This window comes from Silene latifolia, chromosome 1, assembly GCF_048544455.1.
Source record: "Silene latifolia isolate original U9 population chromosome 1, ASM4854445v1, whole genome shotgun sequence".
Taxonomy (NCBI): domain Eukaryota; kingdom Viridiplantae; phylum Streptophyta; class Magnoliopsida; order Caryophyllales; family Caryophyllaceae; genus Silene; species Silene latifolia.
The window spans coordinates 180,355,685-180,427,773 of record NC_133526.1 but is presented as its reverse complement, the minus strand read 5'-3'; the positions used below and the strand labels follow the sequence as shown (position 1 = coordinate 180,427,773).

At 39.2% G+C, this 72,089-nt stretch overlaps 5 protein-coding genes across 5 annotated transcripts in view; 4 read left to right on the top strand and 1 right to left on the bottom strand.

The window, feature by feature from the left end:
• LOC141612833 (putative pectate lyase 18) overlaps nt 1–1,468 on the top strand; it is a 2,998-nt gene extending 1,530 nt beyond the window's left edge. Inside the window, exons 2-4 of the mRNA XM_074431583.1 lie at nt 1–17; nt 526–664; nt 897–1,468. The exon at nt 1–17 is cut by the window's left edge and continues 730 nt beyond it. Of these exons, the coding sequence (XP_074287684.1) occupies nt 1–17; nt 526–664; nt 897–1,118 (378 nt within the window). The 3' untranslated portion in view covers nt 1,119–1,468. The remainder of the gene's footprint in view (nt 18–525; nt 665–896) is intronic.
• Nucleotides 1,469–24,555: 23,087 nt separating this feature from the next.
• LOC141613435 (uncharacterized) lies at nt 24,556–25,463 on the top strand. Its single transcript, XM_074432192.1, has one exon. The coding sequence runs from the start codon at nt 24,746–24,748 to the stop codon at nt 25,337–25,339; it is 594 nt and encodes a 197-aa protein (XP_074288293.1). The 5' UTR covers nt 24,556–24,745; the 3' UTR covers nt 25,340–25,463.
• A 582-nt stretch (nt 25,464–26,045) lies between these two features.
• Nucleotides 26,046–29,658, top strand: LOC141612822 (cathepsin B-like protease 2). The gene is made up of 7 exons (XM_074431574.1): nt 26,046–26,235; nt 27,237–27,290; nt 27,384–27,464; nt 27,738–28,319; nt 28,609–28,722; nt 29,091–29,126; nt 29,216–29,658. The coding sequence occupies exons 1-7, from the start codon at nt 26,179–26,181 to the stop codon at nt 29,348–29,350; spliced, it is 1,059 nt and encodes a 352-aa protein (XP_074287675.1). The 5' UTR covers nt 26,046–26,178; the 3' UTR covers nt 29,351–29,658.
• Nucleotides 29,659–29,988: 330 nt separating this feature from the next.
• LOC141612817 (uncharacterized) lies at nt 29,989–33,235 on the bottom strand. Its single transcript, XM_074431566.1, has 5 exons — nt 32,698–33,235; nt 31,546–31,582; nt 31,210–31,446; nt 31,079–31,126; nt 29,989–30,854 (listed from the first exon to the last, which is right to left on the bottom strand). The coding sequence occupies exons 1-5, from the start codon at nt 32,997–32,999 to the stop codon at nt 30,333–30,335; spliced, it is 1,146 nt and encodes a 381-aa protein (XP_074287667.1). The 5' UTR covers nt 33,000–33,235; the 3' UTR covers nt 29,989–30,332.
• Nucleotides 33,236–71,894: 38,659 nt separating this feature from the next.
• Nucleotides 71,895–72,089, top strand: part of LOC141588328 (ATP-dependent DNA helicase pfh1-like) — a 756-nt gene continuing 561 nt past the window's right edge. The window contains exon 1 of the mRNA XM_074409778.1: nt 71,895–72,089. This exon is cut by the window's right edge and continues 561 nt beyond it. Within this exon, the coding sequence (XP_074265879.1) occupies nt 71,895–72,089 (195 nt within the window).

The window sequence follows — 72,089 nt, the reverse complement described above, 5'->3', positions numbered from 1 at the left end:
GTTCAAAGGATGCCAAGGTATACTTTCCATTTCCCAAATTTGTATCCATTTACTATTACCTTTTTATCACATCAACTGTCATTGATCAATCATAGGCTATCGACACCGACGGTTTCCACATAATATCGATATAATTTTCGTCATGGTCATTTGAAAACAGCTTCTAGAAAACCGTTAGGCACCAGGGTAATACTGTTGTAGGTCGATTTTGATTACTAATATCGTAAAAGTATATCTTTGATGATTTAACTCTATACAATTTTCATCTTGGGTTGGTAGGAAACAACCTCCTTGCATTGCTAACACAAGGTTAATGTGGCGTACATCCAACCTCCTTACACCACAATTTGCTGGAGCCTTTGCGAAACTGGGATAATAATTTCGTTTTTAGTAACTATGTATTGGTGAAAAAATATGAGGAATATTTACAATTTTCTTGTGCTACTTTATTAGGATTGTCTATGCAATATTAATGTGAAAAAAGTGAGACTAATTAAAGATGATTGTGATTATACAATATTGCAGATGTAGACATGGATACTTCCATGTGGTAAACAATGACTATACTCATTGGGAAATGTATGCTATTGGTGGAAGTGCTTCCCCAACTATCAACAGCCAAGGCAACCGATTTTTGGCTCCTAACGATCGATTCAAGAAAGAGGTACTTTTGAATTTAATCGTAGGCTGAATTTTACGTCTGTAAATCGTTAGGACGACTTTAGTCGAGACTCCAACCTCCACGGCATCGCGGATATATATAATTCTTGTACAATATTGCTAGGAAAGTCCATGTGCTACAATAAATCACATGGACTAAATTAGGACAATGACAACAACAACCACTTTGAAAATAACATTTCCCTAAACATTAGTTTACATTTTTATGTTTTCAGGTTACAAAACATGAGGATGCACCAGAAAGTGAGTGGAAAAACTGGAATTGGAGATCAGAAGGTGATTTATTGCTTAACGGCGCATTCTTTACACCGTCAGGAGCAGGGGCCTCATCGAGTTACGCAAGGGCCTCGAGTTTGGGTGCCAGACCGTCGACCTTAGTCGGTACACTCACTGCTGGTGCTGGTTCACTTATCTGCAGGAAGGGCTCTGCCTGCTGATCATTTGCCATTACTATTACTATAGTTTTAACAGCGGTTAATTATATTAATTCAACTCAATTGGGTTTAATTAGCCGTTAATTAATAGGAATTTAAGTGAAGAGAGTGGGATTAATTATAACCTTAAGGGTAGAAGCAAGATAAGTTTTTTTTTACTTTTGTCCCCTCTCCCTTTTGTTTTTTCTTTCGTAATTTGTATTTTTTTTTTTTTTACTTCGGGTTGACCCTCGGATTTATAACCTCGGCCTGTTGCTCTAAACCGAGCATTATCTTGTAAGGTTAGAGTATACAAGTGCAGATGTGTTACTATAGCTAAATAGTTAATGATATATACCATCTTTATTTCTATATTTTCAGTGTCATAATTTTATTTTATTTTCTCTAATTCATTCTCTTAATTGGATTTGCTTAAAACAGAGTGAAGCAAGCTACTCTCTATATTTGTTGACACAGGTTTATTTTTTTTTTGTCAGTATAGAACAAACTTCTAGTGTTATAGTTGGCTCAAGGCTCAAAGTCAAGAGCTTGAGCAATTAACGCCTGAAAAAGTGAAGAATATAGTTGAACATAATAGAGCAATAAATTACTTGATGGAATATACTATTGTTGAAATATGAACCACTCAACAAGTACTAAATATTTTCGCAGGAATAGTTATGATACACAGTCCGTCTTATTATAGACGGATAGTGTCCCTCTCACAAATTAAAGTGGGTAGTGCAAATGGGGGTATCCATTTTCCACCCACTTGTACTACCCACTTTAATTTGTGAGAGGGACACTATCCGTCTATAGCTATAGACGGATAGTGTCCATCTATAATAAGAATTTGTGTATGATACAAGTAATAGGCACTCTTGCTCCTTCTAAGAGGTTACAAGTTTGTGATGAAAAAGTGACGTCATAAATGAGAATTTGTGTACAAGAAAGAATGAAGATGATCAATTCCATTAACCACCAAAAATAGTGCATGGATACTCCGTATAAAACTTGTCAACATTCAAACAGGTGGCTTAATGCTTTCAATTGCAGATATCAATTAACTCAATCGGTAAAATCATAATAAGTACTCGTAATATACATGGTCTGATTTTAAATTTCGCCGGCATTAAACTTGCTTTCGGTTTTCTCTCATAGTTACACAGATGATAATCTTGTTGGTAAGTGAAATGGTTTTAATTCTTGTATAGTTGGGACTTGTACAGAATATTGAAGTTAGACTTCTTTTCTTGCATTGATTCTTATGTGACATCTTATTTTGTGAACTTGTTACTTGTCAATTTAGTATCACAAACTCTCATTTATAATGACACTATTTCGTCACAAATTTGTGACCTCTCACAAGAAACAAGTGGGAGTGCAAGTGAAAGGGCAAGTGGGAGGAGGGCTGTGAGACGTCATAAGCTTGGGACGGTCACAAACAAAATTATCTGATTTAGTATAGTATTTGAGTTTCTACCTTTGTTTTATTATTTTATCTTATCCCAATTATATAGGTAATGTCCCTTAAAGTCTTGAACTAAGTGTACGTGTATAATAATCCAATTCTATTTCAGACAAGCTAAATCGTTCGCTAATTTAAATTTGTATTTATGTATTCGCTTAGGATCTAAATTATCAAAAATTTCAACCAAAGAGTCTTAAATGAACCAATGTAGAAATAAAGTTATGACTTAGAAGAGGTTCTTGACTCATACTACATTTCTAAGTGTGTATATATTCATGTACATAGATTATCATTTATCCCCTTTTTCCGAACTCAAAATTTGAGGGTTAAATATTTACACACTAGGTTAATGGTTTCCTGTTCAGAACTTGACCTTCCCTTTATCTTTTATTCCAAGATCAGCTTTAAATTCGGGACATTATTCGAGCCTCTACTTTCATACCAAAACAACAAAAATGAATCTAAAACCTAAAATAAACATAATTGCATCTAAATCTCAACCATAAAACCAAAATAGCCCTCAATTAAACCTATTATACATTACTCCACATGAGATTATTACAACCCACTCTTACTAATCATCCCATACATGAGAATTGCCAATTGTGTAACATCAAAGTAACCTTCAAGAAAAAAGTGTACAATAAAAAACTCCAAAAATTGCAAAATTAGGTCTAAGAGTAAGACAAAAGGAAGAAGTAAGCACATGGTATGTATATCTTCTTTTGATAAGACTGTTATTTCCAACTAACATACCGAAACTAGTACACAAGTAGTCTACAAGTCTAGTATACTACACTTAAAACCATAACTTTGACTATGTCGTCAACAATCAAGTGAATCAATCTACCTCTACTTTTATATAGATCCTAGTGCATTAAAATTGAAAGGTAAAAGAAAAAGATAAATTACCATAAATTTGAATTTTTGTTCCAAATTATAGTAAAGCTTAGTAAAAAGAGGTGTCACGCTCACTTGCTTCGAAGAAGACCACGTTTGTGTGTCATGGACTTTGATTTGTTCCTTTTTTTTTTTTTGGTGTTGAGTGTTGACCATGTTGTATGATAGCTATTGTTTTGAGATGTCAATTTACCCCGTAACTCATGGAAACATGACAAACATCAAACTACTATCAAATTACTGATGACATATACAAGAACATATCTAATGTATCATGAAACAAATATTGAAAAGTAAGGTTAATTAAAATAAATGAACGGAGTACGATGTGATGGGGGTCACGCGACCGCCAGGCCCCAATCATGCTCATTTTCTAATATTAATATTAGGAAATTGCATGAAATTGAATAAACCGAAATTAAAGTCGTGATTCATACAACTAAAAATATTCTAGCAGGCAGTACCACTCATTTTCTAATTTGCTGAGATTTTGCGAGATTTTCCACCAAACTAAATCATATTATTAATGTAAAATGTGTTAATAAAAAGTTCAAAAATTATACCACTAAAGGCTATATAAGAGAAGTGTGTTATCAGATCAATACCACTTTTCTGTAAATTTGTGTACAAATTATATATATTGTCTCGGAAAGGGATGGGAAGGGAAAAGAATTATAATCCCTCCGTCCCGATCGCATTTGTTTACCTTTAATTTTGACACAAATAGCAAGAATAGAGAGGGGGTCAAATATTAAATGACAAGTGCACCAAATTAAGTGTAGATGATCAAATTGTCCGTCAAAAGCATTCCTAAAATTAAAAGGTGAACAATTGCCTCAGATACCTCAAAGTGGAATAGGTAAACAACTGTCCGCAACCGAGGGAGTATTAAAATTGTGAAATCGGATAGTTGACACGCAAGATCGTTCTATAATTCTACTCAACTAAGTGTGGGAGGATTGATGGTTTCAAATTTAACCTCGCAAGTGCACGGTTGTCGACGCGCAAGATTGAGGGTCGAATCCACAAGGAGTTAGGAAGATTACTAATCGCTTATAGTCTCGGGTTTAGCTAAGTCGGTAAACAAGGTTGGATATGATTTAAACTAAGCAACTACACAAGAATTTTAGAAATTAAGCTAGTGAGAAATAAAGATGAACTAAAATAAAGCAAGAAGAACAAGTGAAATTAATAATTTGTAATTCAAGATAAGGAGAGCATAGGACCCGATTTCCCACCAACAAATCATAATTCATCGCCACAATTCCCTTAACTAGTTATTGGGGTGGTATGTAAAGGAGAGATTACTCTAATTCGCCTAGAACCCCCCTCTCGGGTTCGCATTAGGACACTAGACCTACCAACTTCCCTCCCTCTCGGGTTCGGAGTTGAAACCCTTAAATTAAAGCCCGAATCTTCTAGAAACGCGCGCTTTCCCAAGACACTCTAGCCCCACTTAAGGTCATTAAGTCCTCACCGTAATCCAAGTCATCCAACTCCTCCTCTCGGAGGTCGAATTCAAACTCAGGCCTAGGGGTGCCCTCCCAAGGTTCTCCCTTTCGGTCTCAACCTAGGTTAGCAATAAGACTAAATTTCGGGTACCCGATTCCCGACCTAACCAACTCTCGTTGGTGGACAAGGATCACAAACCAACATTACCCAAAATTGACCAACTCATATTAACAATCCTCTAGTCTACCCTTACTAATCCTCCCAAATAACAAGCCTTTATGGGAATCAATCGATTGAATTACTCATGTTGTGGTTAATCGAGTCCTAGTTGGAGGACTACTCACTATTCATGGTTATTCTAGCAAGAAAACTACTAAAGGAGGTAACTTTGACAATAAACATTATGAGAAAGGGATTTCTACTATTAAGCATGCAATTGACAACAAGCAAGATGATATTAAACCGATTAAACCTTAACTAAGTGGAATTAGGCAAAAAGGAAGTAACTTTAACTACAAGCAAGGTAATTATTCAAAAATAAGGGAAGAGTAAACTAAGAGAGCGTGAAATTAACAACTAAAACAAGGAAATAAATATGAGAAAAGGAGATATACCAACAAAGAAGAAAGGAAATAACTTAATTGAATTGATTTCTTCAAAAATCTAAGAACAAGTGAAATCCAATATTCTTCCCAATTTTCTCTACCTACCCAATTTTTGATCCAAAAACAAGTGTAATGAAAGTTTTTTTTTTTTTTTTTTTTTTTTTTTTGACAGTAAGAGAGAATAGGATGTCACATGAAAGCCGATTTGGCAATGTTGTGAGCAATCCTATTAAGGGACCTAGGACAATAACTTAAAGAAAAACAATGGAAAGACGAAAGTAAACTAAAAATAGAAGAAATGGCTATCTTGGCCTCAAGATCCGGGTCAAGTGTAATGAAAGTTGTTCTTACAAGATTGCCCATTTTCTATATATACCAGGGCTTAAAAATATCAAAATACAAACAATTCTCAAAAACAGTCCGGTTACTATTCCCAGCCGGTGTAGCGATACACCGACCGCCCCTTAGTTACACCGGCTGGAGGAAAGTTACACCGCCCGCCTACAAAGTTGCACCGGCTGACCAAAATTGCACTGCTTCTGATCACAATGCACATGCTGGGGGAAGGAGATACACCGACAAGTCTAAATGAGATGCACCGACTACCCTTGAGTTGCACCGCGCCTGATCACAATACACTGGCTAGGGGAAGGAGTGATGGTTATCAAATAATACTTCGCAAGTGCACGATTGTCGTTGTACACTATTGAGGGTCGATCCCACGAGGAGCTAGGAAGACTACTAATCGTTTTAACTCTATTGTTTAGCTAAGTCGACAATAATGGATGAGATTGTTATACAAATGCTACCTAAAACAAAATGAAATGCAAACTAAACAAAAGGAAGGTAAATGAGCAAGAAGGAAAGATAAGTTGTAAATCAAATGATTAAAAAAAGCCTAGAACTCGGTTCTCCCACAACAATTCATAATTCCACATATTGATTCCCTAGGCTAATCGTTTAGGTAAACGGGCAAGGAGGAGATGGCTCTAATTCGCCTAAGACCCCCCTCTCGGGTTCGAAGTAGGACACTAGCACTACCCACCAACCCCCCTCTCGGGTTCGAAGGTCGGAATCCCTAACTCAACACCCAACAACCCCAAAAACATGCATATTTCCAAGGAGGTCAAGAACTTGGTCAAGGTCATTAAGTACTCATCGTATTCCGGGTCATCCCACTCCTCCTCTCGGAGGTCGATTTCAAACGCTAGTCTAGAGGTACCCTCCCTTGGTTCTCCCTTTCGGTCTCAACCTAGGTTAGTAATAAGACCAACTTCCGGGTATCCAAATTACAACCTAACCAACTCTCGTTGGTGGACAAGGGTCACAAGTCGACACTACCCGAAATCAATCCATAAACCATGTCATTCCTCTAAACTACCCTCACCAATTTCCCCAAATAATTAGCCTTTATGAGATTCAATTAGTGAAGTTACTCATGTCGGGTCAAACCGAGTCCTAGTAGAAGACTACTCACTAATCATGTTTCTTAAGACAAAAGAGATAATAAAGATGAATTCTTTAATCATGAACATGATGTGAAAATGGATTCTACAACTAATCATGCAATTACCCAACAAATCTAAGAGGAAATGCTAATTTAACTAAGAAAAGCAAGGATTAAGACAAAAAGACTCAAACTTTAAACACAATCACCCAAAGGTTCAACCTTTAGATGAGAAACAACAATGGTGAACATGAATAAGATTAACAAGATAGAGACAATAACAATTTAACAACAAAAGAGAGGAATTCAAGCATAAACAATTAACAAAACTTGAATGAAAGTAAATGTAAACAAATGAAAAATATGGAAGGATTCTCCAACTCCCCAAATACAACCCAAAATTACTAATTGTAAACTAATGAAAAGAGAAGAACTTGGATAAGCTAGAGAACAATTACACTAATATTAAGGAAAGACTAAAACTTTAATTGAATAAATATTAAGAGAGTAAATTATTAGGGTTCTACAATATTGAGAGAGAATAATAATCTAGTCTAATTTCTATTCTAATTTCTAAGGTAAGTAATGTCTAGTCTAATGTGTTGTAGTCTCCTTTTTATACTAGTCTAATCTAATAATACCACTAATAATACTAATACAACTAATAATAATAATAATAATATAATAATAATAATCTCCCTTAAAATTGTGTCACACGACACACTTAAACCCAAAAGAAAACAAAGCATCCTTTGTCTTCTACTGCCAAAAATTACCCATCAATACTTTCGCCCGATCGGGCATAATTACACCCGATCAATACATCAAGATGCCCGACCGGGTATCGTTTTGCCCCTCGGCTGCAATTAAATCCCCTTCTTGATTTCTTCTTCCTTAAAAGCATCGACTGCAATTCAACTCGGGTTTCGATGCCGCAATCGAGTCATGGCGACTCGATCTGGGTTCATTTCTGGGCTGCTCATTGTTGTAGGACAGAATTGATGTCGGGTTTGATGAACTCGGGCCATGGTTGTAGTTGTGGTGTTGGTCTAATCGGACGAGGTGAACTCCGGTGGCGGTGTGGTCGAATTGCAGGTGGCGAATCTGGATTGAGGGGCTCAGTGATTTACGGTGCTAATAATGGTGGCAACTTGGTGATATCGTGATTGAAGGAGGGTGGAGGAACACGGATGTATGTGTAGATGTATAGTGATGGCGGATTGACGATGGTGGTTGCATGAGCAGGGGAGTCGTGATCTGGGGGTTGATTGATACGTCCATGGCGGTGGAGGTAAGCATGGTGGTGATGGATGAATGGCAAAATGATGATTAATGTGAATGTAAATGAATGGAGATGACAACTAAAGTAGCAAATGGTTTAATGAATTGATGAAACTGGGTGGGTGGTGGTGAGTTCCAACGAAAGATCAGGAACAAAAAAAATGGGTTTGCGATTTTGGAATAAACAAGAGCCAACTTTGACTTTTCCAATTCATTTCTTTTGTTTAGGCCCTTATTCATTTGGTTACGGTCAAACTTGATCCGTCTTGACTCACTTCATTCAACCCGTTTCTTCTCTTCTTAGTACCTATACAATAAAATATTGAATTGCCATACTATTATTTCAAAAAGTAATATAAATTGCATTATACTCATAAAATTAGACGACTAATATTACTTTTAATACTAAAATGGGTGAATAAAACTAGCTCAAGTTATTAATTAAACCAAATAAGAGATAAAATGTGGGATTAAAGCAAGTATAATAATGTGTTATCAAGGAGATAAACCGACAAGGCTAATCTTGACCCTTGGCTACCAAATGTCGATCGGTTTTGCATGGGAAAGCGTGCAACACTACAAAAAGCTTAGCAAATAATCCGGTGAGACTCATTTAAGCAAATTAATCATAAACTCGAGTAATTATCAATTAAATGCACCAAAATTAGGACTAATGCAAGGATTTTTGACACGAATAAAAGGGCGATAACGTAGTTATCAAGGATATCTACTCATATAACATGTTTATTAAATTTTTTATGTTGAGACTTATTTAGTTTAATTTGGAGTTAAGTTGTATACAATTTATTGTCAATGAATTGGTTTTTTTTTTTTTGTATGAATCTATTTATGTTATTTTTGGGTTGCTATTTAAGGTATTAAGGGTCGTACCGAGTAGGTCATCTGTAGCATTTCTATGTGAAGATTATTCAAGCTGTTAAAATCTACAAATATAAGATTATCAAAATTTTTAGAAATACTTTTAATGTTTCATGTAGTATTGAATACAAAAGGTATTTTTAAAAATGGTGGGAATACATGTGTATACATTATAGTTAGACTTAGTTTTGCATGAAGTGAAAGAGTAAAGTAAATGGGGGGAAACATAATAAAAAGAAAACAAATAAAATTATTAATATTTGGTGACTTGAAATGTGAATAAAAAGGTAGTGTCGATGGTAGGAGGCCGTGATAGGGGAGAGGTTCACGCACGATGAGTTGGGTAATGATGGGATGGGTGTTCATATGTGGGTATGATCAGGGTTATGGGTCATGCGTGGGGTAGAGTCGGGAAATGGTGGTCATGTTAGAGGGATAATGGAGGAGTAGAAGATGGTGAAGGCAAGAGGGGGTATGGGTAGTAAGAGGAGGTGGGATATGGGTTGGATCTAGGATGGTGGTTGTGTTGGGGCTGGTGTCCTCTACAGTTAGTGCAATAACATTTAAATCTCTAAAAGGATCAAAGGGTATACTTTTGTATTATTATCAGTTGGTCCACGTTTATCAATAACGGTTGGCTTGCTAGATAAGTTTGACGTTATTGTCATACAGATGGCGGTGATCAATTGGTCCCTAAAAGTCACACCTATAGGATACGTTTGAGAGATGTGACGGTATGAAAATACAGTCATGTTGATGCCTAATATGACTAAGCAGTTAGTCGGAGTTATTGACTGATAATAAGTCAAACGCGATGTTGAGATGTTTTATTTAATACGGATTAAATAATAATGGCTAAAACGAATTAAACGGTTAATTCGTAATTTAAATATAAACGATTATATTTAATTGATGTATATTGAATTAATTATACAATATTGTCATTATCGGACATGTATTATTATATCGACTAATTCATGTTGCTAGACGATATTTTAATAACCGATAACCGATGACGATTTATAATAAAACCGCGTCATATACATTTAGCGAAAATCGAGTTAGACCACGAGTTAAAAATAAGGAGAAAGTGGAAAGCCCACTTCCCCCTAAAACCCACGGTTTGGCCGAGCAAACAAAAGAGAGGCTCTCTCTCTTTTGTAACCTAAGCATTTTCATTTGAAAAGAAACTAGGGTTTTTGAGAGCATTTTTCTCTGAAAAACCTAGATCTCACATCTAGCAAAACTCACAACAATTCTCTCAATATTGCAAGGCAATTAGAGAATACATTCTAGCACAAGGGCATAGTCTCAGACGGTCTTGGGTGCAACGATTAGGAGGAAATCTACGTTGATTTCTATCTTAGGCCGAATTCTCAAGGACCTGAGGTTAATTCTTATGCCTTATCGTTTTCTCTATTGTTTTTCGTTTATGACATTTTATCACATGTAAAATTTGCGTTATAGTCCTATATTTTAAGGGTTTTATACGGATATTACCCCTCAAGTGGTATCAGAGCGAGGCCACGTAAATTTTTCTTTGTGATTTTCATCAAACGAATTTGATTCGATAAATTTGTGCATAGAAAACCGTGCGGCCTGTTTTATTTTTTGCACTCGGCAGAAATTTTTTTTGGGGTCACGGCTGTTTTTCTATTTTTTTTGCATTGGAAACCGTGCCTAGTTTACACGGTTGTGGTTGTTGTTGTTTTGTTTCTTGAAAACCGTGACAAACATTTACTGTCTGATCAGACGATGTTTTGTTTTCAATCGTTCTTTGCATATTGTTATTTTAAACGATAATCATAGCAATATGTTAAAGTATCATCAATTGTATATTCATTTCTATACGGATTAGGTGAAATTGCAATTGGTTTTTATCAAATCGATATTGTTTTGGTTTGTTGATGCTCACGTTTTTTGAGCCGCTAAAAAAAATTTTTTTTTTGCCCTTTCTTGCTCTCGGCAATTAGCTGAAAAAAACAATTTGTAATGTTCACGGTTCAACCGTGAAGAAAAAAAATTTTATGTTTCAATTTTTTTTTCGGCCATGATTTATGCATAATACGGATTTTATCCATTCGCTTGATAGTGAAACGGTTCACTCACGTACCATATAGTTATTTTAAAGCGAATTTAAAGTAACGGATTGTAATGGATTAAAATTAAGTTGAAGAAGCGGTTTTGTCACATAATTTTAATCGTTAAAAGGTGGTTTGGATAAATTTAACATAATTACGGAATTATGTCATGAATAACTTTTAGTTTTAGTTGATGCATTTTATTTATCGTTATTTTGAATGCCTTGAATGTTTTATTACGTATTTAATTTTTACAAACAGTTGTAACTTAGTGTGGCCTTAGTAGAACGTGTTACCGTAATGATGGAACACGGTCTTGGTTATATTTTGAGATCTTGTATCTCCGTTTTGGTTTTTCCTTGTAATTACAGTTTTTATTTAGAATGTAAATAGGTTTATATTTTGTAAATTTTAATTGTAATTTTGAGAAGACCAAAGATGGAGACCGGATGCTCACTCCCGCTGCAAGGAAAAAGATGGAACATCAAGACAAGCTTCTCGGGTCCAACGGTGGATTCCAAAGTTGTATTATGTTCTTTTTACTAGGATAGGCCACACTAGGACTTTTTATTTACGTTTTGCATTCTTTTATTTATTTTATCGTAATGATAGATTGCATCATTTTCCGCCTAAAACCAAACCAACTAATAATGACATGAAAACTGACTCATATAGAGGTCACGCGTTAGTTTTCTTTGATATACAGATATCACATGTTTTTATTTAAGCCATCACCTAAGTTAATTCATTCACGTAATGCTAGTTTTTCGTTCACTTAAAATGAATTAAAACTAAGTTGATGGGATCTTCCTCGTATAAACAAAAATTGAGAACAGTCTTTATAGGTCAAACTCCAATGAATCCCTTCTTCGTCGGTAGGCATAATATAACCCCTTCTACGTCGGGTAAGTTGGAACTGATTGACCTATTTTATCTCAACACTATGGTCACTCGTACGATCCTGTGATTATGGTGGACTATAGATAAGATTTACGGAAATCTATCGACCAAGAGTTCTAACGATAGAACTAGCTAAACAGTTGGCTTATCAATTTACGGAAATTGAGTCTTGGGATCACTTGTATTATTCTGGAGGGAGATCAATTATGCAAGTGCAATGAGTCTACACGATTAAAATGAATTTTAAATAGATTTAAATCACCTCGATGAGTTGCTTATTTCGTTTTGTTTTTCCTTTCTTTTTCAGTGTAGATCACGATCACTTAAACTCGCTAATAACAAAATGGTCTGGCCGTGCTTGACGACCCAATGCCAAGTGCCACATTGGACCGTGAGTCCTGGCTTCGGATCTTCATGAATCGGATGAATCACAACTCGATCAAGAATGATGGATCAAACTTCGCGGACGGGAGGCGGCATTACGGAATGCTTTGCCGCAGGTGACGGAAGCTCAAATTTCTGACAGAGCCCATCCCGTCAAACCCAGGTCCCACGGCTGGAGCTAACGAGATCGCCAAGTATAACGATTTCGTCATGGAAGCGGGTGCGATTAAAAACGTACTCATTTTTGCAATGAAATCCAATTTGCAGAAACGCTTCATAGCCCAAGGTGCAAACAAGATTTTCACCACGCTCACCAAGGAATTCTCGAAAGCATCGAGAATCGTGACCTACGAGCATACCACTCGCTTCTTTGATGCGAGACTCCAGAAGGTCCAACCGGTTAGCCCACACATTCTCAGCATGATTGAGAATGTCGAGAGACTGGAGGCGCTTGATTGTAAAATCAGCGAGAACATCGTGATTGACCGCATGCTTCATTCACTCCACGATGGTTTTGCGCTCTTTAGAGCAAATTACTATATGAATGATTTGAAGAAAAGTCCTCATGAACTACACTCCCTACTCGTACAGACCGAGAAGTATATGAAGTTCAGTGGGAGCTTGAAACAGGATGTTCTCGTTGTGTCAAACAAGGGTAAGGGTAAGGGCAAAGCTCAGGCAGACCTAGCGGTAGGTAAACCGAAGTTTAAGAAGTCGGGATCAGGTAAGAGTGGGCCTGGTGAGGCAAGCAACTCATCAGGCGCGACAAAGAGCAAGACCGAAAACATGGAATGCCATCACTGCCACAAGACTGGGCATTGGAGGCGTACATGTCCTGTTTACCATGAGGACATAAAAGCGGTCGCGTTAAACCCGTTGGTATGTCTTCCTCTTCTTCTACTTTTATTCATATGATTGAGATTAACCACGCAAGTTACGGAACTTGGGTACTAGATACTGGTTGTGGTTCTCATCTGTGTAATCATGTGCAGGGGCTCCGAAACATCGAACCCCTCGTAAAGGGTGAGGTGGACCTGCGTGTCGGGAATGGAGCACGAGTGGCTGCCGTCTCGAGGGGAACATACGTGATCCAGCTTCCTAGCGGATTTGAGTTATTTTTATATAACTGCTATTATATACCCAGTCTTTCTAAAAACATTATTTCAGTTTCTGCACTTGACAAACTTGGTTTTTCATTTGTAATAGAGAATAATTCTTGCATTTTCTCATTACACGATATGATTTATGGCAAGGCAGTCTCCATGAACGGAATTTATGTTTTAGATCAGACCACCGAAATATTACACGTAATGAATAAGAAGTTAAAGGTTGGTGACAAAGATCAAACATACCTATGGCACTGCCGTATGTGACACATTAATGAGAAACGCGTAAAACAGCTCATAAAGAATGGAGCTATCTCGGCCTTTGATTTTCAATCATTTGGCACGTGTGAATCATGTCTCATTGGTAAGATGACTCGAATTTCCTTCAAAGGTGTTGGAATGCGCGCTGCTGGCCTATTAGGTCTCATACATACGGATGTGTGTGGACCTATGTCAATCACCGCACGAGAAGGCTATATGTATTTCATCACTTTCACGGATGATTTAAGTTGGTATGGCTATGTCTACTTAATGAAGCACAAAAGTGAATCCTTTGAGAAATTCAAGAAATACCAGAATCGGGGTACAGAACCTACTGGGTAGAAAGATTAAAACACTGCGCTCAGACCGTGGTGGCGAGTATCTTTCTCACGAGTTTGATCAACACCTTAAAGACTGTGGATTGCCTTGCGCTTAACTCCACCGGAACACCTCGGTTGAATGGTGTGTCCGAACGGAGAAATCGAACACTACTTGATATGGTTCGATCCATGATGAGTCACACCGTGTTGCCTGACTCATTATGAGGTTATGCTCTTCTGTCAGCTGCTCTAATACTCAACCGAAGTCCGTCTAAAGCTGTTGACAAGACTCCATATGAACTATGGAAGGGAACAGTCCCTAACTTGTCCTTTATACGGGTTTGGGGCTGCGAGCTTATGTTAAGTGGAGACACGAGGATAAGCTCGGCCCGCGATCGGTCAAGACATACTTTATAGGTTATCCTAAAGGAACGCTTGGTCATTACTTTTATTCGCCAACCGAACAACGTGTATTTGTTGCGGCTAGTGCGACATTTTTAGAGAAGGAATTTCTCGAGAATGCAAAGAGTGATAGAACTTTCGAACTGTCGGAGATTCCAGAACCAAATACCGAGCAACCATTGGAGGAACCAGTTCCTTCAATCCCGGCTGCGGTTAACATTCCTGAGGAACCTAGGAGGTCGGGAAGAGTCTATATTCCTCCGGACAGATACATTGGTATGGTCGAGGAACATGACATAGATGACATTCTACTCTTAACGAGTAGTGAACCCGCAACCTATAAAGGTGCCATGACTAGTTCCGACTCAAAGCTATGGCTTGAGGCCATGCAATCCGAGATGGACTCCATGTATGAGAACAACGTATGAGATCTTGTTGACTTACCTGCTAAGGTTCGTCCCCTTCAATGCAAATGGCTTTACAAGATAAAGCATTCTGTGGAAGGTCAACAAGATATCTATAAAGCACGACTAGTTGCTAAAGGTTTCACCCAAGTGCCAGGTTTGCACTACGATGAAATTTTTGCACCCGTAGTCATGTTGCGTTCCATTCGGATTATCTTAGCGATTGCCGCTTTTCATGACTATGAAATTTGGCAGATGGATGTGAAAACCGCTTTCTTAAACGGTTATTTGGAGGAAGAGTTGTACATGGTACAACCCGAAGGTTTCATCGATCCAGAACATCCTAAGAAAGTGTGCAAGCTTAAGCGTTTCATCTATGGACTTAAGCAAGCTTCTAGGAGTTGGAATCATCGGTTCGACCAAGTGATAAAAGAAAATGGATTTACTCGATCGGTCGAGGAACCATGTCTATATATCAAGTCGAGTGGGAGCAAGATTGTCTTCCTAATATTGTATGTTGATGACATACTCCTGATTGGGAATGACATACCTCTCTTAACTTCGGTAAAAGTATGGTTGAAGAACCATTTCCAGATGAAAGATCTGGGTGAGGCACAAAGAATTTTGGGCATCCGTATCTATCGAGATAGATCACGTCGGATGTTATCTCTCAGTTAAGAGTCTTACATAGACAAGATCCTAGAGAGATTCAAAGATGACTAACTCCAAAAAGGGTTTCTTCCTATGGCTCCAGGGGGTGCATTTGAGCAAATCTCGTGCACCGGAGACACCGGAAGAGAAAGAACGCATGACACGGATTCCTTATGCCTCGGCTATAGGATCAATCATGTATGCCATGATATGCACACGTCCGGACGTGGCATATGCATTGAGTATGACAAGTCGATTCCAACAAAGATCCGGTGTATCACATTGGATGGCTGTCAAGAACATTCTTAAGTACCTACGGAGGACTAAAGCTTGGGCATTGACTTATGGAGGCGAACAAAAGCTATGCGCAACCGATTCTGCAGAGATGCTAGCTTCCAAACGGATCGAGATGACTCAAAATCTCGATCCGGATTCGTTTTTACTCTTAATGGCGCTGCGATCACCGGAAGAGTTCCAAACAAAGTGTTACAAAGAGATTCTACGACCGAGTCCGAGTACTATGCCGCGTCCGAAGCTGCAAAGGAAGCGATATGGATGCGTCAATTCTTACAAGGACTATCTGTAGTGCCTAGTTCGAATGACCCGATCACCATCTATTGCGACAATAGAGGTGCCATCTTCCAAGCTAAGGAGCCTAAGTCTAGCAACAAGTCTAGACATGTACAACGGAAAGCTCATCTAATCCGAGATTACGTGGAGCAAAAGGAGGTAGTGATAGAAAAGATTGCTACAGATGACAACATAGCAGATCCTCTCACTAAACCATTACGACAAGATAAGCATGAAGGGCATGTTAATTCCATGGGAATTAAACGTGTTCCTGAGTTGTAGTACTCTTTTATGGATTAGATTCATTCTCTTTTGTACTCTATACGACATCATCGTTTTGATATTTATATATTTTGTTTTTCATGTGGATTTGTACGACAATTTTTGAACACCACAAAGTGAACTGAACAAACATTATATTTTTGGTCCTTAATTGCCCACGTGAGCTGATAACTCTGGCAATTATTTTGTGACGTTGGTTGATGGTGGGTTCAACGAACCATAAGTCAAAAGGTTGACTGACCAATCACAGAGGCGATTTATACGGATATCTCGTAGGACACAATTGTGACATCGACGTGGAGTCCTAAATGTTTTCAAACATTCGGTGCCAGGTCGTGGATAGGACCTCCATGGTGATCCTAAGAGTCGATTCTTTTGACTATCGATTGTCTCTTGAGACTAAGGCAGATTTTGGGTGACTTTGGTTTCTTTCTCACGGTCATCCGTAACAGGGGGCCAAGTAGATTTTTTCTGGGTCATTTCATGCTGTGCAAAGGTCGGAAGGAGTCGAGTTGAAGGAAATATTCAGCCTTTATCAGGTACTCGATATTTCTCAGGGCCACTCGAGGAGTCAGAATCGAAATGCATGGCCATGCTCGAATACGAATTCGTTTTATCAGTTGAGTTACTCTCTAGTCGGGGAAACCACTCTTGATACAGATCGATTGTAAAATACAACCTTTGCGGATCCGGATCTGCAAATTGTTTTACATTGAGTGGGAGAAATTTTAAATGAATATGAGAATCGGTTATCGCACATACACTTGTACGGACAAGTGGGAGTTTGTTGGAGCCGTGTCCTCCAGTTAGTGCGGATAACGTTATTACACATACACTTGTACGGACAAGTGGGAGCTTGTTGGGGCTGGTGTCCTCTACAGTTAGTGCAATAACATTTAAATCTCTAAAAGGATCAAAGGGTATACTTTTGTATTATTATCAGTTGGTCCACGTTTATCAATAACGGTTGGCTTGCTAGATAAGTTTGACGTTATTGTCATACAGATGGCGGTGATCAATTGGTCCCTAAAAGTCACACCTATAGGATACGTTTGAGAGATGTGACGGTATGAAAATACAGTCATGTTGATGCCTAATATGACTAAGCAGTTAGTCGGAGTTATTGACTGATAATAAGTCAAACGCGATGTTGAGATGTTTTATTTAATACGGATTAAATAATAATGGCTAAAACGAATTAAACGGTTAATTCGTAATTTAAATATAAACGATTATATTTAATTGATGTATATTGAATTAATTATACAATATTGTCATTATCGGACATGTATTATTATATCGACTAATTCATGTTGCTAGACGATATTTTAATAACCGATAACCGATGACGATTTATAATAAAACCGCGTCATATACATTTAGCGAAAATCGAGTTAGACCACGAGTTAAAAATAAGGAGAAAGTGGAAAGCCCACTTCCCCCTAAAACCCACGGTTTGGCCGAGCAAACAAAAGAGAGGCTCTCTCTCTTTTGTAACCTAAGCATTTTCATTTGAAAAGAAACTAGGGTTTTTGAGAGCATTTTTCTCTGAAAAACCTAGATCTCACATCTAACAAAACTCACAACAATTCTCTCAATATTGCAAGACAATTAGAGAATACATTCTAGCACAAGGGCATAGTCTCAGACGGTCTTGGGTGCAACGATTAGGAGGAAATCTACGTTGATTTCTATCTTAGGCCGAATTCTCAAGGACCCGAGGTTAATTCTTATGCCTTATCGTTTTCTCTATTGTTTTTCGTTTATGACATTTTATCACATGTAAAATTTGCGTTATAGTCCTATATTTTAAGGGTTTTATACGGATATTACCCCTCAGGTTGCATTGGTTGTGAGGAGGGGCGCCGAGATATGGGTTGTCCAGAAGGAGGTCGTGGTCCAGTGGAATAGAGGTGTTGGGTGCGGTGGAGGATCTGGTGGTGGGTCTCAAGGTAGTCGATCAGTGGTGGCCAACGTTGGGTTCAAACTTTCAAGCGATAGTTGTGGGTGAGAGAGGAAATGAGAGAGAAGGTAGAGAATTGAGAGGAGAACAATTAGAGGCGTATCGCCCAAAAAACTTAATGGGGATTTTAGAGAGGGAAAGTTCTAACCTCTCTCTAAGATTCTAGGGTTCTTTGCACTATGGCAAAAAAACCATTTCTAAAAAATCCCAAAATAAGAACAAACTTCGATCTAAAGCTAATGTACGTCTTTTGTTCAGTAATTGTGCTAATCTTAACCTTGATACGGACACTCCAAAATCATCGACAAGAGCAACAACAAGTATTCCACAATCAGTTGATGCACGAGGGACGAAGAATATCAGCGATATTGTGGGAATTCCGGTCCTAAATCTGTAACACCCCCATTTACCCGGCCAAGGTATTTGGGAGCGTCACTATCTCGGTTTTCCGAAGCAGTGAATCGGAACTACAATTAAGTAATTATTTATATATAATTAGCATGTTTATTGAATTACAAATGAGTAAAAGAATACAAGTGTATTTATTAAACAAAAAAAATATGTAAGTTTTAGTTCTAATCCTACTTTTCATGACCACCCGTGCAGTGCACGGGTTAAAGACTAGTAAGAAGTAATCGAATAATAGGAGAAGTATTTGCTTATACAACTTTTAATTTTATTGTATCAATTCAGTACATTATTGAGACCAACTATTTGAAATATGTCGCTCAAAATTACAAAATATCATTCTTAAAACAAAATTAGAAGTTTAGATATTATGGAGTAGTTTTTTTAGCTATACTTCTTCGGCAATTCAAGTAGTCGTTGTGTCGCGTATCTGACACAGTGACACATATTGTGTCCGAAATGACACGTTACTTCACACTTCACTTTAGACTAAAAAATAGAAAAGTTCGCCTAAAATAGTTGTATCCAACACTCCGACACATGTCAGGCACGACACCGTCTCGAAGAGTTAGAGCAACATGAATTTTTAGGTTTATTTTTGTATGGTTTGAAGGTAAGGAGCCAAATGAGAAATCATTCAAAAAAAAGAAAAAAAAATTGTTGTCACCCAAGTTACACACAATTTTTTACAACAATTTTTTGTCTAGTTAACTTAGTAAGTTAGTAGGCTGAATTGCAGCCTCCATAAGTCAATTAGACCAACTCAACATATAAGCCCAGACATTGCCACTTAATGACCACAAAACGACCAAGACCAAAAGTTGATACTCCCTCCTATCCACTCTTTTCTTCCCTATTTCCTAAAACGGATTATTCAGGTTTTCTTCCCCTTTCCTTTTTGAGAAAGTTTTTATTAATATTATACTCTTACCTCTTTCCACTCACCAAACCTCACTATACTTTATTAATATTTAATTCTAATTATTCCTACCTCTCTCCAATAACCAAACCCCACCCATCACCTTTATTAATATTTAATCATAATTATTCATACCTCTCTCCAATTACCAAACCCCACTCATATATTTATCAATATTGTACTCCCCACCCTTAATCCCCGTGCCCACTTCAAAGGGGAAAAAAACGATGGATATGAGGGAGTATATTTCACCATTAAACTCGATGAGTCCATTGGACCGAGTTAGGTTCTCTTTGACACAACATTTTAGATAACTTATTTGATCAGAGTAGTTCCTTTGACTAAAATTTCAGCTATCTGATTTTTTGCAAGTGTTTGTCAAGTAGCTAAGGTAACATTTAAGAAATTAGGTACTGAAATAAGTTATTTTCCATTTATTACCCATTTAATCTATATTATTAAATAATTATCATATTCTTTTTATGTCATTTTATTAAAAATCAGTTACATTTTCAGCTAGTTTGTCAAACATTTTTTTTATATTCCCTCCATACCATACAAATGATAACGTGGTAAAAATGGGATTTTTAAGAAAAGGGTAAAAAAAGGGGTAAAGAGGGAAGAAAATAGGTGGGGTATGTAATTGTGGGTTTAATTGTGAGTTGGTAGCTAGGTAGCACCGACACGGACACGAACACGGACACTGACACGACACGGACACGCGATACGGCATCTCATGAAATTTAGGACACGGAACACGTCATTTAAATTTAATAAACTATATATTTTATATTTATTTATGTGCGATTTTATTTTTGAAAAAGTATTTGAATATTAAATTTAAATAAGTGAAGGTAAAACTTGACGTTAATTATAACTCATTCTCAATTCCAAAACCAAAAACTAACTTATAATCAACTATTTCGACATCTCATTACTAGTCTAAAGAACATCATTTACCGCTAATTCAACTTATTTTCCCACCAAATTCAACCATATAACAATTCACGCCATTTACCATAAATTCAACTTGATTCCGTTTGAAGGTGTGTCCAAATACCATGGACACGGCTCAAAATACCATGGACACGTGTCGGACACGTGCTCAAATAAAAGATGAAAGTTAGATACGGCTTTACAAGTGTCCGACACGTTTTGACGTGTGTCCGACGAGTGTCGTGTCCGACACGGGAACGCCGATTAGAAGGAGTGTTCGTGCAACCTAGGTTGGTAGGTGGGGTATGTAGTGGCATTTTATGTAAATACCAAATGTGTATAAGGATAATTTGGTAATGTTGTGAGCCAAATAAGGAATGTTACCATTGGTATGGTACGACCGTATTAGGTAAATGTTACTATTGGTCTGGTACTAAAGGAGTATTCAGTTACCTTATCAACTCTTATTTTTCAATTACCTTTTCAGGTTTCAGCTACTCTTCAGTTAGTTTTACCAAAGAGAGAGCCATAACATTTTTGTTTTTCGTAAAGTTTTTAAGTGGTTATATAATCGTCTCCATAAAACTCATGAGGCAATTTCTTTTCATACGAGAGATGTAAAAAGAATACACCCTGAAAAAGGAATCAACCGGATCAGGTCAGTTTGGATTAGAATACTTTTGATAGATGAACCATCTCAACCAAAACCTTAAGGTGATTGTTGACGCCCAACTATTATAATTATTACTATTAAGCTCCCTCACTCAAATGCCCATTGGGCTTGAAGAGTGGTAACTTGTGCACCGACTCCCCCGTACCGTGTGCTGGATTCGAACCCGTGACCTTCGGTCACACTGGCTCTGATACCATGATAGATGAACCATCTCAACCAAAACCTTAATGTGATGGTTGAGGCCCAATTATTATAATTATTCCTATTAATTTTAACTTTGTAAAAATTTGAGTAGATCGGGTCCGTTTGGCATGTGTCATTTCGGATAATGACCATGTTATGATCAAGTTATTTATGGATAATGACTAATGATCATTGTGCAACATAAAAAATTTGAGTGGGGTTATATTGACTCAAATCAGTTCGAGTTACAGGCTAGTTCGATTCAGCTTATTCGCCTCAGATTATCCAAGCCGGATCAATTTGTCAAGTATAAAAAATTCATTTTTCATATATTGTGGATTGTTTCAGGATTGAAAACACTACCTAGATAGTAATGCCGTTGCGGCTCATTTGATATTAGAAAAAGTTTTGATATTAGTTCATAAGTAGAGATTGAGTAGTTTTGGCAAATTTATCGTTTTGGCCCACTTCTGGCTTGGTTATTCGTTATGTAGAGTATGCAGTATACACATTGGGCCTGGTCGAGAGTCGAGACGGATTCGACTATTTTGGGTCTCGCTCTATTTTGGTGTCATTTATTGTGGGTTTTATTGGCTATATCACTATATGCTAGTTGAAGAAAGAGTCTTTTCACGTAGAGTTTTACTAGTTTTTAACCCGTGAAATTCACGGGTCTGCTTTTAAATTTTAATTTAATATCCGGATATCCTCTTTAATCTTTTATTTATTGAGATAACTCCTATACTTACGTAGTTAAGTATACTTAAATTCTAACCTAAACAGTTGACTTTGACATGAATCTTGAGCAGAAAAACTTGGATAAAATGACACTTTAATTTTGTACCTATTTCATAATAATGATAATAATAACCATTGTTTATTTATTGATGATTCAGATAAATTTAATTACCTATGGTACCAATTTTTTAATATGTAAAATGGTCTTACAATAAGGTTCATTGTAAAACTGTATGTTAAAAGAATTTTTACTTAATTTCTGTTGAGGTTAAGAGCTTAAATTTGATTTTATTACAAAAGGATGTACATACATGAAAATATATGAACAAATATCGAAGATAAGAAAAAAACAATGAAAACAAAGAGACGGCCAAACCTATGACCAAATATTGAAGATCACAAAAGCAAAAACCAAAAAAAAAAAAAAAACCCAAAATGAAGCTATTTAACTTCACAAAAGTTGGGTGATTGTAATGTATCTCTTTCTACAACTTTAACTCCCAAAAATGTGGTATAGCTACATTGGATGGTGTAGTGATTGCCTGTGAGTATTAACAAAAGCAAGCCTACCGAGCAGCAATTCTGGTGCATGATCGGTGCTCAATTGTTGATCGGGGTGACTGAGATTGTTGATGGCAATGAGAATTTATATTAATTTTTGTAAGGCATATCGCAAAACAATCTAAACGATATTATAGGGCGGAAATTTTTATATCTTCGTATCGTAGCTGATTAGCTCCTATAATCCTAGAAGAAGTTAAATACTAATTAAGGCAAATCTTGGAACATAATCATCTTCCATTTTGGAAGGAATCTCCATGATTTTCGCATAATATCAAACGTAATATTGCATTCTGTTTTATTCCACATTTAGTGTAGTATTAGTATTAATAGGTACATCCATTGAAATATGGAATATTCTAATTAAATATGCCATACAATACTTATTCTTCTCGGCAAGTTTATTTTAAATTTTTACTTTGAATAGGTTCAATATTTTTTTACCTTAAATTACTCTAATCTTCTAATTTCTTGCCACGTCAAACTGAAAATCAAAATTAAGATGCCACGTCAGCGGGATTGGCAGCTGCATTAGAGAAATATATGATGATACTCGAGTTGAAATCTTTCACTGTCATTGTTATAGTTAGTAAACTTATTTTTTCTGTAACTGCCATTGTAAAAGTGAATTATTATTTTGTGACTTGCTTTACTTGCTATAGCAGGTTACTATTACCTCAATAAAATCAATTTTATTTGGGCTTGGTCATTTTGTGGTTCTTTGAATTTGGGCCTTTCTAGGTTATTCTCTATTGGACTTAGAGAGTACTATATAAACTCTCAAAGTCTCACCATAACAGTTATGCATATCATACGAATCTGAATTTGAATCTGAAACCTTTAATCTCCTCGATACCAATAAAACTTTTCCTTCATGTGCCCTCTGAACCACGTAAGTCTGTTTGTTACTTTCTTTGCGTTACTTTTGTCTTTTATCGCTTCCGTTATAACCGTCACAAATTGAAGTTTCTTTTGCCTCTTATCGTTTTTTTATAACCATCACAAATTTTTGTTTAGGACGATGATACCCGTCTTAAACTTAAATAAATCAAGTATAATGAATGAGGCAATAGGAGGAGTATGTAGTGACTAAGCAAATATTTAAGTATATAACATCTCTGACTCATTTTTATCTTAAGACGAATAGTGCCATTTCAAGAAAGATATAGCGTAATCAATGGCGGAGCTAGGATTTCAAGTCAACAAAGGTGAAAGAATAATATTATACGAGGGTCTCAAAAAAATCCTAAAATTTTCCAACCCCAGCAGGGGCGAGCGGCCGAGCGCCCCCGCTAACCCGCCCACCCAGCCACCCCCGTATCAAGTGTTCTACTTGGGTCTCCCGTTGTTTTAACATAATAACATCCTTGAAGTAATGCCATTCGACACTCACTTACAAATGATTCTTCATCTGTTTTAATCATTTATTTATTTTTTATTAATAAATTATTAAAAAAGATTTTCTCAAAATAAAAAAAGTAGACAAATTACGAGGAACACATGAAATAAGACATATAACCTTGTAAATTCTATACCCACTAGGTGTTAGTATGTGTGACTGTGTAATTTTTTTTTTTTTTAGGAAACTAAATTACTTTCCTAATTTATGTAGCCGTTGATCAAGTTTTTGTAAGGAAACTAATATACTTTCCTAATCGTAAGTTGAAAGTCGGTCAATCAAGTCGGTTTACCGTTCCTTATAAATACAATCCTCATACACCATAACTCACAATTACTGATCGAACTCAAAAATTATCATCTTTTTTCCTCAAAAAAAGGAAAAGAAAAAGAAATAATAATCTTTAACGGTAAGAAAAAGCCCTAATTCCTCCAAACCCTAATCTCAAATTTCAATCAAAAACACATTAAATTCAATGGAAGTCGAAGGAATGATTCAAGAAATCTCAAAGCATCCATCAGAAATCATCCCTACAATCCAAAACGTGGTCTCAACAGTTAACTTGGGGTGCAAGTTAGACCTAACAGTAATCGCACTCCATGCACGTAACGCAGAATACAACCACAAGCGATTCTCTGCAGTGATAATGCGAATAAGGGAGCCTAGAACAACGGCACTAATCTTTGCATCAGGGAAAGTGGTATGCACGGGTGCGAAAAGCGAAGCTGCATCGAAACTAGCTGCTCGTAAGTTTGCTCGAATCGTTCAAAAGTTGGGATTTCCAGTGGATTTTATTGATTTCAAGATTCAGAATATAGTGGGTTCTTGTGATGTGAAATTCCCAATTAAGTTGGAATTGCTTAAAGAATTTCACCGTTCGTTTGCGAAATATGAGCCGGAATTGTTTCCAGGGATGATTTTTCGAATGGTGGAGCCCAAGATTGTGTTGCTTATATTCGTTTCTGGGAAGGTTGTGCTTACTGGTGCTCAACATAGAGAACAGATTTATGCTGGCTTTCGGAATATTTTTCCCTTGTTGAATGAATACAAGAAGAAAACATCCACTTAATTTTAGGCATTCCAGAAATTACGTACTCATTGATGATTGCGGAGTAATTAATATTGTTGTTATGTAGGATTATGTATTCATCGTCTTGACAAATTGGTAATTGAATTGATTGCTTTTGAGTAGATATTGTCGAATTTCGGTGTTAGACTCAAAGTAGATTTTAGACTACCGAATTATAATTGTAATACTGATATTATATAATTGCATATCAAAATATTCAATTTAATTGATCTAACTACTCGTATAATATAATATAAGAGGTATTGAGAAATCGTATAATTTCAAAAAAGTTGCAGTATTTTTTTTTTTTTCGAAAATTTAGGGATTGGAATTTCACGGAATGAATTGGGGAATTTAGTAAGACTGAATTGCAGTCTCCATCAGTGAATTGAAATATAAGCCCAAGCGTTGAGACAGTCCATTGGACCTGGTAGAACGCTTTTTCACACAGTTTGTGGTTGAATAATAATCTCCGTCGTGGGCCAAGTTATTTCAAATTTGTAATAATTCGGTTTAGATCGGGTTGGCCAGCCACTCATCAGCTCATGTAATTTCAGGTTCGGTTATTTTTGGGAGTTATTACAATAAATATTTTGGTCGGATTAATTAATTCAAATCGAATCAGAGCGAGTTATGGGTCAAGTTCAGGTCGGGTTATTCCGGTTGGATCACATAGTCAATTTCGTATTGATCTAAGTGCTCTCATCTTTATAACCTTTGTTTAAACAACTTTTCAAAACAAGTGGTACATTATCAACTTCATAAAATTTGAGAGGGAAAGCTTATCTTGTGATATTTTTAAAACTGTGAGGTACTGGGGTTTGATCAAAGAATTAAAGATGGCTAGTTCTAATCTGGGTTTATCTTCATTTTTTCTGATTTTTTTGACATCATTGGTAATATTTCTATTTATAATTTGAGCTACTTTCTTTGATTCATTTCTCTAATTTTATTTGTTGGGTATGTGCATATTTTGGTTAAATCACTTTCTGACAGTAATAATAAGTTGCAGTATCTTACCTAGTCCATATTTTGATTTTGATGGTGTAAAATGGAATCCTCAGACTTCTTATTAGTTCTGATTAAGATGTGTTAATAACGAAGAATCGAAGATGTCTTATTCTAGTGGTTAAAGCGGAGGTGGTGTTGATAAATCGCAAATTCAAAGCCTCTCTCTAGATTGTAATGCCCTCTTAGGCTTGTGACTCATTTGACACCGAAAAATAGTTAAAGATGTGTTAATAAGGTTACCAACTTTCCCCTTTGTATTTTGATGTAGCCTTGTTGTTACATAAGGTGAAAGCATCTGATGAATTACCTCGTATTTGGATGAAATGGACGGAATATTTCTTATGAATAAATTAGGGTCATGAGTACCGCCACTCAATAGTTTTATCATGTAGCTAGCTTAAAACAAACTAATTGTCATATATGTTTGATTTTTGCTTGAGTAGTGGCCTTTTCTAGATAAATTACCATTATCTTTACTACAACTGAATTTGGCAAATAGATCGTTCCGGTTGGTCCAATTCAGGCTCGGTCATTCAATATGCTATGCACTCAATAGGTCATTATGGATGGTTCAGTTTTGGATCCAACAAAGTTCGGACTAGCTACTTAAGGATTGGGTCAATTTGGATTTTGAGTCATTTTCGGGTTATTCTGTTAAAGTTTCACTGAGATCGTAGGTTAGGTAAATTGAGCCAGGTAACTTTTGCAAGATCTTCCTGAAACTTGCAATCTATACTCTATAGTTCAATACTTCACTGCACATGATCCTACTGAATTCTGAGTAATAGTTAATTCTAATTCAGATTTCAGTTTCCGGTCACCTGTATGGGCTGTAACAACTTGAAATCTATAGAATGTATGAGTAATTTTTCCTTTGTCATGATAGGTTCTTGTGGCAGAATCATCGTCTGAGCTCAAGCTGAACTCGAACCTGTTTCAGGTATGTTTCTTCTTTTACTGCTTGAAGAACAGATGAATCGGCATTCTTTGTTGATCAACATTTCACTTTTGAGAATACTTTGTTGAACCTCAGGATTCTATTATCGATACAATCAATGCAAATCCTAATGCTGGATGGAAGGCCGGCATAAATCATAGATTCTCCAATTACACAGTAAGTCAGAATTCCTCGCTGATCAATGAACGGAAACTATTAAATGAATTCGGACATAGATATATTGAAAGTTCTCAGTTTATTGTCTTGAGTTTAAGCTAATTCCACTTTGGTGCTTCGACTTAAGGGTTTGATCTAGAGTGTAATCATAACCCGAATGTAGCACTACTAGCATTAGCATTAGTAATCATAACCCGAATGTCTGCGTTTACTTACAATTTTAAATTCAACTGCAATCTCTGTAAGTGTCAGTAATTTCCTTTCATTATGTAGGTTGGCCAATTTAAGCGCATTTTGGGGGCTAAACCTACTCCTCAAAGCGAGAGGGATACAATTCCGTTAGTAAGTTATCCAAGGTCCTTGAACTTGCCTAAAGAGTTCGATGCCAGAAAAGCCTGGCCTCAATGTAGCACTATTAGCGAGATACTTGACCAGGGTCACTGTGGTTCTTGCTGGGCATTTGGTGCTGTTGAGTCCTTGTCGGATCGCTTTTGTGTTCATTTCAATGCAAGTATTACTCTATCGGTCAATGATCTTTTAGCCTGTTGTGGATTCTTGTGTGGAAGTGGATGTGATGGTGGGAGCCCCATCTCTGCCTGGCGCTACCTTGTTCAAAGTGGCGTAGTCACAGAGGAGTGTGATCCTTACTTCGACACCATTGGCTGCTCCCATCCTGGCTGTGTGCCTCTTTATCCTACTCCAAAGTGTTCGAGAAAATGTGCAGACAGTAATCAAATATGGGAACAAACAAAGCATTTTGCCCAAAATGCTTATAGAATCAAGTCTGACCCGAATGATATCATGGCCGAAGTCTACCAGAATGGACCGGTTGAGGTAGATTTTGAGGTTTATGAGGTAAAAGCTCTGCTTTTGAACACTAACTGGCTATTCACTTAGATGTGACTAATTCTTGAGACTTTGGGGTTCGGTTTGCTGATCCTTGAATCGACTTGTTCTCACTGTAATGAAGTTATGTCTTGAAATCGGTTGTTAGAGTTGTTTTTAACCATTTAAGGATAGACAGAACTCAACAGACTCAAATTCGTTTCTCGAAGGAAATAGAACATCAAACGATGCAACATTTGAAGCTTGTTTTTTTCTTTTATGACTGTTGTTTATTGGCTCTAATGCTCGTGTTATACAGGATTTCGCACATTACAAGTCAGGAGTTTACAAACATATCACAGGTGACTACTTGGGAGGACATGCTGTGAAGCTGATCGGATGGGGAACATCCGCCAATGGGGAGGATTATTGGGTATGCTTTTCTTAGCTTCGGAGTCACACATTTTTTTATAATTGCTTTAATTTAGGCCAAAGGGCCAAGGGACAATCAAAGAAACCAAAGTCTTCCGAGCAAACTCTAATAATCACAACGATCTCACACCACCGTTGAGGCGTTGTTGAGGAAACCTTGCCAACATGAACTTTCTTCATGCTAATCCCTGGATGACAACTTCATCAACCTCGGCAATATACAGCCTGTAGCACAATTTTCTGAGTTATTAAACTGCTGCATCATAGGCTCATTGCCTTTCCTGCTATTTGTGGATTTCTTGACGCAGTAGAATTATGCTGTCGTTATTTTACACGTCTTTGCTTATTCGGTTTCTTTTTGCTCCACAGCTTCTTGCAAATCAGTGGAACAGAAGCTGGGGTGATGTAAGTCTAATGCTATCCCCTCTCTTCTCCCTGTACATAATGTTGGAATGTCTAATATGGAGTAAATAATGTTGAAATGTCCAACACAGGACGGATACTTCCTGATTAAAAGAGGAACAAACGAATGTGGCATTGAAGACGGTGTGGTGGCAGGATTGCCATTGCAGGTAAAACTGGTAAAAGAGGTGGGCGACTCGGGTTCTACTCAGGATCAATTCATATAAGGATTTGTCATTATTTATTGGCTGGTTTAAGCGTTTGAGGAACAGGTTTCCACCACTCCACCAGCCCCCCATTGGAACTGTATATGTGGCTCATGTGTTATTTACAGTCACGGATATTGATAAATAGAAAACACATTTGTACCATTCAGTGACGCAATCTCAGTACCACCATACTCACATGTAATATATATCATTATACAGCTTCACATGTTTACCGATGATATTTAATCGCTGATGTTTTATGCCCCCAAACAGGTATGCCTGTTAATCACAATTTCCATGATTAATAAAATGGTTGATTTTGTTTATTTATTTTTTTCGGGTAAAGTCGACCATATTATAGACTTGGTGAGACAGAGGGGTTCACAGATAGATGTACTTCCTGGCACGTTTTATGCACATTATTGACTTGTAAAATCTGGCACTATTAATTTACATTATAAAATAAGCTGCCAGTTTGCAATGCTGCATCAAGGGCTACAGCCACTCTGTATATACTTTGATGATTACCGCTACTGCATGCCCCGTTTGAAGCAATAGCAAAAGCGTTTATGATGCAACGACCGAGATTGGGCGCACAAGAAGAGCGTCTAAGATCGTGATGTTTAATATCATGTTTCACAATTTGCGCAAAGAAATTGAGTGAACTCAAGAACCAACTAGTCTCATTCAACACAACAATCACATTATAAGCCACACCCTTGAATTCGAAATGCAGAGTTTTCCTTCAAATGATGGAAAATAGTACTAGAAAATACATGTTAGAGCTTCGACGACATGAATTGAAAGTTCCATAGAGATTTCTCAAGGAACATCCCAAATCTCTAATTTTAACTTCCAAAGCCATAAGTCACGGTATTGAATGATCGATCTGGCCGCCTTTCTTTACCTTGGTCTCTTGTTCTGTCTGTATCTTTTCTGTCCCCTTTCCCTTGACAAAAGAATTTCTATTTTCGCTCACTTTACAACGGTATAACAGTATTCAGCTTGCTCGTACTCTATCCACCCAATCCAAACTATGTCGACCCTTATCAAACTGTACGTCAATACTTTTTCGGGGTCGCTCCTGAAATTCTACACTTCTGCGAGACCTATCCAGGTGCTCAAAAGGAATAGTCAATTTATCGAGCTTATTGATAGTGCTGGCCTTGTACTCGTTTATTCTCAGTCTTTCTGGTATATCAATGCTTTTCCTTGGTTTTTCCTTCCGGTCAGTGCTTTTCCTAGGTTTTTCCTTCTGATCAATGCTTTTCCTTGGAGCCTCAGAAATATCGGTGCTTTTCCGTGAATTTTCTGGCTTATCAATACTTCTTCTCAAGAAGTGCCTTTGTGAGTGCGGTTTCTCCACTGCAGTTACAAATTTCTTTAGATGTTTGATATAATCGGGATAGAGCTCCAGATCACAATGATTTCCTCCTTTGAGCCATAAGGGTTCATATTTTTCTTGGGATAATTCCCACAATGTTTTACCATGAGAGAAATCGACAACATCATCATCCGTGCCCTACAACAGAATGAACATACAGGGTCAACAAATGCCAACTTAGACCAACAACGTTACCTCGGTGCCTCAAAGGTTATACTTTCAGTACTAAACTGCTCCAACATACAGTTTCAGTATGAAAAAAACAGCCATCGGCTTCAGATTGTTCAGAATTTCAGTTTAATGTTGTCCCATATACAAGACAGCGGAAATAAGAAAAGGGACAGAACTTGAGTGATACTTACATGGATTACCAGAACTGGACACTTCACCAGTGGAATTTTATCAATATTCTGCAAAAGAAAATAACAGTCATGTTTATACGGCAGCAGTTTCTTGCAGCAGCTAATTCCTTAAAATGGGTATGGCAATTTACCTTGTATATATCGAACCAATATGTGCGTTTAACAGGATACATGACTCTTAAGCCAGACAATATCGGACTATGCAAAATAACAGCCCTTAAGTTAGGCAAGCGAGAAGCAAGGTCCAAAGTGGGGCCACTACCGACAGATTGACCATACAAAATGATGTCTTCCTGCTTTGCACCATAACTCTCTTCAAGACACTTATATGCAGCTTCTATGTCAGCGTATGTGTTATTTTCAGTGGCCTGAAAACAAATCATTAACGTCAAGCTGGTGGCGGCTCATCTACATAGCATCTTTTCAAAACACGAAGGAACTACCCAACAAAAATTGTGCTGCCTTACCTTCCCAGTTGACTGCCCATATCCGGAGTAATCATACCTGTCAAAGTGCAATTTGTTCAAATTTTTCTAGCAGCATGCCACCATATTTCGGTGTAATTATATTAGAGATTGAAATTGGCAATGATCTTGAAAACAAGGTCACCTCAAGTTTATCAAGGGATTAAGTACAGCTAGCCTTTCTAAAAATAAAAGGGTCGCGATTAAAAAGAAGGCTGATGATTTCAAGTGTAATTTTGTTGAGCAGACATGATCGATTGATATAAACTTCGCACTCTCTAGACAAAAGGTTGAAGTTACATTCCCAATTTTTCAGCTAATCCTCAACACATAAGAAAAATCCAGTCAATGATCCAAATACGGAGTATTATCTAACAACATTTAGCAATTCCAGTGAATGCTCAACAGATCGACAAAATCCGATTTCAATATCATGTTCTTAATTCCTACCCATCAGAACACAAGCACAACCCATCAACAATTTACAAAAAGACTTTGATGTCTTATCTATTCATCCTGAAAATTCCCACTCTTCTAATCTAAATGGAATAATTCAGAAATCAGTAGCAATTAACTACTTCTATGATGCAAGAAACTCAAAATGGACAAACAACCCATCAAATTACACATTCAACCCACAAAAATATCAAAATTTCTAATTTAAGTCCAAAATCTCAACAAATCAACAATCACCCTTTTTACTGAAGCATCAAAGATAAATCCAGAAACTCAAACTGCACAAAAACCAATCCAAACAATAAAATTCAACGTCTAAAATCCAAACAAGAGCAATCCTTAGACTTTCTTTTTCGAGTCTTCTCTCTCGCAGACAGACGACAAATGCAAGACACAACCATATATTATTTTATCAGTTTTGTTATACGAGAAGATCAGAGAAAACCCGAAAGAGACTGTCCACAACATTACCTCCCCAAAAAGTTGACAACTTTAAATGATAACAAAATCAATCAACAACATTAGCTCACTGACTCAATGGCTCCCACAAATCGCGAGGTAAAAACGTCAATCCATCAAATCAATTACCCTCTCCGTCCTGATCATTTTACTCAAACTATTATTAAAATACCTCTCACAAAGAATAAAAAACGTAAACAATTAACTACGACGGAACGAGTAAAGAGAGCAATACCATACCCCAAGATATTGAGCTTCAAATGAATGCTCAACTCAATGAAAAGCTCATACATCTGACCAATATCAGCAGCATTACCATGAGAGTAAAGCAAAGTAGATTGAGCCATAGGATATCTAACATACATAGCTACAATTTCGGAACCTCGTCTCGTAGTAATCTTCAAAACGTCGACGTTTTCTCTATGTGGGTATGGGTCTAACACCATTAAACCTGTTAATTCATCATGAATTACTCTATATGATGGTGGATTTGGTGGAAAAAATGCAAATTTTGCCGCCATTGTTGATGTCACACCTCCCATGTTCTCTTCTTTTTCTTCTTCTCTTTCTAAAGGACTGTTGTTTTGCTGTTGTAAATGATTAATGAATGACTAAATCAGAAACATTCTTTTACTTTCTTGCAGGGTTACTTTTTTTTAGAGGGTGGTAATGATTGGTTTCGGTCCAAAGCGAGGTATAAGGCCAGTACAATATATAAATCGCAAGTTTTATGTGATACGGGTTTTATAATACTCGTAAGATATTGCGAGAGTTGATGTTACGGAGTATAATATCAAAAACAAACTAACAAAATGGAGAAATATATGGAAATTGATTATGGAACACGAAATTAAGGGATTTGTCTATTATATTATCCGAGATGTTTCCTGATAAGGTTTATTATAAAACTGTTTCATATAAGGAATTAAGGATTAGATAGATTTGTTTTTCATTTGGTGTAATAATATAGGTAGTGATTTTTTTTTTTTTTTTGGTGTTGACCAGGAGTATCCCCTACCGACAGCTGGGGCAATCTCCTTCGGGGTACTGAAGGCAATTTAATGGGTTGACCCCTCTCAAGTTTGGTTTTTTCATTCGCAAGAGTCAGGAATCGAACCATTGACCACTTGTTTAAGAGATGAGAGTTCTTATCACTCACACAAGCCAATTTTGGTATAATATAGGTAGTGATTTGTTGAGGTGTAAGTTCAACTTTATTTGTGGAGTTTAAACTTTATTTATTTATTTTTTATATTATATTTAATGGAAGGATAATGGAGGAATTATTGTGTAATGAAGGAAAAAAGGGGGCGGAGTTAATGGTAGGGAAAAATGATGGAAAAAAAAAAGAGGGATTGGGTGTTGAAGAGCCAAGTTTACAAGTTACAACTCACATAAATAGTGGGTTATTTATATGTCACAATAACATTGTAAACTACTCAAATAAGATATGTGTTTTAAATATAAAAGATGTGACTAGATTGTGAATTTTTGAATGCAATGGCCATTTTTTCATGGAATAAGTCTAGGTGATATAGCCACTAGTCACTACTCACTACACGATAATACGGATTCAGAGTTAATAATAAATGCATTTTTTACTTTTTTATGAAATAATATGACTTTTTTAGGGGTTATTTGGTTGTTATAAGGGAAGATAATTCACATGAACTTTAGTTTCATATGAAATGAAAATTCATGTGAATTGGGCAAAAGGTGTTTGGTTGGCATATGGACATTAAATTCATGTGAGAAATTATGTGGGAATTGACACTTACCTAGGGGGTCCATGTAAGTGACTTCCTCCATAATGGATGAACTTAAATTCCATAGGAAATCTCATTCCCCATGATTTTAGCAACTAAACAAGTGCTAATATTGCAATTTATGAGATTTTCAAAATCCCATAAATTTAAAGAGGTAACCAAACAACTCCTTAGTATGTGTCCTTTGAACATACGTTGCCAAATCCATAGCCTTTTATGTAAGCTTAATATGAAGGATTATCGCTCCATTGCGCTTTAAAATGTGTTGTTTTGGTAAATTTCTACCAATTTAGGGTTAAAGTGACCGCCCTTTTTAGCCTCGTATCGGGGGGTTAAATTATATGTGATTTGTGATGAAATATGTATGTAATTAAGGCGAAATAGCGATGTAAGTAAAGTAAAGGACGAAATAAGGAAATAATGACACAAGAGATTTTGGTGACGCGGAAAACCCGATGTGGGAAACAACCGCGGGGGGAGTCGGAATCCCACCAATATTCCACTATGTAATAATCGGAGCGCAAGTACAATATACAATTGTCCGGATCTGATGAAGAATAATTTGTCTGGTGCATAAGCGGGACAGACGGAATATTAATCGGATGTCAGTGGCTATTTGGCGGATTACTACGTGGGACTTTGGCCGTAGTGATTTACATGTGGTAAGATGGAGATAATGATTAGGGTAATCATTATCTAAAGGTGGAGGTAATCATTAGATTGTGTTCTTGGTATTCATGGGATAGTTTTGGGGTTTGTACGTAGGGCTAAGATCTTTCTTTGCTTGGTTGCTAGCTTTCTCTTTTGTAGTACGCTGTTGTATGTGTGTTCTTATGTGAATATGGATCCCTTCTCTTGTTTGTCTTCCTTGTATTTATAGTGAATAAACCCTAGTGAGTTTATTAGGGTTCCCTACTCAATTACCTTGTTCCTCAAGGTAGAGTTTGGACTTTCCTTATTCAGAATATGGCAACCATTAGGATTTCCTTGTCTTACCCGGGATCTTATTAATATCTTAGTCCAAGCCGAACTCTTCTTTATCTGATGTCCTTCCCCAAATTATTCTCGCTTCCCGTGCTGCCTCCCCTGGCTCGGTCCATGGGCCCGACTCCCCAAGTATGCAATGGGTCCATTGCTCATTAATTAACCACTTATCTCGTGCCACGTAGCCTAGGAAAAATACGGTAATTTTGGCCCTAACAGTTGCCCCCAATTTCGCTTCTCAGCCTTGTTGAGTAGGGAAATTGATTCTTCAAGCTCTGCCTACTGTCGCTATTCTGCTACCGGTAAAATGTTGCTATCCTTCTGGACTATGCTGCTATTCTGCTGAAAGGAGGTGCAGACAACCTACTATGACTGTAACACTACGGATTTCCTTTGGAGCCTACTCGACCGAGTAGAGCCTACTCGGCCGAGTAGTGCTCTTTGTGTGGGTTAGTTCGGTTCTGCCGAGGAACACTCGGCCGAGTATAGTGAATACTCGACCGAGTGTAGGCCACTCGGCCGAGTGTCGTCACACTCGACCGAGTGTCCGGTTTGGCGAGGTTATATTTCGACGGTTTGATTAAGGAATGATTAGGGTATTATATAATTCCGCGTCAGTTTCTAATTTCACTTTTCACAGCGCTAACATTTCTACGTGCCCTAACCCTAACCAAATCATTCCCTAATCATCCCTTTGAGCATTTCGTAGCATCCTTGTGTCGGTAATTTGCGGTGATTCTTCCGTATAAACTCTAGTTGCTTTGTTGGTAAGTCTACCTTTGTAATTATTGTATCTTTTGGGTTACTGTACATTTATATGGGAAGGGAATGTCGGGAGTTGTACAAAGTGTAATTGTGTTGTGTGATCATTGTATAGGAGAAGACTTCGTAGAGGAGCCTTTTTGATTGTCCGTGCTTGCATCTTTTGTGATTGCTAAGGTAGGGTTTCCCTACTCAGTTGTTGTGCCTTACATGATATATTGTTGTATTTATCGTTGTCTATTGATCATTGTTATATGGAGATTGTTGTGACAAAGTGTTGGTGTGAGGGGATTGAGATGACAAAGAATGTCATGTGATTGTGATTGTGGTGGAGTCACTTGCGGGAGTGGCTTCACACCCTAGTTCGCCCTCCGTGGAACCCGCCACGGGAGGGGATGTGCACATTAAGGGACGGGGATTATTGTCGCTCGTTGAGGAGCTGGACTAGGTGGGATCGGCTGCGGTCACCCATTGGCGGCGAGGATTACCTGTTGCGATGGGTAATCTGGCGGGGCTACACACTTTAGTGTGTAGTCGGATACTATGTGAGACAGGGGTGATTGGGAGTTGATGATGATCGGGGCGAGTATTGCATTGGTTTGTTTTGTTTGTTGCATAATCTCGACCCGTTGTTGTTTGTGGAATCTGCGGTGATCCATTCGGGGATGGTGAGCGGGCTTGACGAGTTTTGCTAGTGAGAGCTTGGGGATTGTCTTGGGAGATTTGCCACCATGAGTCATAGCATCACCGTTGGAGTCTTAGCGAGTTTCTTTTATTATTAAGACTTCGAAGTTGTATTTCATTAGACGGTATTTGGCTTTTGGGATGTTGTAAACTTTGTTAATTACATTACTTTAATAAATGTGCTCGATTCGACGCTTTTGATATGTACTAACCTCGGGCAACCGAGATGGTAACACATTCTCATGGTAGGGTGGTCCTGGTAAGGCACCTTGGTATGAGGGGGTGTTACAAAGTGGTATCAGAGCCGAAGATTCCGGCACCTAAACAAATGAATTTAATGAACCTAGGGAGTCTAACTAAAATGAACCCGGGAAGAGTAGTTTGGAGCTACCGCAAAGACTCGGGAGACGTCCCGGAGTCGCATAATGGCCCTTACTAACTCGAGCCGGTAACTTGGGGAAAGTGTGATGAGGACTAGGCCTTGTATGTGTCCGTATGTGAAGATACATGTTAGTAAAAGTCGATAGTTGTATATATGTGTGATGAAATTCTTAAATGTTGTGATGGGAGAAGTAATTGATGAGACGGTTGTGATTTCAACGTTGGATTTAGCGTATGTGCAAATTGGATGTTGACATGTTTACAATATGGTGGTAAAGTTTTAATATATGTATCGCATGCTGAGGTGTTTATAACATGGCTTTTGAGTTCTTACGTAATTGTTATGAGAATACTGAGTGTGATAGAGGGATCGTAAAGTGTTAACCTGTAAATAGTGTCACTCGGCCGAGCATTACAGGCACTCGACCGAGTATTGAGTACTCGACCGAGTGTAGGCCACTCGACCGAGTGTCGTTTGAAGGAAAGTAGCAATCGCTACTGTTTATAGTAACTCGACCGAGCATGGGAGTACACTCGACCGAGTATGGGCCACTCGGCCGAGTGTTGCTATACTCGACCGAGTGCTTCTTTTTGTGCTTTGATGTTTGTCTCTGGAGTCGATGCTCGACCGAGTGTCTGAGAGGATACTCGACCGAGTGATCTTTACTCGACCGAGTGTTATTTATACTCGGCCGAGTGTTCTTATGGCGGAGGGATGTTAAATTTTGAGCATTTGTTTACGTTTCTTTCTTTCTTATCAGCTCAAAATGCCGCCTAAAAGAACTCCCGCACAGATCCAAGCTTCGGAGATGTCAATTGATGAGGTTGCTCGCATGATTGAGCAACAAGAGGCTCTCCTTGAAGCTCTTAAAAATGTGGGAAAAGGAAACGAGAAGAAGATGGATGCAACCCAGCTTAGCATCAACATTGCTCGTTTCCACCCTCCCACATATGACGGGGTAGGTGAACCAAAGCTGCTCGAGAAGTGGCACCGTGAGATTGAAGCTCTCATGGAAATGGTTAAGTGCCCCGAGGATATGATTGTTGAACAGGTTGTATACTACCTAAGGGGAGAAGGCTGCGGTTTGGTGGCGAGCGTCAAGGATGATGCTAGAGCCTACTACCAGGAGGAAGGGGCTATTCCGTGGTCCAGGTTGAAGAGTGCTATGAGGGAACAGTTTGTGCCGGAGCATATCCGACACAAGATGAGATCTGACTTCGAATCTTTCACTATGACTGAGGAGATGACGGTCACTGATTACTATCATCGGTTTATGGAGCTTTCTCGTTATGTGGAAGATTTGCAGCTCGGACAGAGAGGTTTAGCTCTCCGATTTGAGAGGGGTTTGTCTGCTAAGATCGTGAGTCGTATGCCTACTGGGGTTGCTACTGACCTCAAGGAGGTATATCTGAGAGCGGGTCAAGCTGAGAGAATGGTGGATCTCTCGAGGGAGATTGAGGAGAGGATGCTACTCGAAAAGAGGAAGGGCGATAAGCGGGAATGATGATCACCAACCAACAAGAAAGGGAATTTCAATCATGCCAAGGCTTTCTCTAGTGGAGCTGGTTTCTCAGGAGGTTCTCGTGGTTGGGGAAAGAACGGAGGTCGGGCGGTGAGTGACAACACCAACCTTACGTGTTTCAACTGTGGTGGTATAGGCCACAAAAGGCGGGAATGCACGAGCTACAAGCCCGGCAATGGTTCGGGGGCTCGATCGGAAACTTCTCTCGGGGGCCGACTCGGCTTTGCTAGTAGCCGACCGGGAGGTTCATGGGGCAACAGAGGTGGACGGGGTAACCAGGGCGGTTACAACCGCGGTGGTGGTGGATCTTATCGGCGTCGAATAACGATGTCACCCGAGATTCGGCAGCTAAGCCTAGTACCTCCAATGCTTCATTCGGGGTGGAGGACGAAGACTAGTGGCAAGCTCTTCATGATGGATAAGCAGGAAGCACAGGATGATGCTCATGTAGTTACCGGTACCTTTCTTGTTAATAATGTACCGTCTTTTGTTTTGTTTGATTCCGGGGCTACACATTCGTTTGTGTCTAAGAGTCATGCAGGGTCTATGGGTTTGGGCAAGTTTGAGGTTGTAAAAGATGATGTGTTCATACCTTCGGAGGAGTCTGTGTCGTGTCTCAAGTTATATAAGGGTATATCTATGGTGATTGGAGGGGTAGATTTACCAAGAACCCGTTAGAGTTTCCTAAGGATGGGTTTGAGGTAATTGTCGGGATGGACTGGCTGGGTAGGTATGATGCCAGGATAGATTGTAGACAGAAGAGGGTGTCTTTAAAAAGTCCCAAGGGTGTTAGAGTGTCTTATAGAGGGTTTGTGGTAAAGCCTAAGTGTAGGTTTATAGCGGTTATGACTTTAAAGTCATGTTTAAAGAAGAAGTGTCCCTTAATCCTTTGTCATGTGAGAGATCACCGAGTAGAGCCGCCGACAACTTCGAGATTTCCGTGGTGAAAGAATTTGAAGACGTATTTCCGAGGAGATACCGAGTTTGCCTCCCAAGAGGGATGTTGATTTCAGCGTGGAGCTTAAGCGGAACGGTCCTATATCTAAAGCACCTTATCGTATGGCACCTAAAGAGTTGGTGAGTTGAAGAAGCGATTACATGAGTTGTTAGACAAGGGCTATATCAGGCCGAGCGTGTCACCGTGGGGAGCTCCAGTTCTTTTCGTAAAGAAGAAAGATGGGAGTATGAGATTGTGCATTGACTACGAGAGCTCAATCGGGTTACTGATGAAGAACAAGTATCCGTTCCGAGGATTGATGATTTGTTTGATCGGCTAAGTGGAGCTGGTGTATTCTCTAAGATTGATCGAGGTCGGGGTATCATCACCGAGGATAGCGACGAGGATATTCCTAAAACAAAGATTCGATCTCGCTATGGTCACTACGAGTATGTAGTGATGCCTTTTGGGTTGACCAATGCGCCAGCAGCTTTTATGGATTTGATGAACCGGATCTTCACACCGTTTTTGGATAAGTTTGTGGTCGTTTTCATCGACGATATCCTAGTATATTCCAAGACTAAGGAAGAGCACGAAGAGCATTTGAGGATAGTCTTGCAGATTTTGAGAGAAAATCAGCTCTATGCCAAGTTATCCAAGTGCGAGTTCTGGTTAGAGGAGGTGGCTTTTCTGGGCCATGTCATATCCAAGAAGGGGGTATCTGTGGATCCTAGTAAGATTGAGGCCGTTACCAAGTGGGAATCGCCGAAGAATGTTGCTGAGATTCGGAGTTTCTTAGGTCTTGCCGGCTACTACAGGAGATTTGTGAAAGATTTCTCTACCATAGCACGGCCTATGACATCCTTGATGAGGAAGGAAGTCAGATTTGTTTGGGATGAGAGTTGTGAAAAGGCGTTTCAGACCCTAAAAGAACGCTTGACCACAGCTCCTATCCTAGCCTTGCCAGAGGGTTGCGAGAACTTTGAGGTCTATACCGACGCTTCAAAGAACGGTCTTGGTTGTGTCTTGATGCAGGGAGGGAGAGTTATAGCTTATGCTTCGAGGCAGCTGAAGCAATATGAGGAAAACTACCCTACTCATGATTTGGAGTCGGGAGCAACAGTGTTCGCTCTTAAGATTTGGAGGCACTACCTTTATGGCGCAACTTTTAAGGTATTCTCTGACCATAAGAGTCTAAAGTATATCCACACTCAGAAGGAGCTTAACATGCGACAGAGGCGGTGGATGGAGCTGATTGGAGATTATGATATGGAGATCATCTACCATGAGGGTAAAGCTAATGTTGTCGCTGATGCTTTGAGTAGGAAGAGCGTTCATTCGCTATGTACAACTATGTCTTTGCTAAAGTTGAGAGATGAGATGTCTAGATTGGGGATCTATATGATTCGAGAAGGGAATACCATCGGGGATTTGACGATCGAGCCAGAGTTGTATGAAAACATCAAAGGTAAGCAAGAGCTTGATCCTAAAATCCAGGGGTGGAAGTCAACGGTAGAGAGCGGAGCAGCATCTAGGTTCTCTATACATCCAGATGGGAGTGTTCGTTTTGATGGGAGATGGTGTGTTCCTGACGATGCAGAGTTAAGGAGAATGATCTTGTCGGAGGCTCATTGCACTCCTTATTCAGTTCACCCGGGTGGTGACAAGCTTTACAGAGACCTTAAGAAGACTTTTTGGTGGCCGAACATGAAGAGGGAGGTGGCTGAGTTTGTGGCTAGATGTTTGACTTGCCAAAGGGTCAAAGGTGAACAAAGGAGACCTCAAGGTAAGATTCAGTCCCCGACGGCCCGAGTGGAAATGGGAGTCGATCTCTATGGACTTCATTGTGGGGTTACCTAGGTCACAACAAGGTAACAACATGATTTGGGTGATTGTTGATCGGTTAACCAAGTCAGCCCATTTTGTTCCAATGAAAGATACTTGGTCTAAGATGCGATTGGCTTTGGGTTACGAAAAGCATGTGGTTCGGTTACATGGCATTCCGAAAGATATTGTTTCCGATCGTGATGCGAGGTTCATATCGAAGTTTTGGCAAGAACTGCAAGAGTTGATGGGCACAACGCTCAAGATGAGTACAGACTTTTCATCCGCAACCGATGGTCGGACAGAACGGACCATCAAGACCTTAGAAGACATGCTAAGGGCATGTGTTATGGACTTTGGAGGCAGTTGGGAGGACAGGCTTGATTTGATCGAGTTTTCATACAATAATAGTTATCATACAAGTATTGGGATGGCCCCATTTGAAGCTTTGTATGGCCGGAAATGCCAAGTCCAGTTTGTTGGGATGATAGTTCCGAGACCGTGGTTCTAGGGCCACAGTTAGTTCAGGATATGGTTGAGCAAATCCAGTTGATTCGCCAAAAGATGAGAGCAGCTCAAGATCGTCAAAAGAGCTACGCCGACTTACACCGCAGGGACATTGAGTTCGCGGTAGGTGACAAGGTGCTTTTGAAAGTGTCACCTATGCGAGGTGTTATGAGGTTTGGGAAAAAGGGTAAGCTAAGCCAGAAGTTTATAGGCCCTTATGAGATTCTGGACCGTGTTGGCGAGGTAGCCTACAGGTTAGCTTTACCACCAGCTTTGGATAGAGTTCACAATGTTTTTCATGTGTCTCAACTCCGGAAATATGTGAGTGACCCGTCGCACATCCTCGAGATGGAGAACATCGAACTTGATGAATCCTTGTCTTATGCCGAGATTCCTAAGGAGATTCTTGATCGCAAGGTTCGTAAGACCCGGAATGGTGAGACGGTCTTACTCAAGGTCCTTTGGTCTAATCATAATGTGGAGGAAGCAACATGGGAACCCGAGGAAGCTATGCGAGACCGCTTTCCTAACCTTTTTGATCAGGTATGTTTGGTTACGGGGACGTAACCGTTGTCTTTTTAGGGGGATAGGAGATGATCGCGATAGTGTTTTGTGTTTTCTTTGCTTTGTTTGATTCGTGTCGGGAGATGTGTTTGGGGTAACTTATGGTGATGCTTGTGAAGCTCCTTGGAGTTGTTTCATGTGTTTGTTAGAGTCTTGTGTCGTGGTGTTGTGTTTGTGTGTAGTTGAGTGTGAACTTCGGGACGAAGTTCTTTTTAGGGGGAAAGATTGTAACACTACGGATTTCCTTTGGAGCCTACTCGACCGAGTAGAGCCTACTCGGCCGAGTAGTGCTCTTTGTGTGGGTTAGTTCGGTTCTGCCGAGGAACACTCGGCCGAGTATAGTGAATACTCGACCGAGTGTAGGCCACTCGGCCGAGTGTCGTCACACTCGACCGAGTGTCCGGTTTGGCGAGGTTATATTTCGACGGTTTGATTAAGGAATGATTAGGGTATTATATAATTCCGCGTCAGTTTCTAATTTCACTTTTCACAGCGCTAACATTTCTACGTGCCCTAACCCTAACCAAATCATTCCCTAATCATCCCTTTGAGCATTTCGTAGCATCCTTGTGTCGGTAATTTGCGGTGATTCTTCCGTATAAACTCTAGTTGCTTTGTTGGTAAGTCTACCTTTGTAATTATTGTATCTTTTGGGTTACTGTACATTTATATGGGAAGGGAATGTCGGGAGTTGTACAAAGTGTAATTGTGTTGTGTGATCATTGTATAGGAGAAGACTTCGTAGAGGAGCCTTTTTGATTGTCCGTGCTTGCATACTTTCTTTGTGATTGCTAAGGTAGGGTTTCCCTACTCAGTTGTTGTGCCTTACATGATATATTGTTGTATTTATCGTTGTCTATTGATCATTGTTATATGGAGATTGTTGTGACAGTGTTGGTGTGAGGGGATTGAGATGACAGTAATGTCATGTGATTGTGATTGTGGTGGAGTCACTTGCGGGAGTGGCTTCACACCCTAGTTCGCCCTCCGTGGAACCCGCCACGGGAGGGGATGTGCACATTAAGGGACAGGGATTATTGTCGCTCGTTGAGGAGCTGGACTAGGTGGGATCGGCTGCGGTCACCCACTGGCGGCGAGGATTACCTGTTGCGATGGGTAATCTGGCAGGGCTACACACTTTAGTGTGTAGTCGGATACTATGTGAGACAGGGTGATTGGGAGTTGATGATGATCAGACGAGTATTGCATTGGTTTGTTTTGTTTGTTGCATAATACTGACCCCGTTGTTGTTTGTGGAATCTGCGGTGATCCATTCGGGGATGGTGAGCAGGCTTGACAGGTTTTGCTAGTGAGAGCTTGGGGATTGTCTTGGGAGATTTGCCACCATGAGTCATAGTATCACCGTTGGAGTCTTAGCGAGTTTCTTTTATTATTAAGACTTCGAAGTTGTATTTCATTAGACGGTATTTGGCTTTTGGGATGTTGTAAACTTTGTTAATTACATTACTTTAATAAATGTGCTCAGTTCAGACGCTTTTGATATGTACTAACCTCGGGCAACCGAGATGGTAACACATTCTCATGGTAGGGTGGTCCTGGTAAGGCACCTTGGTATGAGGGGGTGTTACAATGACAGACCGCTGGAACAGACTGCTGAAACTCTGATGGAGAAGTCTGCTGGAATTCTCATGGAGCAAGCTGCTGGTGGCTTGCCGGATCTGACTCCTGCTAGATATACTTGAGATAATCTGTAACACCCCCATATTCAGAGGAGTCTTAACTAGGCCTTCCTTAGCATATACGGGCGTTACCATCTCGGTTGCCCGAGGATAGTAATTATCAAATGTCGATAAGAGAACTATTATGTTATATTACAAGTGATTTAAACCAACAAACGATATAAAAGATACAACTCAAATACTACTCGCTATGACCATCATATCTCGTGAAGACTCATCCCTGCCCGGACTCCAGCTATCAACAATATCAACACCTGCTAAGACCGACGGCTCACCATAAGGGATCACGGCAGACACATAACAAACAAATAACCACACAAGGTCAGTACTGAGATAAGATACGACAACAGCAACTTCAATTAACAACACAATACACGCTGTCATTCTCATACACAATCACAATAATCCAACCAACCTCCGCCACTGACTGTCCACCGGACCAGCCCTGCCAGTGGGGGACCGCAGTCGTTCCCACCTAAGCCCCGCTCATCATATCGAGCGATAACCCTGTCCATTAATGTGCACATCCCCTTCCGTGACAGGGTTCCACGAAGGGCGAAACTAGGGCGTGAAGCCACTCCCGCAAGTGACCCCACTCAGCCGAGAACGCATCTCGAGAACCAAAGACAACAACCACAACCACAATCACAACCGTCACAATACAATTACGATACTAAGCAATCACAATACAATCACAACGACCGACATACTAAACCATCTACAGAAACTGAGTAGGCGAACCTACCTTTAAGCAATTGCAACCAATCCATGCCGACAAACAACATATCCAGCGACCAAGCAAAGCCTATAACCACAATACAATTATCTATTACTAACAAGCAAACCCTAACTATAAAGAACAAGGACACGGATGATGATTATGACATACCTATGAGGAGAAACTCAGCAAAAGATCGCTACCCGACTCAAGTGACGCTTTCCTAAGGCACAAGGAACTTCAAGAGGCTTCCATGGAGGTTTTGAGGTGAAGGGAAGGGAAAGAGGCAACTGAAGGATAGGAGGAAGGTGGCGAAAATGAATTGCGGATTTAACAAAACGCGATATAAAACCCTCGCTGAAAACTCGGTACTCGATCGAGTACCCAACATACTCGATCGAGTGGCCCCCTACTCGATCGAGTAACCTAGCTACTCGATCGAGTAGCCTCTACTCTATCGAGTACCACTCTTAACACGGAACCCAAGATGGTTTTGGCACTCACTTCTAAGACTATTCCCGCTCCCAAGGTCAGTCAACGCTGGTCAAAGGGTCTCTAAAAGGGCGGGTATTACAGTCTTCCCCCCTTAAAAGAACTTCGTCCTCGAAGTTCAACTCACCTATCTCACGCACAAGACACGGAAAAACACGACATCACCAAACTTCCTACTCAAACCATTACTCCCTGGAAATACCATCCCCCATGTCATCATCATCATCGTCTAACGCTCTATTCATACATATATATATATATATATATATATATATATATCGACTCTTGCAACTATCATACAAACATTATCATCATCAACTGTCACTCTATATGTATGCATCAACTCTTACAAACTATTATATATCAAGCATCGACCTCGCAATACGAACCAACACAAACGACCATCACTCATCATATGATAACAACTATCAACCCGAAACGTATCTCGTATCAACTTCATGCTGCACAACTAACACCACGTGTTACTCACTAATTCGTTCTATTACGACACATCGCACCACAATTAGCTCTTTATGACGGTCCTTTAAAACATACTATCACATTCATTTCAACGAACTAAAGTAACCACCTAGACTTCATATAAGCAATGTGACCAACGTACTAGAAAAATTAGTAATTAAACAACAAAACCTTGTAATCGAATAACAACATAACTTCAAAATCAGCCTTTTTATTTTGCGACATTACTCTTCCCCTCTAAAAGGAACTTCGTCCCCGAAGTTCACCACCAAAATTACAACACTTATTACTGATTACTTGATTCATAACATGAATTAGAAACATATTAGTGATTGTGGACATTACTCGCTAAGCATAAACTCGTTAAATTATAAATCATACACAACCACCGGGATAACTAGCCGCCATCGATAAAGCACGTTAATATCGTATGCACGAACTTATGAAGGAATGTAACTTCAATGGATGAATCGTAATATGGCATATGTAATTTTAAAATAACAAGAAACCGTCGCCACTTCACTAATTGTTACAAATATGCATATAAAACCGAAACTTGACTTCCAACATATGAAATTAACGGTTCAAAGGTGTTACTACGCACTAATAACCACATTAAACATCAAACTTGCAATTATAAAACAATTGAACATTTTTAATTTTCGAAAACCTCCTGTAACAGTGCTACTCGATCGAGTATGTAGCGATACTCGATCGAGTGCCATGCTACTCGATCGAGTGCCATGCTACTCGATCGAGTGTCTTGGGTACTCGATCGAGTAGCCCAAAGGTCAGAATACTTTTTATCCCCCTCTCCTGCAGCTACTCGATAGAGTACGGGGTACTCTGTCGAGTACCTACATGCCAAGTTGCCCTATACAACTTGTCATAAGCCAACATACATGCGCATAGTCGTCATATAAATCGAGTCGGGACGACTCCCCGACTTCTAACATCCTGCAATAAGTCAAATATCAAATCCGGCCTTCTGGCCAACAATACAAATTCATAAACCAAGTCTCAACGAAAACAACTACTAACGTCTAACAATACTACCAACATCTAATACCAACTACCATAAACAACGATAAAAACAAAGAGTATCACTCCTCCTGCTGCTGCTCAACCATCACCTCATCATCACCACCACCTCCGGAAGTACCCGCTCCTGATGACCCAATCCCCGCATCTACTCCTACTCCGGCTCCTGGGCTCACGTACCATGGGGTCAAGCCACCGTAGGCAAAGGACTGAGGTGTCCCCCACGTCGACGGATCCACCCCGTAGGAGTGGAAAACCCCTGTGTAGTCCCCCACTCCACTCCACCAAACCGGATGCGGTCCCTCGGTCCCTATCCCCTGAGCGTACGCCATCTCGTGCATGTTCTTGAGTGTCAAAGTAGATGACACTCTCTCCGCCAAGTAGCTGGATCGCGTCTCCGGGGTGTCGAGGTAAGGTAGCACGGAAAAGGATGTTGTTGCTGCTGTGGTGCTACCGGTCGTGGCCTAGTCTCCGAGGTCCTCTCCCTCACTTGACGGGGTCCTCTCCCCAACCTAGGTCTCTCCACTACCACAACCGACGCATTCTCACCCTTCTTCGGCTCTGGCATCACCTCGAGAATCGTGTCGTCGATGAGGTAGGTCTGCAGATGGCGGGGTCTATCAACATCCTCCTCATCATCAGAGTCCACAGTCACTACCGCCGGCTCTAAGGGCTCCGTAGGTGGGAGGTGCTCAGGAGCTGGAATTTTCATCCAACTCATGCCCCACACCCTCCAAGCTAGGCTACCGTCAGCCAAGGTCCTCAACCATTTCAGGTCGAGATAGTAGTCACGGTCCATAGTGGGCACTGGGGTAGCTAGAGGCACGTACTCCGAAGAAGCCTCAAAGGAGGTTAGCTTTTCAGCTAACCGAGTGGCGATAGCGCCACAACTCAGTGCACGGAAGAGGCAGTAGCCATCAAGGCAAGGGCAGCACAAACCATGGAAGGAGCATTAAAGACCACTTTCCTGGTCCGCTCCGGGTTCAAGTAAGACATCATAAGTAACGCCTCATGGTTGTTCAGCTTACTGATATCCGGTCGATCATAAAGGAGGTTCGAGAGGGAACGAAGAAAGATCCTCAATGTGACATGCTGAACATCATTAATCAGCATGTTACTTGAGGTAGGAGCTGGTTTCCCGGTCGACAAGGCATTAGGCGCGGACACCGCACTCAGCAGGGATATCCGTGATGGAGTCCTTGGGAGGCTTGGCCAACCCAAGGTGAGAAGCAAATTGGTCCATAGAAAGCAAGAAACTAGTGTTCATCAACCGAAACTCAACGGTGCAGGCAGCGGGGTCATAGATAAAGGAGCTCATAAACTCCAAGGTAAGAAAAGGATAAGAGTGTTTCCTCAGCCTATACAAACCCATAAGGCCCAAGGTCTCAAATATGTGACGGACATCCGTCTCTATCTCCAATTCCTCCAACAGTGTAGTATCTATACACCTCGTTGGTCTCATCTTACGTTTTTGTAAAACTACAAAACGCTCTCGCTGTTTGAAATCAACAAAAACAACGAAAGGTACTCCGAAATCTGCGGGTACCACAGTCCACTCCCTTCCCCAATCTCAAAGTGATTACCCCTTCCCCGTTTACTTTGACGAGTTCCTATGTTCGAGGCTCGGCATCTGTTTGAAAGATATAACTTAAACAACTTGCATAAACACGTAAAGCATATACTTCATGTAATTTGGACTTTACATACTCAGTTAGGCACTCAAATTCACCAACAAATTCGACATGTGAAGCACATAATTCATGCCATTAACTTTGAACACTCAGCTAGGTACACACATTCACCAGCAGTCTCCCAAATTTGATATATATAAACTCAGTTTACAGCTACTCATAGGCCACAGTTGTGAACGATTTATCATGGTGAATACACATGCTCAACAAATTCGAATATCCTAGCATGATTTTAAGGTTGTTCCAAACACACTCCTAATCACATGTGAGGCATTCTTACTAGCTCATTGAAAAATAACCTAGAACATATCATCATCATCTTCCATATTAGAAACAACAACTTAGATGAACTTTTCAGACGGTCTTTACAGCTGTAACAATTTTGGCATATTTCTCATCAATTATCATCACTACCATCATATTGAAGTTCAACCTCCACTTAAACAGTCATATACAACACTAACTTCCAATTATAGATCACGAATTTCCACTTGAGGCACTTTTAAGACGGAGTTTTAAGGCAACTTTCTAATGTGAAAATCATCAAAATCCATCCTTCAACATGATATAAACAACATAGAATACTCAACTCCATCATCTAATCAAAGTAAAACAATCAAAAAATCAATTTCAATTTTGTAAACCCTAGAAATTTCGGTTTCAATTTTGCAATTTCTAGTCTATTTTACAGCAATTAATCACCAACAATCATGGAATGAAGGCATGTGAATCATATTGCAACTATTAAAAGCAACAATCTATCCATATGAATCGAAAATTTCGGATTGCATCATTATTCTAACACATTCAAATCAATAAATCATGTAAATTAGGAAGAAAAGCATACCTTGATTGAGTAGCAAAGTAAAGAAACGAAATTAAACAAAGAAATCAACCCCAAGAATCACCACTAACCCAAGAGTATGAGAGATTTTGAGAGGAAACAAGGCTTAGGGTTCGAAATTATAGAAGAAGAATGAGAAGGATAGAAAGAATAGGGGTTTTATGAATCCCGTAAGGTTCTCTGTACAGTAACCTACTCGATCGAGTGTCTAGGGTACTCGATCGAGTACCACCCTACTCGATCGAGTAGGAGCTATTTCGTCGAGTATCCGTAGGAAATCTTTCCATATCCCGACGTCAAAGCTTCCTAAATAGATCGAGTGAGGTCTACTCGGTCTAGTAAGCACTCGCACTCGGTCAAGTATAGTTAAGTACTCGGTCAGAAGTACAAAGTAAATCGAAGACACCTGCAAAACAACACCGCGTGTCGATTCCAAACTAGGTTCGGAATTCGGCACTAATTATCACATTCGATCACGTTTTACAATCATTACTCACGCATAACATATTGCCTCACTAATAAGGTGTATGCCACATTACGCTACACAACTACTCAACTTTACGGTTTACATTGCCGAGTCACTCGTGAAAGCTTAGTCACGTCATCCTATCATACTCAAAACTTGTCTTAACATATCGCTACCAAACTCGCTTTCACAATAACATGAAACATATAATTAACACTAATCCATTCTTTCTTATAACATATAATTGTATATCCTCATAACCAATTACTCTATCATGTTCTACATTCAATCATAAGCAAATCATTTTATACAAATCAATTATTACGCAGCGGAAATTTCAACTTATAAACAAGGCATAAACGCATTACTATATGCTATGTTTCAAATTATAACTCAACAATTCTATAACTATCATCATCTTACTCACGGTAGGGTTTATAAACTCGTACATGACTACCGTCACCATCAACTTACAGCAAACACCAACCTGTTAATCCTTCCATTATAGCACACCCATTCACCTTCTACGCATTTCTATCGAATAGACTTTTGTCACGTATCTCAAAATCATCATACAAGCTCACTAATCATGCCAAAACTTCACTAAACACGGCCCAAATACAACTATCATATCCTTATTAACTCTAACCAAGGCTCAACTACAAGTAACTCCGACACAATTATCATACACGTCACACATATACACACGGACTCCACATTCTCGTACCATGTGACTGGCTTAAGTATCATGGGGCCAAGATTTTGAAATGAGGGAGCCTACTCACCCAAAATCTAGCATCAGCTGGGGCTCCCATTACACATACACCAGGTTCATTTTATTAGACTCACTACGTTCATTATTTTCATTTGTTACAGGTTCCAAAATCGTCGCTCTAATACCACTTTGTAACACCCCCATATTCAGAGGAGCCTTAACTAGGCCTTCCTTAGCATATACGGGCGTTACCATCTCGGTTGCCCGAGGATATTAATTATCAAATGTCGATAAGAGAACTATTATGTTATATTACAAGTGATTTAAACCAACAAACGATATAAAAGATACAACTCAAATACTACTCGCTATGACCATCATATCTCGTGAAGACTCATCCCTGCCCGGACTCCAGCTATCAACAATATCAACACCTGCTAAGACTGACTGCTCACCATAAGGGATCACGACAGACACATAACAAACAAACAACCACACAAGGTCAGTACTGAGATAAGATACGACAACAACAACTTCAATTAACAACAGATTACACGCTGTCATTCTTATACACAATCACAATAATCCAACCAACCTCCGCCACTGACTGTCCACCGGACCAGCCCTGCCAGTGGGGGACCGCAGCCGTTCCCACCTAAGCCCCGCTTATCATATCGAGCGATAACCCTGTCCATTAATGTGCACATCCCCTTCCGTGGCGGGGTTCCACGAAGGGCGAAACTAGGGCGTGAAGCCACTCCGGCAAGTGACCCCACTCAACCGAGAACGCATCTCGAGAACCAGAGACAACAACCACAATCACAATCACAACCGTCACAATACAATTATGATACTAAGCAATCACAATACAATCACAACGACCGACATACTAGACCATCTGCAGAAACTGAGTAGGCGAACCTACCTTTAAGCAATTGCAACCAATCCATGTCGACAAACAACATATCCAGCAACCAAGCAAAGCCTATAACCACAACACAATTATCTATTACTAACAAGCAAACCCTAACTATAAAGAACAAGGACACGGATGATGATTATGACATACCTATGAGGAGAAACTCGGCAAAAGATCGCTACCGACTCAAGTGACGCTCTCCTAAGGCACAAGTAACTTCAAGAGGCTTCCATGGAGGTTTTGAGGTGAAGGGAAGGGAAATAGGCGACTGAAAGATAGGAGGAAGGTGGCGAAAATGAATTGCGGATTTAACAAAACGCGATATAAAACCCTCGCTGAAAACTCGGTACTCGATCGAGTACCCAACATACTCGATCGAGTGGCCCCCTACTCGATCGAGTAACCTAGCTACTCGATCGAGTAGCCTCTACTCTATCGAGTACCACTCTTAACACGGAACCCAAGATGGTTTTGGCACTCACTTCTAAGACTATTCCCGCTCCCAAGGTCAGTCAACGCTGGTCAAAGGGTCTCTAAAAGGGCGGGTATTACATAATCCTGCATCCCTACTCTGTACCCAGAATTCTGGTACCTTGGCCTGCTTGATTCTGCTGAATCGTACTCTATTGTCCTTGTAGACTGATTTCTAGCCCTCCTTGGTTCTGCTGACCGGGAAGTAGATGTAAGGTGATTTTTTATTGATGTAGACTCGTGGACTCCTGTTAGCAGACTTTTCAGCAAGCGGACTCTAGGCAGATTTCTGCTGGAGGATGCTCAGAACAACTGGTGGACTCCAGGATCCTGATCTCTGACGTTGGGGTCTTGATGGTCAAAAGCGGGAAATAGACGATCGGTTCTAGAGTCCGCGGTGCTCGGGAACCGGGGCGGTCATTGTTGGGAGCCTGATGGCTGAATCTGGGAACCAGACGGCTGGCGTTAGGGACCAGACGACTGACGCTGAAGACCAGATGGCTGGCGCTGGAATCCTGTTGGCGGATGCCAGAGAGCAGATGCCTGGTGCTAGGGACCAGGTGGCAGATGCTGGGATCCAGACGACTGACGCTGGAGACTAGATGGCTGGCGCTGGAATCCTGTTGGCGGATGCCATAGATCAGATGCCTGGCGCTAGGGACCAGGTGGCAGATGCTGGGATCCAGACGTCTGGCCCTGGGAACCGAAAGCGATCTTTGGGAGCTAGGCACGGTGGTCCGGAAACGGATGGCTAACACCGGGGACCGAAAGGCGATCTTTGGAGCCGACGTCGAATCTTGGGAAGCACTTCCCACCTATCCTTACCATTCTGTTATCTGGTCACCAAGGGTGAATTTGGTGGTTGGAGCATCCGGCATAAGTTTGATGTGCACTTGTTATGTTGGTGATACCTGCAAAATGTTAGTAGCAATGCATGTGCATGCATGGACTCTCTAATGTATGATGCAGACTATATGATGATTAGACATGTTGTAGACTATCATATATCGTGAATGCAATGTTAACCATGACTATATGCTGTGTATCTGTCATTTCGTTTGTCTTTGTCTGGAGTTTAGTTCCCACTTTTGATTTGCTAGGAGGCTGACCTGGTTCCAGGTGCACAACCTCTGGCCCCTGGGTCCCTTGTCCATACTGACGAACTGCTGTTGCGCTTCCTTGCTAACTTCGGGAATGCCGAACGTGCCAACTACTGGCCTGCATTGGAGAGGCTTTTGACTCCGGCTTGCTTCAAGGCATTTGATGATACTGCCCCCCAGGAGATGACTGACTTGGCTGCTGAACACTGCTTCTTTGTGAGTCTTCTTTTTACCAGCCCTTTTCTTTCTTTGCCCCTGTGCTTCCCTGACTGGTGGTTTTTTTCATTGTAGGCTATTCAATCATCCCTCTATCTTCACAAGATGCTGTAGAGGGCCAAGATTGAGTGTCTGGCTTCCGTGGGGAAGAACAAGGAGCTTACAGCTACCTGTGCCAAACTGAGGGAGCAGCTCCATGCGGCCAAAAAGGAGAAGAAGGTAGCTAAAGAACACCTGGCGAGGACGCAGGAGGGTAACTGCGTTCTGACTTCTGGGATGACAAAGGCAGAGGCCCGTGCTGATGAGATGGCTGAGCTAGCCAAGAATGTGGGAGCCTACACTGCCTTTGAGGGGCGGATTGACTGCATCCGTTCTTATACTGAGGGGAGGCACACATCCTGGAACCTGGGGGAGGAGTTGGCCGAGTTTGCCCGTGCATTCCCCAATGGTATGGACCTGAGCGCCCTGTTTCCTCCTGAAGCCGAGGCTACTAATCCGAAGACTGATTCCACCGCCATGGATATCTATGGGGCTATCTATGGGACTGTAGAGGAGATCCTGGTGGAGCAGGCTGGTTACGATGCGGCTGCGACTCCGGAGGCTGTTCAGGTACCTGCAACAGAGAAGCAGATGGAGCACGGGGAGCAGAGCATTGATCAGGATGCAGTTGTTGAGAGGATTGACCTCTCTTAAAATTTTAGTTTTAAATTATCTGGGGACTTGGCCCTGTGTAGTGCAAGTTTGTAAAAAACTCTTTTTTTTTGGCTTGTTTTGTGCCTGTCGGTATGCATGTTTTCAAACTTTGATGGCACCTGTTATAGATAGCAGGCGCCCTAACTTGAAGTAGTTCTGGGCCCAGGTTTTAGGCCCTCCTTTTGTTATACTCGCGTTATGTGCCATTGATTTCTGGAGTTGTGATTCCACATAAGTATTTCCAGGAGGCTGACCTGGCTCCAGGTGCACAGCCTCCGTTCCTGGAGACAGATTTCTGATAACATATTTTACCCATGACGTAAAATATCTTATCACTAGGATTTAGCTGATTAGAGCATAGCTTCATTGACTGTTTCTGACTAACAAGGAATGTTGCGTTCCTTGTGGTTCCAGACGTTTGAAATCCGTGCGTGCACCTTTTGATCTACGACATAGCTATGGGATTACTGAGTTAACGTTAAGGTATGGGTGGTCTTAGTATGCCGTACCCTGCGCGCTACCTCGGCGTATGCTCCCCATGTGGCTTGACTTAAGATAAACATCTTCGTAGCCTCACATGGCAGGGGCTGGACCCTTAAAGTGTCCCTTATCTGACAAGCAATCAACATCAGTGTCAAAGCCTTTCTCCCTAGAAGCGTGAAAGATAACCAAATAGTACAAATATCTGGTGCTATCTCATGGTGTTCCAGAGCAACATCTGGATCCAGGAAGCCACAACGCGTACCACTTGGGTTTTAGAAAATATTTTGTTTTAAATAAAAAGGAATAAATAATAAACATAAAAACAAATTTTGAAACCAAAAAAGGACTCGATAAAAAGATATTAGTAAAAAGGTTTTTGCTTCATGGACTGTTGAAAGGTACTCTGTACACTAAGATTTCGTCACTTTGTCAGACAAAGTACTGTCGGAGATTATACAAGATTTGACCTTGCATGGCCATCAATCTGTACACCCTATTACTAACCCTATTACCTGACGCTTTTAGCCTGTCATTGTCCTTTCCGATTGTAAGCAAATTTTTCAGCCTTGTGATTTTTGGTATTTTCAAATACCCTTCCTAGCACTAGGTCCTCTACTGCGAGAGTCCTGATTCTGACGTTGTCATCATATGCCTTTGCTTCTGATTGCTTGTACGATGTCATGCGTATGTGAGCACTTCTTAGTTCAACTGTTGTGGCTCTGTCTTTTTACTATCGTTTCAGGTTCTCAACATTGAGTTTGTTGTTTGACCAAGCTTGCTCGATGGACTGTTGGCCTCTGGCTGTCGCGTGAGGGATGTAGTCTCTGCCCCCTGCATGACTTTCACGGTTTTGCTGTGGATGGCATGCAATATAATATGAGACCCATGCTTGCTTTTTACTTTCTTGCTGAGGGTAGTGTCATTTGTTTTTTCACGTTCCGGTGTCCAGGGAACCAGGCTGGTGGCAGTATGTGTTGTGATTTTTCACTTTGGGAAGCTGATGCAAGGATGTTTTCTGCAGCATTCTGGCTGTTGCCTGTCTCCTATATATTCAGGGTGCTATGAGCTTTTATGTACCAGCGGTACGTTGATTGAATTGCCCCCATGCCATTGATTCATGTCTTGCAAGATGCTGGCGGAGCTACCTATTCTGCTGGCCCGACCTGTGCGCGAGGAGGCTGTTTCTGCAGGCCGAAAATTTATTGCAGCAAGCACTCTGCTTTCTGCGTTCTGCGTCCTTAGTTCTGTGTCCTGCATTCTGCGTTCTGTGTTCTATGTCATGTGTTCTGCGTCCTGCGTCCTGCATTCTGCATCATGCGTCCTGCATTCTGCGTCATATGCTGCAGGAGGAGCGATTTTATATGGGGGAGGAGGGGCAGGTTCTGAAGCCTGAGTAACCACTCCTGCTGGTAGGGAGATCTCCTGCAAGAAATTATTCTAATAGGGCCAGCAGATAGCATAGCCAACGACCTTCCAATGCTCAAGACAGTAGTTACTCAAAATAACAGGGTAATAAGATTAGGAAGTTACGAATTACTATAAGAGCGACATATGGACATGAATCTTCCTGCTCTTTGTTTACCGATGGTTTTAGCACATGAATGAAAAACATAAGTGATAACAAACCTAGCATGAATGCTACCCCCAGGTTGTAAGGACGTCTGCCTCCAGGTTCTGAGTTCTGGCCCCTGGCTGGGGATCTATCTGGTTTCAGATATTTTCAGTTGACTGACTTTCAGGGTCGCTACAAGCTTGGATGATCAGGTTCCCTCCTGGCCCCGCTGCGGGGACCTGGGTACCAGGCCTACTCTTGTCCCTCTTATTGGAAATTCTGCTAGTGTGTTATGTACAACTCTGGTTCTTATTTCCCTTTTAGGTCGCTGATGTTTTCATCAACCTAGGTCTGGGGTGCAGGACTAAAGTCAGGTGCTAGTCTACCATGGTTTGTGACTTAACGGTCATTCGAGGTTCGATGTTGGGGTTGTGAACAATTGGTCATTGGTCATTCATCCTAATAGCTCTAGTTTTCTCATATAGGCTTTCAGAGGTAGTTAATTATCACATGGATGTGATGAGACTAAAAGTAAGAGAGCAATTCACAGAAAGCTATAACAAGTGCAAGAAACAGTTTTTCAAGTGACGTGTACCTGGTCTCTGCAGGATGCAGAGACTTATTGAGATAATATGCTGGGTTCCGGTATGACATAACTGATGTCTTGGTTACCGATAGGTACGGGGAACAGGTGCTGGGACCAGGTGCGGCGAATCAGATACAAGGACTAGGCGTACTGTGACCAGGGTTCTTCTGGTTCTGGCTCAGACAGCAGAGGTAGTACTAGGGTTCTCCTGGCTCTGCTCCTTTTGGCTGATGGCTCCTGTAAATGGGTTATGCAGAAGTCTGGCTCACTCTGGGTCCTGCCCTTCATCTGGTTTGCTGCTAGATTCTGGCTGCCTGGGTTACTGGCGAAAGGGTTGCTGCGACAACTAATCCTGGTTGCTGTTCTGGTGTCTGCTAACTGCTTTCTGCTTCACGTTTCCTGCCTCCTCAAGTTTTGCCTCTGCTTCCTCCTGGAATTCCGTTTCAGGTTCCTTCTGCTTTCTGGATTTCTGTTGTTGGTTCCACCTGCTTCCTGGATTTCCGTTGCTGGTTCCTCACACTCCCTGCCTCCTGGAAGTTAAGAGAAGATAGGCGGTCGAGACTTCTTTATTCTACTAGATCTCAGCGTCTTGGGAACCTGGTTCTGGGTGTTGATGAGGTCAGCTCCCCGAAAATGATGCTTATTGGGTCAGCCACCCGAAAATGCTGTTGGTCAGGACAGCTACCCCAAAAGGTTGCTGAGGCTGCTGATGTTTCTGAGCCAGAGTTAGTTCCTGCAAGAGAAGATCAAACACAACAAGGTAGAAAAATGGTGTAGCTGCTGCCGAGGAGAGAATCATGTTAGGAGGACCTCTCCTCAAGCCCATTTGTACTCTTGTTTCTGGCGACTTAGCCTTTTGTATTTTGTTTTGTTTCGGGATTTTTCCCCGAGATGTAGACTAGGTACGAAACTCGTTTTAGAAGCTCCTTATGAGCTACTACTCTATTAGAGTGACCATTGGAATCAGCATCCAAGTTCCTGGCGGACCGCGTGGTGATTGCTATTGTTGTGTACCGGTTCTTATATTTCGATTGTTTCTTTGCGAGCTCTGATAGTTCCTGCAGGACGCTCATTCTGATTTGCCACTTGCTAGGTTTGATCTGCTTCCTATAATGTAACCGTAGGACAAAGCGAGACCTGCCACGTTAGTTTTATGAAATCCAAACAATTGACGATGAAGATTACCTGTGTACTCTGAATCTTTAGCACTGTTCGTTCCGGGTTCAGTTTACCCATACTGACTGAGTTTATTTTTCCAGTAGAATTTTTCTTACGGTGTAATTTCTATGTACGACGTTATGACAAGAGCAACCAGGCGGTGTTTCTGAGTCTAGGCGATCTCCTTTTCTTTCTGTGGCATGCTTTTTTCGCCTTTGAGTATTTTAGGCTGTAGAGTTCTGATCCACCTGTTGTCACGTTAATTATTCTAGCACAAATAGAGCTGTAACGGGTGGAACCTGACTCGTGGAGCTTATTTTACTGAACCTGTCCCCACGTGATAACAGATGGTCGCTGCACCAGGCTTTCTGATCCTGCAAGAGGGTTAGGGACAGGCGAACTAGTACCAAATATGTTACAACCTAACAACACTTCTGCAGAGGTCTTCCCCCAGGGTCGCTGGCTAGTGGAGTTGTAGTGACACCTGTTCAGTTTGTCATTCTGGTTCCTGCTGGCTGAAAGTTCCTGCAACAGGGTGGAATTTAGCTCCAACAGAACATAACTACGAGATACGGTATTACTTGATGCTGCCTCCATTCTGGTCAGCATGGGAGAGTAGTAGGATGCTAGGCTTTCAGGGTATAGCCTGGTGTCCTCAGCTTACTGCAAGCTCCAGATTGTCTCTCTGCAACTGGAGCACCAGCACGACGTCTAGGGATCTCTGGTCCAGAGATTCTGGAGGTCCTGATCCGCCCTCAGCCTGGTACCTTCGAGTCTGTACCTCTATACTGAACATTCCTGCTGGTCCATCTTCTGCCGTACACTTGTTCTTTGATACGCTGTCTTTTTGGCGGTTTACGTGCATTGACCATTCCTTCTCTGGTAGCTAGAAACTGGAGGGACTCTGGCGTCCAGATCTGTCGTAGGACTCTAGAGGAACTCTAGGGAGCAGTTCTGCTGCCAGCATCTGGATGAATTCTGGGACCAGATCTTCTCGAGGACCCTGAGAAACTCCATGGACCATATCTACTACGGGACTCTGGAGGAACTCCGGTAATCGGATCTTCGGCTTCGGGGAGCAGATCCACGGCTGAATTCTGGAGGGACTCTGGAATTCAGATCTTAGGCTTCGGGGAGCAGATCTACGGCTCCGGAGAGCAAATCTCTTCTTTGGATTTCGAGAGGAATTCGGGAACCGGACTCTTTGTCGGACTCAGGCTTCTGAAGGAACTTCGGGGACCAGATCTACTACTGGGCTCTGGGACCAGATCTGTTGCCGGTCTTCTGGAGGAACTTCGGGGACCAGATCTGCTGCCGGACTCTGGGGCCAGATCTGCTGCCGGACATCTGGAGGAACTTCGGGGACCAGATCTGCTGCCGGACTCTGGGGCCAGATCTGCTGTCGGACATCTGGAGGAACTTCGGGGACCAGATCTGCTGCCGGACTCTGGGGCCAGATCTGCTGCCGGACTTCTGGAGGAACCCTGGGGACCAGATCTGCTGCCGGACTCTGGGGCCAGATCTGCTACCGGATTTCTGGAGGAACTCTGGAAGTAGATCTACTGCTGGGTTCCGGGGGGGTCCTAGGAAGCAGATTTACGGCTGACTTCTAGAAGAACTCTGGAGGCAGATCTGCTGCTGACTTCCGGGGAGGGTCCCAGGAAGCAGATCTACTGCTGACTTTTGGTGGAGGATCCCAGGAAGCAGATCTGCTGCTGGCTTTTGGGGAGGGTCCCAGGAAGCAGATCTACTGCTGACTTTTGGCGGAGGATCCCAGGAAGCAGATCTGCTGCTGGCTTCCGAGAAGGGTCCCAGAAAGTGCTGACATCTGGCGGAGGATCCCAGGAAGCAGATCTGTTGTTGGCTTCTAGGGAGGATCTCTGGAAGCAGATCGAAGCAGATCTGCTGCTGGCTTTCGAGAAGGGTCCCATGAAACTGATCTATTGATGGCTTTCATATGACTTCATGGATAGTGAGGAGATCTTGCTCGCTAGGGGACATGACACGGAATACTGACTTGATGACAACTTGGCTATAGAGATCGATCACCATGCCCCACAGTGAGCGCCAAACTGTTTTGGTAAATTTCTACCAATTTCGGGTTAAAGTGACCGCCCTTTTTAGCCTCGTATCGGGGGGTTAAATTATATGTGATTTGTAATGAAATATGTATGTAATTAAGGCGAAATAGCGATGTAAGTAAAGTAAAGGACGAAATAAGGAAATAATGACACAAGAGATTTTGGTGACGCGGAAAACCCGATGTGGGAAACAACCGCGGGGGGAGTCGGAATCCCACCAATATTCCACTATGTAATAATCGGAGCGCAAGTACAATATACAATTGTCCGGATCTGATGAAGAATAATCTGTCCGGTGCATAAGCGGGACAGACGGAATATTAATCGGATATCAGTGGCTATTTGGCGGATTACTACGTGGGACTTTGGCCGTAGTGATTTACATGTGGTAAGATGGTGATAATGATTAGGGTAATCATTATCTAAAGGTGGAGGTAATCATTAGATTGTGTTCTTGGTATTCATGGGATAGTTTTGGGGTTTGTACGTAGGGCTAAGATGCTGCTGCTTGGTTGCTAGCTTTCTCTTTTGTAGTACGTTGTTGTATGTGTGTTCTTATGTGAATATGGATCCCTTCTCTTGTTTGTCTTCCTTGTATTTATAGTGAATAAACCCTAGTGGGTTTATTAGGGTTCCCTACTCAATTACCTTGTTCCTCAAGGTAGAGTTTGGACTTTCCTTATTCAGAATATGGCAACCATTAGGATTTCCTTGTCTTACCCGGGATCTTATTAATATCTTAGTCCAAGCCGAACTCTTCTTTATCTGATGTCCTTCCCCAAATTATTTTGCTTCCAGGCCTGCCTCCCTGGCTCGGTCCATGGGCCCGACTCCCCAAGTATGCAATGGGTCCATTGCTCATTAATTAACCACTTATCTCGTGCCACGTAGCCTAGGCAAAATACGGTAATTTTGGCCCTAACATGTGTCAATAATAATCATGTTTTGAATAACATTTGAATAGCTTGTATTAATTGATTAAGTGTTTCATATATATTTCTAGATCAATTGTTGACCCATTAAGGATATATAACATGATCTTGGTCTTTCATTAATAAAGAGTTTTTTTTGTCAAACATAACCTTTAAAAAATAGTTTTTTCAAAGCACCACATTTAAAAAAACTGTGTAAAACACAACCTTTAATAATTTTTTTTTTGTCAAACACGACATTTTGACCGGAGGACCCAACATTTTGTAATGGGGTAACTTTCAGTCGATGTTTGAGATAGCAAACGAGGTCGATTTTGAGGTGTTCTTGGACTCGTTGGAAAGGTGAAAATACAAGATTTCCAGGGGTTATCAACACGATGGTCAACTGTGGCCTTATATGAGGTCTATCACTGTGTAAAGTAAGGCTGGTCGGAGAGGGTAGCTGTAAGTCTGGGTTTACAGCGGGTGGCCATGAGGTTTTTAGTGGGTCTTTTAATCGGGTTATGATGCTTTGTTTGGTCTGACATTTTGTATGTAGTTAGAGGAGAATTCAAGGTAGTTCTTAGATGTGTTGTTTGTGGTGGTTGTTGGATGCAAGTGGTGGTTCGAGGGGAGTTGAATTGAAGGTAAAAAACAGTCAGAAGAAAGTCCAAGTAGGATTTTTTTTCGTGGGTCAATTCACTCACCTCAAACCACCACTTGGATCCAACAACCACCACAACCACCACAACTACGACCTACCTTACACTCCCCTCTACCTACATAGCAAATTTCACAACAAACAAAATATTATAACCCCATTTGAAGACCCACGAAGAACTCCATGACCACTCGCTTTACAGCTAGCATCTCCGACCTGCCTTCCTTTACAAAGCAATAGACCCTACATAAGGCCACCTTTGACCACCGTGTTGATAACCCCTGGAAAGCTTGTATTTCGACCTTTTCAACGAGTCCAAGAACACCTCAAACATCGACTGAAAGTTACCCCATTGCAAAATGTTGAATCCTTCGGCCAAAATGTCATGTTTGACAAAAAAAATTTATAAAAGGTTGTGTTTTACAAACATTTTTTTTGTAGGTGGTGTTTGAAAAAAATATTTTTTTAAAGGTTGTATTTGACAAAAAAACTCTAATAAAAAATATATATTTTCATTAAGGGTATGACCATTTGATCTCATGAAAAGAAATAATTATTGCCAGATTAAATATTTCAGAATATTTTTAAAAAGATACTATTTGATCAATTTATTGGCATATATGTACTTGAAATTATATAGGGAACACCAAATATAATAAAATTATTGTATTTATAAATTAACCTCGCAATTTAGCTGGAATATATTAAAATTATTTATAATCATCCATAATTTTCTCAACTCGAGTTGGGAAATAAGTAATTTATAAATGATGGTACACATAAAACTTGGGAGAGACGGTCTCTCACTAAGTTATTGAGAGACCAATCTTTCGTACCCTTTTATTTGTATTTCGTACCCCTTTTGCTGTTGATCGTAACATAGTAATTTCGTACCTATTTACATAATAAATGTACCCATTTTATCATTAATCATGATTTGTACCTATTTTATTACCTTTAGTACCACTTTTTCTTAAAATTGTACAATGATCTCTCAATAAAGCTTATTAAAAGACCGTCTCTCAGGAGACCTAATCTAGAATTATATATGAAGGTAATTTCATAAGAAGTTTGTGGTATCAAATATTTCAAGTGTGCTGTCAAAAAAAAAAAAAAAAAATCCAAGTGGAGTAATAATGAAGATTAATAGGCAAGGGGTTGGGTGTTGTCAAAAATAGATCATGATTAAGTTGCATAGATTGGCTTTGAGGGTTGGAGTAATAATGAAGATTAATAGGCAAGGGGTTGGGTGTTGTCAAAAATAGATCATGATTAAGTTGTATAGATTGGCTTTGAGGGTATAATCATGTGTACACTCTACAATATACATGTCATTTTAAAGATAAGAAGATTAGTGTTTGGCACTTTCGGCTCTTGATCTTAATGAATTTTGGAGGCAAACACCCTTCAAGAGTTCAAGGCATCATGCCTTATATTTATAGACGTGTTACTAGGGCAGAGTACGGATCGGGTATTTGATCCAAAGTGCTAGTTCGGATCGGATATCCATATAAAAAAACCTGAAATTAGATATCCAATATCCAAACCAAATGTTTCGGATATCCAATGTTCGGGTATCCAAAATAATCGGATCGGATGCGGATATCCATCGGATATCCATACTTTTGAATTTACTTTAAAATTAAGTTTGAAACACGATTATATTCATAGTCTTACATGATGATTTTCTTTAGTATTCTTATTCCAATGTTCTCGACATAAAATTTAAGTACCGCCTAGATATTTCTCTAATATTTTAAACATTAATTAAGTTGTTATATCAAATAAAATTTTATTTTTTCGAAATTATACTAGAAAATTATAGTTTCGGATCAGATCAGATATCCAAATGTTTTAATTCTAATATCCATATCCAAACCAAAACCAAAGATTTCGGATCAGATATCCAAACCAAACTTAACTTTCGGATCGAATATCCAAACATTCGGATCAGATACGGATCGGATATCGGATCAGTTTGGATAATCGGATTTTTTGCTCTGCCCTACGTGTTACCCTTTACTTAAGATGTGAACAAAGTATGGATGGAGATTTCTAGGGATATAGGGAGAGTTATTGGGTTATATTTTCCGTGTTTCAATTATTTATTTACTTATTTTATTTTAGAGTATTTTAGTTAACATAAATTTTCATTTTAGACGGTCATTTTTGTCTAAAGCTTTCAGACGGGTCATATTAAATGGTCATATTTGACCATAAAATTGTCACATATAGTCCATCTGAAACCTTTAGATGAAAATAACCGTCTGAACTTTGAAGGGAGACCTACTGCTTAGTCAATCGTTTTACTTTCTATTATAGGTTGTCTTTAATAGGCAATTGAATCATCGACACTCAATTTGGTCCATTTATCATCTAATAATTGTCTCTCTCCTTGTTTCTTAGGGGTCGTTTGGTTGCCCACTAAATTACATAGGAACTTTAATTCATGTGAATTGCAAAATGGGTAGGTTGTTTGGTTACCCAAATTCACATGAATTGGAACTTCCCATGAATTCCAATTCCTCCATAATGGAGGAAGTTGTTTACCTAGATCCCTCTAGGTAAGTGGGAATGCCTACATGAATTACAATGTCTACATGTAACCAAACAACATTTTCTAATTCACATGAATTCTAAAATCATGTGATATGACACTTCCTAGGCATTGTAAGTTCCCGTATGTAACCAAACGACTCCTTAGTCTTTGTGTCAAAACCAAAGACAAACAAATAATCGGAACAAATGAAGTATATTTCATTGGACGTAATAAAATTTGGGCCAGACAACTTATAATAGAAGATGAGAAATCAAGTAATGAGACATGATTGATTTCAAGTTGACATTTTATAACCGATTTTTAAATCTCATTAATTTTATGGTTAAATGTCGATGACGAAGAACCGTGACCCTTCCAAAGACGTCGTACAACCTCGTCAATATTTGGCCAATTCACCCCAACCTTGGAAATACATCATTGCCTCTAACTCACAGTTTGCCAGTTTGGACTAAACTGAATTTTTTTTGTAGCGTATCTATATACCATTTGGTTTAATCCGGTTTTGAGCCGAGTAGGAATGTTGGAGTGGTGAATCTCTCTCTCATGAGTTTTAATACCGTTATATTTTGAGGGTTTGAACCAAGATTTCTGATTAAGTTAGAACAATTTATTACCGGCCGATTTAAATATTTATGGGTATAATTTGGACTAAATCTATAAAATATAGAGTAATTAAAAGGTTACCCCAAAATGACAAATAAACGTCACCCAGACAAAGCCATGTAGGATCCAAAAAGCCATCTAGATTAAAATTTATGTGACGTGGCATATTTAAATGTGATGTTGCATATTTTTAATGTGACATGGCTAATTAATGTGACATAGATTATCTATTTATTATTACATGACATTAATTTGAATCATTTATCTATAAATTAATTCAATTCACTTATTAAATTAATTTTGTATATTAAATATATTGCCTTCCGAAATTTATATAACCTTTACAAATCTACATCAAATTTCATAATTTATAATTAATATTGACATTTTAATTGAAATTTTTGTAATAAAACATGTTAATAAATTTCATAATTTATAATTAAAATTGAAATTTTAATTGAAATTTTTGTAATAAAACATGTTAAGGAATTAGTTCAATCTCTTCATATTACTAAACACTCACCATTATTAACATTTCCTATTTAATTCATTATTTTTAAAATTTTTGTAATAAAACCTGTTAATAAATTAATTAAACCTCTTCATATTACTAAACACCCACCATTATCAACATTTTCCTATTTTTTTTTTTAATTAAACATGATAATAAATTGATTAAAACTCTTCATAATACTTAATACACACCAAATCAATTAAAATTTTTTCCTATTTAATTAATTTTTGTAATATAATATGTTAATAATTTTATTAAAACTCCTTATATTACTCAACACCCATAATTTTCATTAACATTTTGTCCTATTTAATTCATCTCTTGAGATTCTCGGCAATCAATTATCTAATTTAATAATACCACAAAATAAATTAAAAAATAAATTAAAATATGGGAATTTATGGTTGTGTAATGACTATAAAACCTACAATACCTATAATAGTTTCTATTCACTTTAATTATTTAAAATATGACCATTTGTCATGAGTTTCTAAGTCGTGGATTGTATTTTATGGTTTAATTTATTTATTTGATTATATTGATTATATTGAGTATTATTGTTGAATATTGTTGTTGTTGTTGTTGTTGTTGTTGTTGTTGTTGTTGTTGTTGTTGTTGTTGTTGTTGCTGCTGCTGCTGCTGTGTCCCATAAAGTATATTTTAGTTTGTTATGTTGTTGGTTTTATGAATCGTTTGTTTTATATTTGAATTCATGTTTTCCAGTTGGTTTAATTTAAGTGACTTACATGTGATAATGTTTTGATTCGTTTGTCAAGTTTTTGCCAGGTTGATGTTTTATCTTTTGGTCAATGTATTTTTTATATAACTTTAAAGCACCATGAAACGTATGTGAATGCAGATAAGGCAAACCATCACGTGGGTAATATAAAAATGGAAGAAATACAAAAGGAACGAAACTGAGGTAAAATTAAAGGTAAAAAAACGTAAGGTAGAGACTGATAAATAATGGATGATTGTTGATCTCAAAATAGAACTCTTATAATATTTCTTTTAATTTGTTATTAAACGTATATTGTTGTGTAATTTTACTATCATACTTTCCCGATCAACCTATTTGAATTTGTAGTTTTGTATTCACGAGTATAATCATCTCTAACATATATTTTTCGTTTTCATTTTATATGAACTATTATCAAGGCATGTAATAAAAGGAAGTGAAAGTGAACCTTTAGGTAAATATTAAATAGTATGAATTCTAAATTCTACTTCGTATGTTTTTAAGTTTATGTGTTTTTTTTTTTTGGCAAAACATGAATAATACATAAAACTTACTCTCATAATTTCCTTAAAAAAAAACTACTCCCATAATTAATGGTAAATAAATAAGTACAAATAATTGAATGAAAAATCTTTAAAATTTCACAATTTACTTTTTGAATCATCATGACAATAATTAATCATTTTAGTTATGTCATTTCCTCTTTCAATTTAAGTTTTCTCCAACTTCCACCTTTTGATTATTTTTCTATAAAATTTACTTTACTTTTTTAAGTGGTTTATGCTTTTTTAACCATTATAAGATGATCGTTGATCTCAAAATGGAAATCCTATAATATTTCTTTAAACTTGTTATTAAGCGTATATTGTTGTGTAATTTTACTATTATACTTTCCCGATCAACCTATTTGAATTTGTATTTTTGTATTCATGTGTATAATCATCTCTAATATATATTTTTCTTTTTCATTTCATATGAACTATTATCAAGGCATGTACTAAAAGGAAACGAAAGTGAACCTTCAGATAAATATTAAATAGTATGGTTTCTAAATTTTAATCCTTATATTTTAAGTTTATGTGTTTTTTTTTTCCAAAACCGGAATAGATTATTTTATAGTCTTTAATACTATTTTTATTTTTATATAGGATCGTGGACATAAATATAACAAGAGATGGATCAAATTCTTGAAATAGTAATAAGGAACTTTAAAATTTTTATGAAACTTTTGGAATTCGGATTTAGGGAATATAGGTTTTTAGATTATTGAGCAATTGAAATGAAAATTTAATTCGTAATATATGGAGCAGATACCGACCATACCGTTGAATCATATCTAATATTTTTATAACGATATAATAAATGTTTTTCGGATGTAAATAATATTTGAAGCATGCACGTGGTGATAAGATTTCAAAGATATTTCTATGAGAGGGTTGATGGAGAGTTCTGGAAATAATTTGGAGATGACTATACTGAGGTATTGAGTTTACAACCTTATAAGGCATCATTGAAGATTTTTCCATACGGAATTTATTACATACGGATGGTTTCAACTTTTAATATTTAAAAAACACACTTTATTATATTGCGGAGTAAAACACACGTATATATAATGAGTCGTCTTTGTCATTGCTCCATTGTCAAGTTTCTCAAAATTAGTAGCTACCATATTGTCACTTGCAGGATTCGATTTAAAAAAATAAACCAAAGTTTTCAAGAAATAAGGTATCAACTAACTAATTTCTATGTATTTCACGACTGTATATTTTTAAATGGATGATCAACTAATTGCTCGAACAAATATTAACAATACGATAAAAATATTAATACTAAAACAGATAAATATGTGAATTTCACGGGTCACAAACCTAGTTGATATTAATAGATTTTGATAATGATATTTAACGTCACTCTATTTTTTATAGGGACATGCTAAATCCCGCACGCTATTTTACTAAATCCCGCACATTTCCTCCACTTATTCCGAGTGTACCCCTCTCATTTCTACACCTACCAAAAGAAAAAAAAAAAAAAAAAAAAACCCTCCAAAAATAAACATCATGTAACCTAATGACTATCAAATCTGGAAAAATGCTCCTTCGATTGATCCATCAGCAAATGAGTTTGATATTTGCAGCCTTGCAATTCGCATCATGTTCAGTAGTAAAAAAAATCCGTCGTTTCAATTGAATCCACCTAAATCCTAATGATTATCAAATAAATTCCATCTATTCAAACCCTAATTGTTAAAGAAACCTTTTTTAAAAAAAAAACATTAATTAAATCACTTTAAAGACGATATTAATAAAATTGTTGATAAAACAGAGAAATTACATGTCTGATGTGCAAACTACAATCATAATTGTCAAGCTGTTAATGAATTGTTTAGGTTTGTGAGGGAGAGAAGGGAGATAATTTTTTTAGGTCTTTTTATGACGAAGGGTAATTATGGAATATTAAGGCGAATTGTGTGGGATTTAGTAAAAGGATGTGCGGAATTTAACAATTGCGTTTTTTTAACTACTAATAACCTTATTATTAGCACACATGCTAGCAATCTATTACCACTTAGGCACTTAGCTGTGCCAAAATGTCTAAAACGAGCCCACATTGTTAGAACACATCATGACTTCACGACATATTCTATTTTTAAGGAATTGGCCCCTGAAAAATTCACAAATTCTCTAGACGGCATTATCCGTTTTAAATTTAAAACGGGCAAATATCATAATACTTATGTATATAACTAACACATATATTATTTCTCTCCATATATTTTTATATATGTAAGTGATATGTACTTAATCATCCTAACCTTAAGACAGATAATGCCTTCTTAAGAAAGACTTATAATATAAAAGTAAGGCAAATTCCAAGAATTAATATATTGAGGGTTCTTCTAATATAAATTCTCATTAAAAACCGTCTTAAGTTTGAGATGGTCTCCGGGATGATCATTCTATGCAGTGTGGTTCATTTAATGTTACCTAAATGACTGTGTTGTAAATTAAAGACGGTTTTAAAAAAGACTAATCATACATCCTTGCTCTATTAGTACACAATAATTGTTGTCTTCATTGGAAAATGAGTAAGATGTTGGATGACATTCAAGACAATTCCCTAGAGATGGGTCTTTTTAGGAATTCTTTTAATTTCTTGTCACTTTATAATACATGATTTACGTAACATTTTGGCTTGAAGCACCCTTCTCCACATGTTCACCAACACATATGAGCTTGCATATCTTGCTCTTTGTCTATTCAATAAGTTCTTGTAAGATACAAACAAATCTTAATTCTTGCAATTTGCAAATGTTTGTCCAAGTCAAAGGAGTTACCCGCGCCAATAAGACCGTCTGAATTATGGTATTACTCCATCTGCTTTAATTATTTAGTTACCTTTGATATTTAACTGAAAAATATTTTAATAGACGAAAATTCAAAAAATAATTGAATGTGACGGAGGGAATTAGCAGATTGAGGAATTGATTTATTTGGTTTAGGTCAGTACTTTAGATGGATAATTTTGGACTTGTTATTAATTTTGGTCAAGTTAACTTATTTGTGTTTCAAATACGTTTCGGGTGTGCTTTTATCTGGTCATTTTTGAATATGTGTCAGGTTAGACCGGGTCATTTAGTCGATGGATATGACACAATTCAATGGAATATAAATTAGATAATTATATGTTACTTTGTAGTTTGTATTTTAGAGGTTGAATGATTTTGGAGGGAATAAGTCATTTTTGAGTCAATGGGTATGATCAGTGGCAAGTCCAGGATTTTTGATTTCGGTGTAGCAAAATATATACTCAAGGCAAAATGTATAGATAATTATAAAAGTAGTAAATTTTGGTGTAGCAAATCACAAAATTCTAACCGAATTTTTCGCCTTTGGTGTAGCGGCTGCGATACTGAAGGCCTTAGTGGCCTCGCCCCTGGGTATGACACAATTCAATGAAATATAAATTCTATAATTATGTCATTTAGGGCTCAACAACATTCGGGTTGAGTCTGAATTAAGTCTGGTCATTTTCAACTTTGGATCATATTTGAGTTGTCCATCTTGAATCCCTTCAAGTCTCAACTCGGCTTGATCTCTGATAATTCGGATCAATTTAGTTTCATTATTTCTAGCACATATGAAATAAAATTAGTAGGTGGTAGCAACATTTATTTCACAAAATCTCATTGAAGACGACACGTATCCGTCACTTTGGAGTGACGGATACCATTTCCTTTCACAAATGACCCAAATAGAGGAGAGAAGAAAGCACATGGGGGTGCCCCCACCTTGTCCCCCCTATCCGTTTTGTAAGTGACATTACCCGTCAATTGATCCGACCCGTCTTCAGTAAGACTAACTGCATTTATTTATACAAGGCTAAAAGTTAATAAATATAAGTATGGCATAAAAAAAAGGGTCCCAAAAGCTGCAAAAGGACCAAAGAAGAAAAAGAGGGATGTGGCAAAGTGTAAAACCAAAGAGAGCATTGGTGAGTTGGTAGGTTACTAGGTTGGTATTGAGAGGGAGGCCTCTTTCAAAGTAATACTCCATTTATTTTTCTATTTTCTTTCAATTTTTCTAATATATGTGAAAAGTATTTTAATGAAATAGAAAGAAAATAGAAAAATAGATAAAGTAATTCGGAATATCATGTTTTTGCTCAAGAGGTTTTATTGATGAAAGTGATATAAGAGTTTATCATCCTAATTGAGCATGTCTTTCATTTTCTAAAGTGGTCACATATTCTCATTGTTCCCTTTCACAATTTCATATTCTCAGTGTTGGAACTGAGATTTATGGTTAGAGGGCTAAAAATTTTAATGAGAGCAAACGAGTAATAACATAACACAAATTTGAAAGAACAAAAAAATTGAAAACTTTAACTAAAATTTTCAAATTTTTCATCGGCCCTCCTATGAGTCCTACTAGCCCCCCTAAATTCGTCATTGATCCCACCTTTAATCATTACTCATCACCTCCCTCGTTCTCTTCATGCCCCCAACAAGATAATTAGTTGCATCGCGCGGAGTTAGTCGGAACCCGTATCAGTTGTCGTATTGAGAGCTTGGAGATTCATTGTGATGAAATAAAAAGAAATCAGAAATCAAATTCCTAATCATTTGTTAAGGAGTGACATTAAGAACCCTTTGCATCACAGCAGGTCAAATTAGCCCATCCCGCGGGTTGAAGTTTAGTAGCCCAATTGGGCCACAGCATAGACCGGCAAGGACTGGGCCCCCCTCTAGCGGGGCTAGTGCTCACATTTCATAGGCCCGGTCCAACACTAAAAAAAAAGGGGCCTAATCCAGCCCGAAGCTAAGTGGACTGGGCTTTGCATGGACGAAACCAACCCAGCACTGCCCCGACCTAGCCCAGTTTCTCACTCGTGTTGTGCCTGGGCTATTGACCCTCAACCCACCTCGCCCCAGACCCAACAGAGCTCCCGATGGTCCGGCCCAACGCACACACCCTATGTGGAGGAATATTCGAGGTACATATATGAGGCTACAACTCAAGTATTTGCAAATAACAAACAAAAGAAGAAGAATTGTAAGATTTATGAGAGGTCACAAATTTGTGACAAAAAATGTATATGACGGTTTGAAAAAGTGAAAAGAAAAGCGTAAAGTCGTAAACGTTATCTCAAGGCCCAAATGGAGCATAACCAAGTGCCCATCTCCAAAATACCAAGACCCCAAAAGGTTCATATCCATAGTTGTAAGTTGTATATCCATAGTTGTAAGTTGTAACCCTAATTATGTCCAATTTTGAAAATTGAAAATTGGTTTTTGCCTTTCTAGGTTCTACTCACATCACTAAAAAAAATTTGCTCATAAAATGAGAAACCCACTACGATTCACACTCTTTCATGCTCTAATTTATGAAATTTACCGTTTTTCAATCATAAAATTTGTAAGTTTTATGATTGAAAAACTGTTATTTCATATATATTTATGGCCTATTGTCCAGTCGTTGACGGTTACAAAGGATAGTCATGTTAGCGGACCCGTGATTATTTTGGAATTAAGGCTCTGAGGATGTTGTAGTTAATCGTTATTTCCGAATACCCGGAAACTGTAAAGTGCATATTTTAATTTAAAACATGAGACCTTCCTGTTATGCTTTGTTTTCAACAGTGAGAAAGTTTTGTACCATAAATTACAATGCTAGAAAACCCAAGAATGTTAATATCAGTAATAAGGTTACATGGAATGAGAAGCAATTAGAAATTATTGAAGCCGTTAAACGCGGCAAGTCGGTTTTTATTACTGGGTCTGCTGGCACTGGCAAAACCATG

Bases quoted from the DNA above. Each gene is read 5' to 3' on its own strand.
- LOC141613435 (XM_074432192.1), top strand. From the start codon at position 24,746: ATGGAAGTCGAAGGAATGATTCAAGAAATCTCAAAGCATCCATCAGAA.
- LOC141612822 (XM_074431574.1), top strand. From the start codon at position 26,179: ATGGCTAGTTCTAATCTGGGTTTATCTTCATTTTTTCTGATTTTTTTG. The intron at 27,291-27,383 runs GTATGTTTCTTC...GTTGAACCTCAG, and splicing joins TGAACTCGAACCTGTTTCAG to GATTCTATTATCGATACAAT. The intron at 28,320-28,608 runs GTAAAAGCTCTG...CGTGTTATACAG, and splicing joins TAGATTTTGAGGTTTATGAG to GATTTCGCACATTACAAGTC.
- LOC141612817 (XM_074431566.1), bottom strand. From the start codon at position 32,999: ATGGGAGGTGTGACATCAACAATGGCGGCAAAATTTGCATTTTTTCCA. The intron at 31,583-32,697 runs GTATGGTATTGC...GCACTTTGACAG, and splicing joins TTGAAGCTCAATATCTTGGG to GTATGATTACTCCGGATATG. The intron at 31,127-31,209 runs GTAAATTGCCAT...TTTCTTTTGCAG, and splicing joins ATTGGTTCGATATATACAAG to AATATTGATAAAATTCCACT.